This window comes from Hyla sarda, unplaced genomic scaffold (genome assembly GCF_029499605.1).
Source record: "Hyla sarda isolate aHylSar1 unplaced genomic scaffold, aHylSar1.hap1 scaffold_172, whole genome shotgun sequence".
In the NCBI taxonomy this organism is placed as follows: Eukaryota; Metazoa; Chordata; class Amphibia; order Anura; family Hylidae; genus Hyla; species Hyla sarda.
Window position 1 is genome coordinate 425,883 of NW_026608360.1, and position 57,949 is coordinate 483,831.

The 57,949-nt window shown below is 45.9% G+C and overlaps 23 non-coding genes across 23 annotated transcripts; all 23 read right to left on the reverse strand.

Annotated features, from left to right (window-relative positions):
• Positions 1-6,231: 6,231 nt before the first annotated feature.
• On the reverse strand, positions 6,232-6,422 carry LOC130312539 (U2 spliceosomal RNA). The gene has a single exon (XR_008860651.1). It is a non-coding gene; the product is annotated as a U2 spliceosomal RNA (small nuclear RNA).
• Positions 6,423-8,520: 2,098 nt separating this feature from the next.
• Positions 8,521-8,711, reverse strand: LOC130312540 (U2 spliceosomal RNA). The gene has a single exon (XR_008860652.1). It is a non-coding gene; the product is annotated as a U2 spliceosomal RNA (small nuclear RNA).
• Positions 8,712-10,795: 2,084 nt separating this feature from the next.
• Positions 10,796-10,986, reverse strand: LOC130312562 (U2 spliceosomal RNA). The gene has a single exon (XR_008860673.1). It is a non-coding gene; the product is annotated as a U2 spliceosomal RNA (small nuclear RNA).
• Positions 10,987-13,075: 2,089 nt separating this feature from the next.
• On the reverse strand, positions 13,076-13,266 carry LOC130312541 (U2 spliceosomal RNA). The gene has a single exon (XR_008860653.1). It is a non-coding gene; the product is annotated as a U2 spliceosomal RNA (small nuclear RNA).
• Positions 13,267-15,354: 2,088 nt separating this feature from the next.
• Positions 15,355-15,546, reverse strand: LOC130312574 (U2 spliceosomal RNA). Its single transcript, XR_008860685.1, has one exon. It is a non-coding gene; the product is annotated as a U2 spliceosomal RNA (small nuclear RNA).
• Positions 15,547-17,652: 2,106 nt separating this feature from the next.
• LOC130312575 (U2 spliceosomal RNA) lies at positions 17,653-17,843 on the reverse strand. The gene has a single exon (XR_008860686.1). It is a non-coding gene; the product is annotated as a U2 spliceosomal RNA (small nuclear RNA).
• Positions 17,844-19,932: 2,089 nt separating this feature from the next.
• LOC130312567 (U2 spliceosomal RNA) lies at positions 19,933-20,123 on the reverse strand. The gene has a single exon (XR_008860678.1). It is a non-coding gene; the product is annotated as a U2 spliceosomal RNA (small nuclear RNA).
• Positions 20,124-22,270: 2,147 nt separating this feature from the next.
• LOC130312577 (U2 spliceosomal RNA) lies at positions 22,271-22,466 on the reverse strand. The gene has a single exon (XR_008860688.1). It is a non-coding gene; the product is annotated as a U2 spliceosomal RNA (small nuclear RNA).
• A 2,127-nt stretch (positions 22,467-24,593) lies between these two features.
• LOC130312576 (U2 spliceosomal RNA) lies at positions 24,594-24,787 on the reverse strand. Its single transcript, XR_008860687.1, has one exon. It is a non-coding gene; the product is annotated as a U2 spliceosomal RNA (small nuclear RNA).
• A 2,005-nt stretch (positions 24,788-26,792) lies between these two features.
• Positions 26,793-26,983, reverse strand: LOC130312542 (U2 spliceosomal RNA). Its single transcript, XR_008860654.1, has one exon. It is a non-coding gene; the product is annotated as a U2 spliceosomal RNA (small nuclear RNA).
• A 2,097-nt stretch (positions 26,984-29,080) lies between these two features.
• On the reverse strand, positions 29,081-29,271 carry LOC130312543 (U2 spliceosomal RNA). The gene has a single exon (XR_008860655.1). It is a non-coding gene; the product is annotated as a U2 spliceosomal RNA (small nuclear RNA).
• Positions 29,272-31,370: 2,099 nt separating this feature from the next.
• On the reverse strand, positions 31,371-31,561 carry LOC130312544 (U2 spliceosomal RNA). Its single transcript, XR_008860656.1, has one exon. It is a non-coding gene; the product is annotated as a U2 spliceosomal RNA (small nuclear RNA).
• Positions 31,562-33,654: 2,093 nt separating this feature from the next.
• LOC130312558 (U2 spliceosomal RNA) lies at positions 33,655-33,845 on the reverse strand. Its single transcript, XR_008860669.1, has one exon. It is a non-coding gene; the product is annotated as a U2 spliceosomal RNA (small nuclear RNA).
• Positions 33,846-35,940: 2,095 nt separating this feature from the next.
• On the reverse strand, positions 35,941-36,131 carry LOC130312545 (U2 spliceosomal RNA). Its single transcript, XR_008860657.1, has one exon. It is a non-coding gene; the product is annotated as a U2 spliceosomal RNA (small nuclear RNA).
• A 2,565-nt stretch (positions 36,132-38,696) lies between these two features.
• Positions 38,697-38,887, reverse strand: LOC130312546 (U2 spliceosomal RNA). The gene has a single exon (XR_008860658.1). It is a non-coding gene; the product is annotated as a U2 spliceosomal RNA (small nuclear RNA).
• Positions 38,888-40,974: 2,087 nt separating this feature from the next.
• LOC130312548 (U2 spliceosomal RNA) lies at positions 40,975-41,165 on the reverse strand. Its single transcript, XR_008860660.1, has one exon. It is a non-coding gene; the product is annotated as a U2 spliceosomal RNA (small nuclear RNA).
• A 2,094-nt stretch (positions 41,166-43,259) lies between these two features.
• LOC130312549 (U2 spliceosomal RNA) lies at positions 43,260-43,450 on the reverse strand. Its single transcript, XR_008860661.1, has one exon. It is a non-coding gene; the product is annotated as a U2 spliceosomal RNA (small nuclear RNA).
• A 2,116-nt stretch (positions 43,451-45,566) lies between these two features.
• LOC130312550 (U2 spliceosomal RNA) lies at positions 45,567-45,757 on the reverse strand. Its single transcript, XR_008860662.1, has one exon. It is a non-coding gene; the product is annotated as a U2 spliceosomal RNA (small nuclear RNA).
• Positions 45,758-47,854: 2,097 nt separating this feature from the next.
• Positions 47,855-48,045, reverse strand: LOC130312551 (U2 spliceosomal RNA). Its single transcript, XR_008860663.1, has one exon. It is a non-coding gene; the product is annotated as a U2 spliceosomal RNA (small nuclear RNA).
• Positions 48,046-50,140: 2,095 nt separating this feature from the next.
• Positions 50,141-50,331, reverse strand: LOC130312553 (U2 spliceosomal RNA). The gene has a single exon (XR_008860664.1). It is a non-coding gene; the product is annotated as a U2 spliceosomal RNA (small nuclear RNA).
• Positions 50,332-52,418: 2,087 nt separating this feature from the next.
• LOC130312560 (U2 spliceosomal RNA) lies at positions 52,419-52,609 on the reverse strand. The gene has a single exon (XR_008860671.1). It is a non-coding gene; the product is annotated as a U2 spliceosomal RNA (small nuclear RNA).
• Positions 52,610-54,698: 2,089 nt separating this feature from the next.
• Positions 54,699-54,889, reverse strand: LOC130312554 (U2 spliceosomal RNA). Its single transcript, XR_008860665.1, has one exon. It is a non-coding gene; the product is annotated as a U2 spliceosomal RNA (small nuclear RNA).
• Positions 54,890-56,975: 2,086 nt separating this feature from the next.
• Positions 56,976-57,166, reverse strand: LOC130312555 (U2 spliceosomal RNA). The gene has a single exon (XR_008860666.1). It is a non-coding gene; the product is annotated as a U2 spliceosomal RNA (small nuclear RNA).
• Positions 57,167-57,949: the final 783 nt, after the last annotated feature.

Genomic DNA, 57,949 nt, shown 5'->3' on the forward strand with positions numbered 1-57,949 from the left:
TCATTAGCTTATATTTCAACAACACATTACCAGCCAAATACCTTACCATGCACCCAAACACACATTCCTTCTTACTTACAGCGAGACAAAAACTGACATACTTCACAGCCAGGAAAACTTCCACATTCATCATTCCTTTCCCACCATGCATTCTGCTTTTCACCACCTTCCCACGACTCAATTTCTCCATCCTTGAATTCCATAAGAAAACAAAGATCTGCCTGATAATTCTTGCCAGACACCTATCCGGTGGAGGAAACACATAATTAACATAAAGCAAAATAGGAATTATAACAGCTTTAATAACCAGAATCCTTCCCTCAATCGATAAAGTCCTTAAAGACCAGAAGTTTATTTTATTCCCCACCCTCCCCAAAACCCTCTCCCAACTTTCTTTCCCATACAAATCATTATCAAACACCACCCCAAGCACTTCCACACCCCCCTCTCTCACAGGCCACTCGCACAACCCACTCTCTCCCCACCCCTCAAAAAATTTACAACCACTCTTCCCAACATTAAGCTTAAACCCACTCATTAAACAGAAACACTCAATCAATAACTTAGCACGCCTTACCCCTGCCATTGACTTACATACAACAGTAACATCATCCATGTAACCAATCACTCGCATATCCTTCCCATGACTACCAGGTATTTCTATACCCCGCATCACCTTATCTCTCCTAATCATCCCCAACAAAGGCTCAATCATACAAATAAAAAGAATTGGCGACAGGGGACACCCCTGCCGCACTCCAGATTTTATACTCACCTCCCTACTCAGAAAACCATTGACCTGAATCTTACTATAAATGTCCCTATACAAACATTCAATCCACTTCACCATTCTGTCCGGCACATTCATCCTCCTCAAAACCCTAAACAATAAATCATGCACCACCCTATCATACGCTTTTTCAAAATCCACCGTAACAACAGCCACACCTTGCTTCCTAGTTTTACAGTCCCACAATACATCCCTCAGACCTAACAGACATTCAGAAATCCTACGATCAGGCACTGCACACATTTGCTCCTCACCTACCATACAATCAATCACATCCTTTAACCTATTCGCAATAACTTTAGCAATAATTTTGTAATCACAATTCAAGAGCGCTATAGGCCTCCAATTTTTAAGATCCCTCTTATCCCCTTTTTTAAACAATAACACAGTCACACTCTCACTCATACTTTTAGATAACTTCCCTCTCCTAAGTACTTCCTTACACACCTCCCATACATAATCCCCTAACATATCCCAAAACACAAGATAAAATTCCACAGGCAAACCATCACTCCCTGCCACCTTTCCTTTCTTCATCCCATTCACAGCATCCTCCACCTCACTCTTCCTCACATCCTCTTCCATAAAGAACCCATCAATTTCATCCAAACGCTTATCCACATATCCCAAACATTCCTCCTCTAGAGTCACGTCCCGCTCCTTCTCCGTGAATAAATCAGAATAAAACTTCCACACTTCCTCTAACACCTCATCCTTACCAAAGACCTCTACCCCATCATTCTTAAAAACACTCATCATCTCAGTTTTTTTACTGAATGCCTTTTTAAAGAAAAATTTGCTACATTTCTCATCCTTCTCTTTCACTTCAACCCTAGCCTGTGCAATAATCTTCCTTCCATTCCTCTCCAGACACTCATTCACACTTCCACGAGCTTCCTCAATCTCCTTCTCAACACTCATCCCCAAACGCCTCAATTCATACAAATACTCTAACCTTCTTTGCCATCTCTCATACTCTTCTCTATCTTTCCTCCCTTTCTCACACCCTTTTTTAATAAAAAACCTTTTAGTCTCTAACTTCACCCACTCCCACCACTCAACCACACTATAAAATGCATCCTTCCTCAACACCCATCCATCAAAACGCTCCCTATATTCTTGTAATACACATTCATTATCCAATAAAGACACATTCAACTTCCAAACACCCTTTCCATACTCACTTACACCACCACCTTTTACCACACACTCAATCCAGGCATGATCCGTGAACGGTAACCTCCTCCGTCTGAAATTAGAAACAGACATTAGTTTTGAGACAAAAATGAAATCAATACGCGAACTTGTATTGTTAGAAAAATATGTATAACCGATAGTACCATCATTATGGGCAACAAAGGAATCCTTTAACCCAAATAAATTTACAATCTCTTTAAGCTGCTTACTAGTACTGTCTAAACCAGACCCACCACCCACCGTAGTACTACTCCTATCCCCCTCTGTTATTATACAATTGAAATCCCCTATAAGGAACACATCATCCCTCCCACTCAAAAAGAAATATAATTTCTCAAACACCTCCCCTCTTTCCTTCCTCCCAGTTGGAGCATAAACATTAATTACTTTATATGTGAAACCCCTGAAAATAAAATGCACTAATAATACCCTACCCGGAACAATATGGACAACTTTTTTAACAACAAACTCATTACTTTTGAACAAAATCCCCACCCCCGAATTACGTTCCATTGAACCAGACCATACCGATTGCCCATAAGGCCAGGAGATATTTGGCTCCCCATCCAAGCAGCACTCCTGGAGACCTAAAACATCAAAAGAATATCCAGAAAGTAAATCAAAAATGGCGGATCTCCTTTCTAAAGATCTAATACTGCGGACATTTAGAGAACCAATTGTTAAACTCATTCAAACATTTGAAGGAAAAAAAGGAAATACAAAATCAAGCATTATCAAAAGGAGGCCTAGCCTTTCCCCGACCTCTACCCTTATTTTTTGCCTCCCCTTCCTTAAACTTAAGAGTCTTTGTCAATTTTTTGACTGAACATTCCTCCAAATAACCTGTGCCCAGGGAGGATAAAGAGGAGTCAGAATCAATCTGACATGACGACCCTCCACCTGCCTCCTCCCTTCCCGGGCTAGGAAAGTCCTCAATCCTTTGACTCTGAGGAGTCGGACAGTCATCCTCCGATTCTTCCACCGGCATCTTTCTCTTCAAGGATTCTTTGTCCACAGTCATCTCCTCTGGGGGATCAGAGGCCTCCGAAACAGATGCCCCCGAAACAGATTCCGCCTTCTCCCCCTCTGCCACCAAAGCATCCGGAACAGACCTAGAAATGGAAGGAAAAACAGGGGCAGACTCTGCTTCACTGGTCAGCACGCTAACCTCTGCATCGCCTGCCCTGGCAGCATTGGAGTCCTCAGGAACTGTCCCACCTCGAAGAGCCATTGCATATGATCGGGGTGCCCCGGACTGGTAAGTGGGGCAACTCCTAGCCAGGTGATCCGAAGAACCACAGAAATGACACTTGCGTTTCTCGGGACAGTCTGCAGTGCGGTGATCAGGCTTGTGGCAGTTCCTGCAAACTTGCCCGGTTGTACAGTTCTCTCTGGTATGACCAAAGCAAAAACAGTCCCGGCAAAAACTTGGCATCCCCGGGTAGTGCAGAAACCCCCTGTTGTTCCCTATCGCAAAGTTCTGCGGGGGGTGACAAAAACCTTCAGCACCACCCTCGGGGGCAGGCCTAAACTCCACCCAAAAACGTCTCATGCCTGTGAAAGTCCCCAGGATGTTATTTTTCCTCTCCGCACCAGAAACAGACACACAATACCTTCTTAGAAAGGTCTGGATCTCCTCATCCCGCACAAAAGGGTTGTACATATGCACTACCACTGGAACTTTCTTAGGCCGAGCCTCGCAGGAAATGAATCGGATCCCTTGTAGGTCAGGGTGAGAAGCATTCTCCTTACTCCGGTAGAGACAGGTACGGAGATCATCCAGGTTGTAGAAGGTCACGTCAAAGAATCCTTGGCTGGGAAAGACCTGGACACAGAAGATGGAAGCATGCGGCATCCTCAGCACTCCCTCCACGACCTTCTGCTGGACATGCAAAATCCCGTAGGCACTCCTCTTTTCCTCCTCGATAAACAGCCGTACTGTATTAGGAGCGTTCGGCGCATTAGCCATCCTCTCCGGCAGACCCGTCCTCCGATGATCACCTTCCCGTTATCCTGGGACTAAGCCCTCTCCCCAATAGCAGCAGGTGGGTGAAGCCCAGGCAATAAACCTGGGCGATCCCACAAGGCCGAGGAGAGGGGTACCCGAATACCTTAGGGCAAGACACTTGATCTTAGCCAAAAGGCCGAGAAGCGATAACCGTGAAAGGGGCGGGCCCAACAAGGTGCCCTTCATGGGCACTATCACTGCTTGCTGTCAGGGAGGCTGCCAGACAATTTTCCATGCACACTCTGGGCTGGGGGGCAGTCAACCACCAGTACACACAGCAGAACCTAAACCCATACCATTATTGCTAAGCAGCAAGACAGGGGCCCATTGCACTCCCACGGGGCCTTTTTAAATGCAATCCATAACCCGGATTTGCCAGGAACCCTTCTTACTCCTCCTACTTGCATGTGACACTGGGCTTAGGATCTGCATAGGAAACACACACACAAGCACACACCTACCTTTGTTGCCTGCAGATGCCTCCTTGGCTGTCCCCAAACGGTATCAAACCAACACCCACGGGAAGCTGTAAGCATAGAGGACATGCCTGCACCCCATTGGACTTACCTGTGTGGGTTAAACCCGGGTTATTTGACAACCTATGGCGGTGATGGTTCTGCTCAGGCAGAGCAGTGCTGATGCTCCTCATAAAGCTGTCGCTGCTGTGAAGGTTCTAGGTGACATCACAAATCCCTATGGTTACATACACAACAAAGCTGGGTTGTTGTTGTTTACACTCTGCAAGGCCTGTGGAAGTGAGTGACATCATAGCACTGTAGTTCTGAGGGTTCTAGATGGATGCAACAATCTCCTGTTGCTTCTATGAAGGCCATAATAGACGACATCACCAAACAGCTCCATAGTCACATACACAGCAAAGGAGAGATGTTGTTTACACCTAGTGATGTCAGTGGTATTGAGTGACATCACAGCACAGTGCTAAGGCTCCTGGGCCTGGACACAGCAGCGGCTGCAATATCTCAACGGAGAATACGTTTATATATATGTGTGTGTGTGCGCGTATATATATATATATATATATATATATATATATATATATATTTCTCCGCCGAAATCACTTTTAAACCCATTTCCACCTTTTTTTCCCTTCTCTTCCTCTTACTTTTTTTTCACGTTTTTTTACGTTTTTCTCCTTTTCGCCTCTTTTCTGGGCGTATTATTCTTCTTTTTCTTCTTTTTTTTCGTCTAATGCATACCCCATCAGTGCAGCAATGCTTATTCAATACCGCCAGCAGATGGAGACACTGGGGGATAATTTTCTAAGGATTTATACTGATTTTTCCTGTCTGAATTTGTCGCACAGAAAGTTGCAGGCCAAATATGTGTGACATTTCTGCGACTTTAGCTTCTAGAGCATTTTTACAACATTATACATAGGTGCTGAATACATAAAAAGCGACTGTTCAGCGACAGACAAGTCGCATCGGCTGAAAGTAGGCCAGAATGTCAGTCCATGTTGGAGCAGGTTTAGATACAGTCTAAAGTATAGATCTCAAAGTCTGTGCACAGAATTTAGCAAGGGCCTCGCACCTTCTGATGCATCAGGTAGGTGCACAATAGCATAGCCTAACCCTCTGTACTTTGGTCTATATTGATGCGGGACATAGACAGCCAGCTGATGACCAATCCATTAGTGCAATGGATGGCTGGAAGCATTTGTCTTTGCCTTTGCAATACCACAGAAGCAATGCATGGTCAATGTACAGCAATGACACACCTGTGTGAACAGCCAGGAGACCCCCCCCCCCCCATGTTATGTTACATAGTTACATAGTTAGTACGGTCGAAAAAAGACATATGTCCATCAAGTTCAACCAGGGAATTAAGGGGTAGGGGTGTGGCGCGATATTGGGGAAGGGATGAGATTTTATATTTCTTCATAAGCATTAATCTTATTTTGTCAATTAGGAACATTCAGCACCCACCCGCTATCAAGGCAGCTGTCTATCATGTCATGCCCTACCTGCACAGGTGTGCTGGCTACTCAAATGATCCAATTAAGGAGGCCATTTAGTCAGCAGCAGCAGAAGTCCTGTGCCTGGACGCTCCAACAGCGGCCAGACACAAGCAGAAGCAGCAGAAGCAGCAGCAGCACCACCTTTTGTTTTTTGGCTGCAGCAGCAGCAAGGCCCACAGGGCTGGCTAGCTGGCTAGCTGGCTAGCCAGCAAGCAGGTAGCAATGAAAGTAGGAATCTTTCTTTTTAACCCTGTAAGGGGGTGGTGCACTGTACCCGAAGATACTGCCATATCGGGTCAATGCATAGGGCGACGGAAGCAAGCTTCGAAATCGGCCCCCGTTCTCAAAAATCCATTTAATATATGGTCCCCAGATAGGGGACGTATCAGATATTAAACTGATAAGAACAGATACTACACTTGATCTTAGCCAAAAGGCCGAGAAGCGATAACCGTGAAAGGGGCGGGCCCAACAAGGTGCCCTTCATGGGCACTATCACTGCTTGCTGTCAGGGAGGCTGCCAGACAATTTTCCATGCACACTCTGGGCTGGGGGGCAGTCAACCACCAGTACACACAGCAGAACCTAAACCCATACCATTATTGCTAAGCAGCAAGACAGGGGCCCATTGCACTCCCACGGGGCCTTTTTAAATGCAATCCATAACCCGGATTTGCCAGGAACCCTTCTTACTCCTCCTACTTGCATGTGACACTGGGCTTAGGATCTGCATAGGAAACACACACACAAGCACACACCTACCTTTGTTGCCTGCAGATGCCTCCTTGGCTGTCCCCAAACGGTATCAAACCAACACCCACGGGAAGCTGTAAGCATAGAGGACATGCCTGCACCCCATTCGACTTACCTGTGTGGGTTAAACCCGGGTTATTTGACAACCTATGGCGGTGATGGTTCTGCTCAGGCAGAGCAGTGCTGATGCTCCTCATAAAGCTGTCGCTGCTGTGAAGGTTCTAGGTGACATCACAAATCCCTATGGTTACATACACAACAAAGCTGGGTTGTTGTTGTTTACACTCTGCAAGGCCTGTGGAAGTGAGTGACATCATAGCACTGTAGTTCTGAGGGTTCTAGATGGATGCAACAATCTCCTGTTGCTTCTATGAAGGCCATAATAGACGACATCACCAAACAGCTCCATAGTCACATACACAGCAAAGGAGAGATGTTGTTTACACCTAGTGATGTCAGTGGTATTGAGTGACATCACAGCACAGTGCTAAGGCTCCTGGGCCTGGACACAGCAGCGGCTGCAATATCTCAACGGAGAATACGTTTATATATATGTGTGTGTGTGCGCGTATGTATATATATATATATATATATATATATATATATATATATATATATATTTCTTCGCCGAAATCACTTTTAAACCCATTTCCACCTTTTTTTCCCTTCTCTTCCTCTTACTTTTTTTTCACGTTTTTTTACGTTTTTCTCCTTTTCGCCTCTTTTCTGGGCGTATTATTCTTCTTTTTCTTCTTTTTTTTCGTCTAATGCATACCCCATCAGTGCAGCAATGCTTATTCAATACCGCCAGCAGATGGAGACACTGGGGGATAATTTTCTAAGGATTTATACTGATTTTTCCTGTCTGAATTTGTCGCACAGAAAGTTGCAGGCCAAATATGTGTGACATTTCTGCGACTTTAGCTTCTAGAGCATTTTTACAACATTATACATAGGTGCTGAATACATAAAAAGCGACTGTTCAGCGACAGACAAGTCGCATCGGCTGAAAGTAGGCCAGAATGTCAGTCCATGTTGGAGCAGGTTTAGATACAGTCTAAAGTATAGATCTCAAAGTCTGTGCACAGAATTTAGCAAGGGCCTCGCACCTTCTGATGCATCAGGTAGGTGTACAATAGCATAGCCTAACCCTCTGTACTTTGGTCTATATTGATGCGGGACATAGACAGCCAGCTGATGACCAATCCATTAGTGCAATGGATGGCTGGAAGCATTTGTCTTTGCCTTTGCAATACCACAGAAGCAATGCATGGTCAATGTACAGCAATGACACACCTGTGTGAACAGCCAGGAGACCCCCCCCCCCCCCCATGTTATGTTACATAGTTACATAGTTAGTACGGTCGAAAAAAGACATATGTCCATCAAGTTCAACCAGGGAATTAAGGGGTAGGGGTGTGGCGCGATATTGGGGAAGGGATGAGATTTTATGTTTCTTCATAAGCATTAATCTTATTTTGTCAATTAGGAACATTCAGCACCCACCCGCTATCAAGGCAGCTGCCTATCATGTCATGCCCTACCTGCACAGGTGTGCTGGCTACTCAAATGATCCAATTAAGGAGGCCATTTAGTCAGCAGCAGCAGAAGTCCTGTGCCTGGACGCTCCAACAGCGGCCAGACACAAGCAGAAGCAGAAGCAGCAGAAGCAGCAGCAGCACCACCTTTTGTTTTTTGGCTGCAGCAGCAGCAAGGCCCACAGGGCTGGCTAGCTGGCTAGCCAGCAAGCAGGTAGCAATGAAAGTAGGAATCTTTCTTTTTAACCCTGTAAGGGGGTGGTGCACTGTACCCGAAGATACTGCCATATCGGGTCAATGCATAGGGCGACGGAAGCAAGCTTCGAAATCGGCCCCCGTTCTCAAAAATCCATTTAATATATGGTCCCCAGATAGGGGACGTATCAGATATTAAACTGATAAGAACAGATACTACACTTGATCTTAGCCAAAAGGCCGAGAAGCGATAACCGTGAAAGGGGCGGGCCCAACAAGGTGCCCTTCATGGGCACTATCACTGCTTGCTGTCAGGGAGGCTGCCAGACAATTTTCCATGCACACTCTGGGCTGGGGGGCAGTCAACCACCAGTACACACAGCAGAACCTAAACCCATACCATTATTGCTAAGCAGCAAGACAGGGGCCCATTGCACTCCCACGGGGCCTTTTTAAATGCAATCCATAACCCGGATTTGCCAGGAACCCTTCTTACTCCTCCTACTTGCATGTGACACTGGGCTTAGGATCTGCATAGGAAACACACACACAAGCACACACCTACCTTTGTTGCCTGCAGATGCCTCCTTGGCTGTCCCCAAACGGTATCAAACCAACACCCACGGGAAGCTGTAAGCATAGAGGACATGCCTGCACCCCATTGGACTTACCTGTGTGGGTTAAACCCGGGTTATTTGACAACCTATGGCGGTGATGGTTCTGCTCAGGCAGAGCAGTGCTGATGCTCCTCATAAAGCTGTCGCTGCTGTGAAGGTTCTAGGTGACATCACAAATCCCTATGGTTACATACACAACAAAGCTGGGTTGTTGTTGTTTACACTCTGCAAGGCCTGTGGAAGTGAGTGACATCATAGCACTGTAGTTCTGAGGGTTCTAGATGGATGCAACAATCTCCTGTTGCTTCTATGAAGGCCATAATAGACGACATCACCAAACAGCTCCATAGTCACATACACAGCAAAGGAGAGATGTTGTTTACACCTAGTGATGTCAGTGGTATTGAGTGACATCACAGCACAGTGCTAAGGCTCCTGGGCCTGGACACAGCAGCGGCTGCAATATCTCAACGGAGAATACGTTTATATATATGTGTGTGTGTGCGCGTATATATATATATATATATATATATATATATATATATATTTCTCCGCCGAAATCACTTTTAAACCCATTTCCACCTTTTTTCCCTTCTCTTCCTCTTACTTTTTTTTCACGTTTTTTTTACGTTTTTCTCCTTTTCGCCTCTTTTCTGGGCGTATTATTCTTCTTTTTCTTCTTTTTTTTCGTCTAATGCATACCCCATCAGTGCAGCAATGCTTATTCAATACCGCCAGCAGATGGAGACACTGGGGGATAATTTTCTAAGGATTTATACTGATTTTTCCTGTCTGAATTTGTCACACAGAAAGTTGCAGGCCAAATATGTGTGACATTTCTGCGACTTTAGCTTCTAGAGCATTTTTACAACATTATACATAGGTGCTGAATACATAAAAAGCGACTGTTCAGCGACAGACAAGTCGCATCGGCTGAAAGTAGGCCAGAATGTCAGTCCATGTTGGAGCAGGTTTAGATACAGTCTAAAGTATAGATCTCAAAGTCTGTGCACAGAATTTAGCAAGGGCCTCGCACCTTCTGATGCATCAGGTAGGTGCACAATAGCATAGCCTAACCCTCTGTACTTTGGTCTATATTGATGCGGGACATAGACAGCCAGCTGATGACCAATCCATTAGTGCAATGGATGGCTGGAAGCATTTGTCTTTGCCTTTGCAATACCACAGAAGCAATGCATGGTCAATGTACAGCAATGACACACCTGTGTGAACAGCCAGGAGACCCCCCCCCCCCCATGTTATGTTACATAGTTACATAGTTAGTACGGTCGAAAAAAGACATATGTCCATCAAGTTCAACCAGGGAATTAAGGGGTAGGGGTGTGGCGCGATATTGGGGAAGGGATGAGATTTTATATTTCTTCATAAGCATTAATCTTATTTTGTCAATTAGGAACATTCAGCACCCACCCGCTATCAAGGCAGCTGCCTATCATGTCATGCCCTACCTGCACAGGTGTGCTGGCTACTCAAATGATCCAATTAAGGAGGCCATTTAGTCAGCAGCAGCAGAAGTCCTGTGCCTGGACGCTCCAACAGCGGCCAGACACAAGCAGAAGCAGAAGCAGCAGAAGCAGCAGCAGCACCACCTTTTGTTTTTTGGCTGCAGCAGCAGCAAGGCCCACAGGGCTGGCTAGCTGGCTAGCCAGCAAGCAGGTAGCAATGAAAGTAGGAATCTTTCTTTTTAACCCTGTAAGGGGGTGGTGCACTGTACCCGAAGATACTGCCATATCGGGTCAATGCATAGGGTGACGGAAGCAAGCTTCAAAATCGGCCCCCGTTCTCAAAAATCCATTTAATATATGGTCCCCAGATAGGGGACGTATCAGATATTAAACTGATAAGAACAGATACTACACTTGATCTTAGCCAAAAGGCCGAGAAGCGATAACCGTGAAAGGGGCGGGCCCAACAAGGTGCCCTTCATGGGCACTATCACTGCTTGCTGTCAGGGAGGCTGCCAGACAATTTTCCATGCACACTCTGGGCTGGGGGGCAGTCAACCACCAGTACACACAGCAGAACCTAAACCCATACCATTATTGCTAAGCAGCAAGACAGGGGCCCATTGCACTCCCACGGGGCCTTTTTAAATGCAATCCATAACCCGGATTTGCCAGGAACCCTTCTTACTCCTCCTACTTGCATGTGACACTGGGCTTAGGATCTGCATAGGAAACACACACACAAGCACACACCTACCTTTGTTGCCTGCAGATGCCTCCTTGGCTGTCCCCAAACGGTATCAAACCAACACCCACGGGAAGCTGTAAGCATAGAGGACATGCCTGCACCCCATTGGACTTACCTGTGTGGGTTAAACCCGGGTTATTTGACAACCTATGGCGGTGATGGTTCTGCTCAGGCAGAGCAGTGCTGATGCTCCTCATAAAGCTGTCGCTGCTGTGAAGGTTCTAGGTGACATCACAAATCCCTATGGTTACATACACAACAAAGCTGGGTTGTTGTTGTTTACACTCTGCAAGGCCTGTGGAAGTGAGTGACATCATAGCACTGTAGTTCTGAGGGTTCTAGATGGATGCAACAATCTCCTGTTGCTTCTATGAAGGCCATAATAGACGACATCACCAAACAGCTCCATAGTCACATACACAGCAAAGGAGAGATGTTGTTTACACCTAGTGATGTCAGTGGTATTGAGTGACATCACAGCACAGTGCTAAGGCTCCTGGGCCTGGACACAGCAGCGGCTGCAATATCTCAACGGAGAATACGTTTATATATATGTGTGTGTGTGCGCGTATATATATATATATATATATATATATATATATATATATATATTTCTCCGCCGAAATCACTTTTAAACCCATTTCCACCTTTTTTTCCCTTCTCTTCCTCTTACTTTTTTTTCACGTTTTTTTACGTTTTTCTCCTTTTCGCCTCTTTTCTGGGCGTATTATTCTTCTTTTTCTTCTTTTTTTTCGTCTAATGCATACCCCATCAGTGCAGCAATGCTTATTCAATACCGCCAGCAGATGGAGACACTGGGGGATAATTTTCTAAGGATTTATACTGATTTTTCCTATCTGAATTTGTCGCACAGAAAGTTGCAGGCCAAATATGTGTGACATTTCTGCGACTTTAGCTTCTAGAGCATTTTTACAACATTATACATAGGTGCTGAATACATAAAAAGCGACTGTTCAGCGACAGACAAGTCGCATCGGCTGAAAGTAGGCCAGAATGTCAGTCCATGTTGGAGCAGGTTTAGATACAGTCTAAAGTATAGATCTCAAAGTCTGTGCACAGAATTTAGCAAGGGCCTCGCACCTTCTGATGCATCAGGTAGGTGCACAATAGCATAGCCTAACCCTCTGTACTTTGGTCTATATTGATGCGGGACATAGACAGCCAGCTGATGACCAATCCATTAGTGCAATGGATGGCTGGAAGCATTTGTCTTTGCCTTTGCAATACCACAGAAGCAATGCATGGTCAATGTACAGCAATGACACACCTGTGTGAACAGCCAGGAGACCCTCCCCCCCCCCATGTTATGTTACATAGTTACATAGTTAGTACGGTCGAAAAAAGACATATGTCCATCAAGTTCAACCAGGGAATTAAGGGGTAGGGGTGTGGCGCGATATTGGGGAAGGGATGAGATTTTATATTTCTTCATAAGCATTAATCTTATTTTGTCAATTAGGAACATTCAGCACCCACCCGCTATCAAGGCAGCTGCCTATCATGTCATGCCCTACCTGCACAGGTGTGCTGGCTACTCAAATGATCCAATTAAGGAGGCCATTTAGTCAGCAGCAGCAGAAGTCCTGTGCCTGGACGCTCCAACAGCGGCCAGACACAAGCAGAAGCAGAAGCAGCAGAAGCAGCAGCAGCACCACCTTTTGTTTTTTGGCTGCAGCAGCAGCAAGGCCCACAGGGCTGGCTAGCTGGCTAGCCAGCAAGCAGGTAGCAATGAAAGTAGGAATCTTTCTTTTTAACCCTGTAAGGGGGTGGTGCACTGTACCCGAAGATACTGCCATATCGGGTCAATGCATAGGGCGACGGAAGCAAGCTTCGAAATCGGCCCCCGTTCTCAAAAATCCATTTAATATATGGTCCCCAGATAGGGGACGTATCAGATATTAAACTGATAAGAACAGATACTACACTTGATCTTAGCCAAAAGGCCGAGAAGCGATAACCGTGAAAGGGGCGGGCCCAACAAGGTGCCCTTCATGGGCACTATCACTGCTTGCTGTCAGGGAGGCTGCCAGACAATTTTCCATGCACACTCTGGGCTGGGGGGCAGTCAACCACCAGTACACACAGCAGAACCTAAACCCATACCATTATTGCTAAGCAGCAAGACAGGGGCCCATTGCACTCCCACGGGGCCTTTTTAAATGCAATCCATAACCCGGATTTGCCAGGAACCCTTCTTACTCCTCCTACTTGCATGTGACACTGGGCTTAGGATCTGCATAGGAAACACACACACAAGCACACACCTACCTTTGTTGCCTGCAGATGCCTCCTTGGCTGTCCCCAAACGGTATCAAACCAACACCCACGGGAAGCTGTAAGCATAGAGGACATGCCTGCACCCCATTGGACTTACCTGTGTGGGTTAAACCCGGGTTATTTGACAACCTATGGCGGTGATGGTTCTGCTCAGGCAGAGCAGTGCTGATGCTCCTCATAAAGCTGTCGCTGCTGTGAAGGTTCTAGGTGACATCACAAATCCCTATGGTTACATACACAACAAAGCTGGGTTGTTGTTGTTTACACTCTGCAAGGCCTGTGGAAGTGAGTGACATCATAGCACTGTAGTTCTGAGGGTTCTAGATGGATGCAACAATCTCCTGTTGCTTCTATGAAGGCCATAATAGACGACATCACCAAACAGCTCCATAGTCACATACACAGCAAAGGAGAGATGTTGTTTACACCTAGTGATGTCAGTGGTATTGAGTGACATCACAGCACAGTGCTAAGGCTCCTGGGCCTGGACACAGCAGCGGCTGCAATATCTCAACGGAGAATACGTTTATATATATGTGTGTGTGTGCACGTATATATATATATATATATATATATATATATATATATATATATATATTTCTCCGCCGAAATCACTTTTAAACCCATTTCCACCTTTTTTTCCCTTCTCTTCCTCTTACTTTTTTTTCACGTTTTTTTACGTTTTTCTCCTTTTCGCCTCTTTTCTGGGCGTATTATTCTTCTTTTTCTTCTTTTTTTTCGTCTAATGCATACCCCATCAGTGCAGCAATGCTTATTCAATACCGCCAGCAGATGGAGACACTGGGGGATAATTTTCTAAGGATTTATACTGATTTTTCCTGTCTGAATTTGTCGCACAGAAAGTTGCAGGCCAAATATGTGTGACATTTCTGCGACTTTAGCTTCTAGAGCATTTTTACAACATTATACATAGGTGCTGAATACATAAAAAGCGACTGTTCAGCGACAGACAAGTCGCATCGGCTGAAAGTAGGCCAGAATGTCAGTCCATGTTGGAGCAGGTTTAGATACAGTCTAAAGTATAGATCTCAAAGTCTGTGCACAGAATTTAGCAAGGGCCTCGCACCTTCTGATGCATCAGGTAGGTGCACAATAGCATAGCCTAACCCTCTGTACTTTGGTCTATATTGATGCGGGACATAGACAGCCAGCTGATGACCAATCCATTAGTGCAATGGATGGCTGGAAGCATTTGTCTTTGCCTTTGCAATACCACAGAAGCAATGCATGGTCAATGTACAGCAATGACACACCTGTGTGAACAGCCAGGAGACCCCCCCCCCCCCCCATGTTATGTTACATAGTTACATAGTTAGTACGGTCGAAAAAAGACATATGTCCATCAAGTTCAACCAGGGAATTAAGGGGTAGGGGTGTGGCGCGATATTGGGGAAGGGATGAGATTTTATATTTCTTCATAAGCATTAATCTTATTTTGTCAATTAGGAACATTCAGCACCCACCCGCTATCAAGGCAGCTGTCTATCATGTCATGCCCTACCTGCACAGGTGTGCTGGCTACTCAAATGATCCAATTAAGGAGGCCATTTAGTCAGCAGCAGCAGAAGTCCTGTGCCTGGACGCTCCAACAGCGGCCAGACACAAGCAGAAGCAGCAGAAGCAGCAGCAGCACCACCTTTTGTTTTTTGGCTGCAGCAGCAGCAAGGCCCACAGGGCTGGCTAGCTGGCTAGCCAGCAAGCAGGTAGCAATGAAAGTAGGAATCTTTCTTTTTAACCCTGTAAGGGGGTGGTGCACTGTACCCGAAGATACTGCCATATCGGGTCAATGCATAGGGCGACGGAAGCAAGCTTCGAAATCGGCCCCCGTTCTCAAAAATCCATTTAATATATGGTCCCCAGATAGGGGGACGTATCAGATATTAAACTGATAAGAACAGATACTACACTTGATCTTAGCCAAAAGGCCGAGAAGCGATAACCGTGAAAGGGGCGGGCCCAACAAGGTGCCCTTCATGGGCACTATCATTCTGCTTGCTGTCAGGGAGGCTGCCAGACAATTTTCCATGCACACTCTGGGCTGGGGGGCAGTCAACCACCAGTACACACAGCAGAACCTAAACCCATACCATTATTGCTAAGCAGCAAGACAGGGGCCCATTGCACTCCCACGGGGCCTTTTTAAATGCAATCCATAACCCGGATTTGCCAGGAACCCTTCTTACTCCTCCTACTTGCATGTGACACTGGGCTTAGGATCTGCATAGGAAACACACACACAAGCACACACCTACCTTTGTTGCCTGCAGATGCCTCCTTGGCTGTCCCAAACGGTATCAACCAACACCCACGGGAAGCTGTAAGCATAGAGGACATGCCTGCACCCCATTCGACTTACCTGTGTGGGTTAAACCCGGGTTATTTGACAACCTATGGCGGTGATGGTTCTGCTCAGGCAGAGCAGTGCTGATGCTCCTCATAAAGCTGTCGCTGCTGTGAAGGTTCTAGGTGACATCACAAATCCCTATGGTTACATACACAACAAAGCTGGGTTGTTGTTGTTTACACTCTGCAAGGCCTGTGGAAGTGAGTGACATCATAGCACTGTAGTTCTGAGGGTTCTAGATGGATGCAACAATCTCCTGTTGCTTCTATGTCTCCTGTTGCTTCTATGAAGGCCATAATAGACGACATCACCAAACAGCTCCATAGTCACATACACAGCAAAGGAGAGATGTTGTTTACACCTAGTGATGTCAGTGGTATTGAGTGACATCACAGCACAGTGCTAAGGCTCCTGGGCCTGGACACAGCAGCGGCTGCAATATCTCAACGGAGAATACGTTTATATATATGTGTGTGTGGTGCGCGTATATATATATATATATATATATATATATATATATATATATATATATATTTCTTCGCCGAAATCACTTTTAAACCCATTTCCACCTTTTTTTCCCTTCTCTTCCTCTTACTTTTTTTTCACGTTTTTTTACGTTTTTCTCCTTTTCGCCTCTTTTCTGGGCGTATTATTCTTCTTTTTCTTCTTTTTTTTCGTCTAATGCATACCCCATCAGTGCAGCAATACCGCCAGCAGATGGAGACACTGGGGGATAATTTTCTAAGGATTTATACTGATTTTTCCTGTCTGAATTTGTCGCACAGAAAGTTGCAGGCCAAATATGTGTGACATTTCTGCGACTTTAGCTTCTAGAGCATTTTTACAACATTATACATAGGTGCTGAATACATAAAAAGCGACTGTTCAGCGACAGACAAGTCGCATCGGCTGAAAGTAGGCCAGAATGTCAGTCCATGTTGGAGCAGGTTTAGATACAGTCTAAAGTATAGATCTCAAAGTCTGTGCACAGAATTTAGCAAGGGCCTCGCACCTTCTGATGCATCAGGTAGGTGTACAATAGCATAGCCTAACCCTCTGTACTTTGGTCTATATTGATGCGGGACATAGACAGCCAGCTGATGACCAATCCATTAGTGCAATGGATGGCTGGAAGCATTTGTCTTTGCCTTTGCAATACCACAGAAGCAATGCATGGTCAATGTACAGCAATGACACACCTGTGTGAACAGCCAGGAGACCCCCCCCCCCCCCCCATGTTATGTTACATAGTTACATAGTTAGTACGGTCGAAAAAAGACATATGTCCATCAAGTTCAACCAGGGAATTAAGGGGTAGGGGTGTGGCGCGATATTGTGGAAGGGATGAGATTTTATATTTCTTCATAAGCATTAATCTTATTTTGTCAATTAGGAACATTCAGCACCCACCCGCTATCAAGGCAGCTGCCTATCATGTCATGCCCTACCTGCACAGGTGTGCTGGCTACTCAAATGATCCAATTAAGGAGGCCATTTAGTCAGCAGCAGCAGAAGTCCTGTGCCTGGACGCTCCAACAGCGGCCAGACACAAGCAGAAGCAGAAGCAGCAGAAGCAGCAGCAGCACCACCTTTTGTTTTTTGGCTGCAGCAGCAGCAAGGCCCACAGGGCTGGCTAGCTGGCTAGCCAGCAAGCAGGTAGCAATGAAAGTAGGAATCTTTCTTTTTAACCCTGTAAGGGGGTGGGTGCACTGTACCCGAAGATACTGCCATATCGGGTCAATGCATAGGGCGACGGAAGACAGCTTCGAAATCGGCCCCCGTTCTCAAAAATCCATTTAATATATGGTCCCCAGATAGGGGACGTATCAGATATTAAACTGATAAGAACAGATACTACACTTGATCTTAGCCAAAAGGCCGAGAAGCGATAACCGTGAAAGGGGCGGGCCCAACAAGGTGCCCTTCATGGGCACTATCACTGCTTGCTGTCAGGGAGGCTGCCAGACAATTTTCCATGCACACTCTGGGCTGGGGGGCAGTCAACCACCAGTACACACAGCAGAACCTAAACCCATACCATTATTGCTAAGCAGCAAGACAGGGGCCCATTGCACTCCCACGGGGCCTTTTTAAATGCAATCCATAACCCGGATTTGCCAGGAACCCTTCTTACTCCTCCTACTTGCATGTGACACTGGGCTTAGGATCTGCATAGGAAACACACACACAAGCACACACCTACCTTTGTTGCCGCTGCAGATGCCTCCTTGGCTGTCCCCAAACGGTATCAAACCAACACCCACGGGAAGCTGTAAGCATAGAGGACATGCCTGCACCCCATTGGACTTACCTGTGTGGGTTAAACCCGGGTTATTTGACAACCTATGGCGGTGATGGTTCTGCTCAGGCAGAGCAGTGCTGATGCTCCTCATAAAGCTGTCGCTGCTGTGAAGGTTCTAGGTGACATCACAAATCCCTATGGTTACATACACAACAAAGCTGGGTTGTTGTTGTTTACACTCTGCAAGGCCTGTGGAAGTGAGTGACATCATAGCACTGTAGTTCTGAGGGTTCTAGATGGATGCAACAATCTCCTGTTGCTTCTATGAAGGCCATAATAGACGACATCACCAAACAGCTCCATAGTCACATACACAGCAAAGGAGAGATGTTGTTTACACCTAGTGATGTCAGTGGTATTGAGTGACATCACAGCACAGTGCTAAGGCTCCTGGGCCTGGACACAGCAGCGGCTGCAATATCTCAACGGAGAATACGTTTATATATATGTGTGTGTGTGCGCGTATATATATATATATATATATATATATATATATATATATATTTCTCCGCCGAAATCACTTTTAAACCCATTTCCACCTTTTTTCCCTTCTCTTCCTCTTACTTTTTTTTCACGTTTTTTTTACGTTTTTCTCCTTTTCGCCTCTTTTCTGGGCGTATTATTCTTCTTTTTCTTCTTTTTTTTCGTCTAATGCATACCCCATCAGTGCAGCAATGCTTATTCAATACCCGCCAGCAGATGGAGACACTGGGGGATAATTTTCTAAGGATTTATACTGATTTTTCCTGTCTGAATTTGTCACACAGAAAGTTGCAGGCCAAATATGTGTGACATTTCTGCGACTTTAGCTTCTAGAGCATTTTTACAACATTATACATAGGTGCTGAATACATAAAAAGCGACTGTTCAGCGACAGACAAGTCGCATCGGCTGAAAGTAGGCCAGAATGTCAGTCCATGTTGGAGCAGGTTTAGATACAGTCTAAAGTATAGATCTCAAAGTCTGTGCACAGAATTTAGCAAGGGCCTCGCACCTTCTGATGCATCAGGTAGGTGCACAATAGCATAGCCTAACCCTCTGTACTTTGGTCTATATTGATGCGGGACATAGACAGCCAGCTGATGACCAATCCATTAGTGCAATGGATGGCTGGAAGCATTTGTCTTTGCCTTTGCAATACCACAGAAGCAATGCATGGTCAATGTACAGCAATGACACACCTGTGTGAACAGCCAGGAGACCCCCCCCCCCCCATGTTATGTTACATAGTTACATAGTTAGTACGGTCGAAAAAAGACATATGTCCATCAAGTTCAACCAGGGAATTAAGGGGTAGGGGTGTGGCGCGATATTGGGGAAGGGATGAGATTTTATATTTCTTCATAAGCATTAATCTTATTTTGTCAATTAGGAACATTCAGCACCCACCCGCTATCAAGGCAGCTGCCTATCATGTCATGCCCTACCTGCACAGGTGTGCTGGCTACTCAAATGATCCAATTAAGGAGGCCATTTAGTCAGCAGCAGCAGAAGTCCTGTGCCTGGACGCTCCAACAGCGGCCAGACACAAGCAGAAGCAGAAGCAGCAGAAGCAGCAGCAGCACCACCTTTTGTTTTTTGGCTGCAGCAGCAGCAAGGCCCACAGGGCTGGCTAGCTGGCTAGCCAGCAAGCAGGTAGCAATGAAAGTAGGAATCTTTCTTTTTAACCCTGTAAGGGGGTGGTGCACTGTACCCGAAGATACTGCCATATCGGGTCAATGCATAGGGCGACGGAAGCAAGCTTCGAAATCGGCCCCCGTTCTCAAAAATCCATTTAATATATGGTTCCCAGATAGGGGACGTATCAGATATTAAACTGATAAGAACAGATACTACACTTGATCTTAGCCAAAAGGCCGAGAAGCGATAACCGTGAAAGGGGCGGGCCCAACAAGGTGCCCTTCATGGGCACTATCACTGCTTGCTGTCAGGGAGGCTGCCAGACAATTTTCCATGCACACTCTGGGCTGGGGGGCAGTCAACCACCAGTACACACAGCAGAACCTAAACCCATACCATTATTGCTAAGCAGCAAGACAGGGGCCCATTGCACTCCCACGGGGGCCTTTTTAAATGCAATCCATAACCCGGATTTGCCAGGAACCCTTCTTACTCCTCCTACTTGCATGTGACACTGGGCTTAGGATCTGCATAGGAAACACACACACAAGCACACACCTACCTTTGTTGCCTGCAGATGCCTCCTTGGCTGTCCCCAAACGGTATCAAACCAACACCCACGGGAAGCTGTAAGCATAGAGGACATGCCTGCACCCCATTGGACTTACCTGTGTGGGTTAAACCCGGGTTATTTGACAACCTATGGCGGTGATGGTTCTGCCTCAGGCAGAGCAGTGCTGATGCTCCTCATAAAGCTGTCGCTGCTGTGAAGGTTCTAGGTGACATCACAAATCCCTATGGTTACATACACAACAAAGCTGGGTTGTTGTTGTTTACACTCTGCAAGGCCTGTGGAAGTGAGTGACATCATAGCACTGTAGTTCTGAGGGTTCTAGATGGATTCATAGCACTGTAGTTCTGAGGGTTCTAGATGGATGCAACAATCTCCTGTTGCTTCTATGAAGGCCATAATAGACGACATCACCAAAACAGCTCCATAGTCACATACACAGCAAAGGAGAGATGTTGTTTACACCTAGTGATGTCAGTGGTATTGAGTGGACATCACAGCACAGTGCTAAGGCTCCCTGGGCCTGGGACACAGCAGCGGCTGCAATATCTCAACGGAGAATACGTTTATATATATGTGTGTGTGTGCGCGTATATATATATATATATATATATATATATATATATATATATATTTCTCCGCCGAAATCACTTTTTAAACCCATTTCCACCTTTTTTTCCCTTCTCTTCCTCTTACTTTTTTTTTCACGTTTTTTTTACGTTTTTCTCCTTTTCGCCTCTTTTCTGGGCGTATTATTCTTCTTTTTCTTCTTTTTTTTTCGTCTAATGCATACCCCATCAGTGCAGCAATGCTTATTCAATACCGCCAGCAGATGGAGACACTGGGGGATAATTTTCTAAGGATTTATACTGATTTTTTCCTGTCTGAATTTGTCGCACAGAAAGTTTGCAGGCCAAATATGTGTGACATTTCTGCGACTTTAGCTTCTAGAGCATTTTTACAACATTATACATAGGTGCTGAATACATAAAAAGCGACTGTTCAGCGACAGACAAGTCGCATCGGCTGAAAGTAGGCCCAGAATGTCAGTCCATGTTGGAGCAGGTTTAGATACAGTCTAAAGTATAGATCTCAAAGTCCTGTGCACAGAATTTAGCAAGGGCCTCGCACCTTCTGATGCATCAGGTAGGTGCACAATAGCATAGCCTAACCCTCTGTACTTTGGTCTATATTGATGCGGGACATAGACAGCCAGCTGATGACCAATCCATTAGTGCAATGGATGGCTGGAAGCATTTGTCTTTTGCCTTTGCAATACCACAGAAGCAATGCATGGTCAATGTACAGCAATGACACACCTGTGTGAACAGCCAGGAGACCCCCCCCCCCCCCCCATGTTATGTTACATAGTTACATAGTTAGTACGGTCGAAAAAAGACATATGTCCATCAAGTTCAACCAGGGAATTAAGGGGTAGGGGTGTGGCGCGATATTGGGGAAGGGATGAGATTTTATATTTCTTCATAAGCATTAATCTTATTTTGTCAATTAGGAACATTCAGCACCCACCCGCTATCAAGGCAGCTGCCTATCATGTCATGCCCTACCTGCACAGGTGTGCTGGCTACTCAAAATGATCCAATTAAGGAGGCCATTTAGTCAGCAGCAGCAGAAGTCCTGTGCCTGGACGCTCCAACAGCGGCCAGACAACAAGCAGAAGCAGAAGCAGCAGAAGCAGCAGCAGCAGCACCACCTTTTGTTTTTTGGCTGCAGCAGCAGCAAGGCCCCACAGGGCTGGCTAGCTGGCTAGCCAGCAAGCAGGTAGCAATGAAAGTAGGAATCTTTCTTTTTAACCCTGTAAGGGGGTGGTGCACTGTACCCCGAAGATACTGCCATATCGGGTCAATGCATAGGGCGACGGAAGCAAGCTTCGAAAATCGGCCCCCGTTCTCAAAAATCCATTTAATATATGGTCCCCCAGATAGGGGGACGTATCAGATATTAAACTGATAAGAAACAGATACTACACTTGATCTTAGCCAAAAGGCCGAGAAGCGATAACCGTGAAAGGGGCGGGCCCAACAAGGTGCCCTTCATGGGCACTATCACTGCTTGCTGTCAGGGAGGCTGCCAGACAATTTTCCATGCACACTCTGGGCTGGGGGGCAGTCAACCACCAGTACACACAGCAGAAACCTAAAACCCATACCATTATTGCTAAGCAGCAAGACAGGGGCCCATTGCACTCCCCACGGGGCCCTTTTTAAAATGCAATCCATAACCCGGATTTGCCAGGAAACCCTTCTTACTCCTCCTACTTGCATGTGACACTGGGCTTAGGATCTGCATAGGAAACACACACACAAGCACACACCTACCTTTGTTGCCTGCAGATGCCTCCTTGGCTGTCCCCCAAACGGTATCAAAACCAACACCCACGGGAAGCTGTAAGCATAGAGGGACATGCCTGCACCCCATTGGACTTACCTGTGTGGGTTAAACCCGGGTTATTTGACAACCTATGGCGGTGATTGGTTCTGCTCAGGGCAGAGCAGTGCTGATGCTCCTCATAAAGCTGTCGCTGCTGTGAAGGTTCTAGGTGACATCACAAATCCCTATGGTTACATACACAACAAAGCTGGGTTGTTGTTGTTTACACTCTGCAAGGCCTGTGGAAGTGAGTGACATCATAGCACTGTAGTTCTGAGGGTTCTAGATGGATGCAACAATCTCCTGTTGCTTCTATGAAGGCCATAATAGACGGACATCACCAAACAGCTCCATAGTCACATACACAGCAAAGGAGAGATGTTGTTTACACCTAGTGATGTCAGTGGTATTGAGTGACATCAACAGCACAGTGCTAAGGCTCCTGGGCCTGGGACACAGCAGCGGCTGCAATATCTCAACGGAGAATACGTTTATATATATGTGTGTGTGTGCGCGTATATATATATATATATATATATATATATATATATATATATATATATTTCTCCGCCGAAATCACTTTTAAACCCATTTCCACCTTTTTTTTCCCTTCTCTTCCTCTTACTTTTTTTTCACGTTTTTTTTACGTTTTTCTCCTTTTTCGCCTCTTTTCTGGGCGTATTATTCTTCTTTTTTCTTCTTTTTTTTTCGTCTAATGCATACCCCATCAGTGCAGCAATGCTTATTCAATACCGCCAGCAGATGGAGACACTGGGGGATAATTTTCTAAGGATTTATACTGATTTTTTCCTGTCTGAATTTGTCGCACAGAAAGTTGCAGGCCAAATATGTGTGACATTTCTGCGACTTTAGCTTCTAGAGCATTTTTACAACATTATACATAGGTGCTGAATACATAAAAAAGCGACTGTTCAGCGACAGACAAGTCGCATCGGCTGAAAGTAGGCCCAGAATGTCAGTCCATGTTGGAGCAGGTTTAGATACAGTCTAAAGTATAGATCTCAAAGTCTGTGCACAGAAATTTAGCAAGGGCCTCGCACCTTCTGATGCATCAGGTAGGTGCACAATAGCATAGCCCTAACCCTCTGTACTTTGGTCTATATTGATGCGGGACATAGACAGCCCAGCTGATGACCAATCCATTAGTGCAATGGATGGCTGGAAGCATTTGTCTTTGCCTTTGCAATACCACAGAAGCAATGCATGGGTCAATGTACAGCAATGACACACCTGTGTGAACAGCCAGGAGACCCCCCCCCCCCCCATGTTATGTTTACATAGTTTACATAGTTAGTACGGTCGAAAAAAGACATATGTCCCATCAAGTTCAACCAGGGGAATTAAGGGGTAGGGGTGTGGCGCGATATTGGGGAAGGGATGAGATTTTATATTTCTTCATAAGCATTAATCTTATTTTTGTCAATTAGGAACATTCAGCACCCACCCGCTAATCAAGGCAGCTGCCTATCATGTCATGCCCTACCTGCACAGGTGTGCTGGCTACTCAAATGATCCAATTAAGGAGGCCATTTAGTCAGCAGCAGCAGAAGTCCTGTGCCTGGACGCTCCCAACAGCGGCCAGACACAAGCAGAAGCAGAAGCAGCAGAAGCAGCAGCAGCACCACCTTTTGTTTTTTGGCTGCAGCAGCAGCAAGGCCCACAGGGCTGGGCTAGCTGGCTAGCCAGCAAGCAGGTAGCAATGAAAGTAGGAATCTTTCTTTTTAACCCTGTAAGGGGGTGGTGCACTGTACCCGAAGATACTGCCATATCGGGGTCAATGCATAGGGCGACGGAAGCAAGCTTCGAAATCGGCCCCCCGTTCTCAAAAATCCATTTAATATATGGTCCCCAGATAGGGGGACGTATCAGATATTAAACTGATAAGAACAGATACTACACTTGATCTTAGCCAAAAGGCCGAGAAGCGATAACCGTGAAAGGGGCGGGCCCCAACAAGGTGCCCTTCATGGGCACTATCACTGCTTGCTGTCAGGGAGGCTGCCAGACAATTTTCCATGCACACTCTGGGCTGGGGGGGCAGTCAACCACCAGTACACACAGCAGAACCTAAACCCATACCATTATTGCTAAGCAGCAAGACAGGGGCCCATTGCACTCCCACGGGGCCTTTTTAAATGCAATCCATAACCCGGATTTGCCAGGAACCCTTCTTACTCCTCCTACTGCTGTCCCCAAACGGTATCAAACCAACACCCACGGGAAGCTGTAAGCATAGAGGACATGCCTGCACCCCATTGGACTTACCTGTGTGGGTTAAACCCGGGTTATTTGACAACCTATGGCGGTGATGGTTCTGCTCAGGCAGAGCAGTGCTGATGCTCCTCATAAAGCTGTCGCTGCTGTGAAGGTTCTAGGTGACATCACAAATCCCTATGGTTACATACACAACAAAGCTGGGTTGTTGTTGTTTACACTCTGCAAGGCCTGTGGAAGTGAGTGACATCATAGCACTGTAGTTCTGAGGGTTCTAGATGGATGCAACAATCTCCTGTTGCTTCTATGAAGGCCATAATAGACGACATCACCAAACAGCTCCATAGTCACATACACAGCAAAGGAGAGATGTTGTTTACACCTAGTGATGTCAGTGGTATTGAGTGACATCACAGCACAGTGCTAAGGCTCCTGGGCCTGGACACAGCAGCGGCTGCAATATCTCAACGGAGAATACGTTTATATATATGTGTGTGTGTGCGCGTATATATATATATATATATATATATATATATATATATATATATTTATCCGCCGAAATCACTTTTAAACCCATTTCCACCTTTTTTTCCCTTCTCTTCCTCTTACTTTTTTTTCACGTTTTTTTACGTTTTTCTCCTTTTCGCCTCTTTTCTGGGCGTATTATTCTTCTTTTTCTTCTTTTTTTTCGTCTAATGCATACCCCATCAGTGCAGCAATGCTTATTCAATACCGCCAGCAGATGGAGACACTGGGGGATAATTTTCTAAGGATTTATACTGATTTTTCCTGTCTGAATTTGTCGCACAGAAAGTTGCAGGCCAAATATGTGTGACATTTCTGCGACTTTAGCTTCTAGAGCATTTTTACAACATTATACATAGGTGCTGAATACATAAAAAGCGACTGTTCAGCGACAGACAAGTCGCATCGGCTGAAAGTAGGCCAGAATGTCAGTCCATGTTGGAGCAGGTTTAGATACAGTCTAAAGTATAGATCTCAAAGTCTGTGCACAGAATTTAGCAAGGGCCTCGCACCTTCTGATGCATCAGGTAGGTGCACAATAGCATAGCCTAACCCTCTGTACTTTGGTCTATATTGATGCGGGACATAGACAGCCAGCTGATGACCAATCCATTAGTGCAATGGATGGCTGGAAGCATTTGTCTTTGCCTTTGCAATACCACAGAAGCAATGCATGGTCAATGTACAGCAATGACACACCTGTGTGAACAGCCAGGAGACCCCCCCCCCCCCATGTTATGTTACATAGTTACATAGTTAGTACGGTCGAAAAAAGACATATGTCCATCAAGTTCAACCAGGGAATTAAGGGGTAGGGGTGTGGCGCGATATTGGGGAAGGGATGAGATTTTATATTTCTTCATAAGCATTAATCTTATTTTGTCAATTAGGAACATTCAGCACCCACCCGCTATCAAGGCAGCTGCCTATCATGTCATGCCCTACCTGCACAGGTGTGCTGGCTACTCAAATGATCCAATTAAGGAGGCCATTTAGTCAGCAGCAGCAGAAGTCCTGTGCCTGGACGCTCCAACAGCGGCCAGACACAAGCAGAAGCAGAAGCAGCAGAAGCAGCAGCAGCACCACCTTTTGTTTTTTGGCTGCAGCAGCAGCAAGGCCCACAGGGCTGGCTAGCTGGCTAGCCAGCAAGCAGGTAGCAATGAAAGTAGGAATCTTTCTTTTTAACCCTGTAAGGGGGTGGTGCACTGTACCCGAAGATACTGCCATATCGGGTCAATGCATAGGGCGACGGAAGCAAGCTTCGAAATCGGCCCCCGTTCTCAAAAATCCATTTAATATATGGTCCCCAGATAGGGGACGTATCAGATATTAAACTGATAAGAACAGATACTACACTTGATCTTAGCCAAAAGGCCGAGAAGCGATAACCGTGAAAGGGGCGGGCCCAACAAGGTGCCCTTCATGGGCACTATCACTGCTTGCTGTCAGGGAGGCTGCCAGACAATTTTCCATGCACACTCTGGGCTGGGGGGCAGTCAACCACCAGTACACACAGCAGAACCTAAACCCATACCATTATTGCTAAGCAGCAAGACAGGGGCCCATTGCACTCCCACGGGGCCTTTTTAAATGCAATCCATAACCCGGATTTGCCAGGAACCCTTCTTACTCCTCCTACTTGCATGTGACACTGGGCTTAGGATCTGCATAGGAAACACACACACAAGCACACACCTACCTTTGTTGCCTGCAGATGCCTCCTTGGCTGTCCCCAAACGGTATCAAACCAACACCCACGGGAAGCTGTAAGCATAGAGGACATGCCTGCACCCCATTGGACTTACCTGTGTGGGTTAAACCCGGGTTATTTGACAACCTATGGCGGTGATGGTTCTGCTCAGGCAGAGCAGTGCTGATGCTCCTCATAAAGCTGTCGCTGCTGTGAAGGTTCTAGGTGACATCACAAATCCCTATGGTTACATACACAACAAAGCTGGGTTGTTGTTGTTTACACTCTGCAAGGCCTGTGGAAGTGAGTGACATCATAGCACTGTAGTTCTGAGGGTTCTAGATGGATGCAACAATCTCCTGTTGCTTCTATGAAGGCCATAATAGACGACATCACCAAACAGCTCCATAGTCACATACACAGCAAAGGAGAGATGTTGTTTACACCTAGTGATGTCAGTGGTATTGAGTGACATCACAGCACAGTGCTAAGGCTCCTGGGCCTGGACACAGCAGCGGCTGCAATATCTCAACGGAGAATACGTTTATATATATGTGTGTGTGTGCGCGTATATATATATATATATATATATATATATATATATATATATATATATTTCTCCGCCGAAATCACTTTTAAACCCATTTCCACCTTTTTTTCCCTTCTCTTCCTCTTACTTTTTTTTCACGTTTTTTTACGTTTTTCTCCTTTTCGCCTCTTTTCTGGGCGTATTATTCTTCTTTTTCTTCTTTTTTTTCGTCTAATGCATACCCCATCAGTGCAGCAATGCTTATTCAATACCGCCAGCAGATGGAGACACTGGGGGATAATTTTCTAAGGATTTATACTGATTTTTCCTGTCTGAATTTGTCGCACAGAAAGTTGCAGGCCAAATATGTGTGACATTTCTGCGACTTTAGCTTCTAGAGCATTTTTACAACATTATACATAGGTGCTGAATACATAAAAAGCGACTGTTCAGCGACAGACAAGTCGCATCGGCTGAAAGTAGGCCAGAATGTCAGTCCATGTTGGAGCAGGTTTAGATACAGTCTAAAGTATAGATCTCAAAGTCTGTGCACAGAATTTAGCAAGGGCCTCGCACCTTCTGATGCATCAGGTAGGTGCACAATAGCATAGCCTAACCCTCTGTACTTTGGTCTATATTGATGCGGGACATAGACAGCCAGCTGATGACCAATCCATTAGTGCAATGGATGGCTGGAAGCATTTGTCTTTGCCTTTGCAATACCACAGAAGCAATGCATGGTCAATGTACAGCAATGACACACCTGTGTGAACAGCCAGGAGACCCCCCCCCCCCATGTTATGTTACATAGTTACATAGTTAGTACGGTCGAAAAAAGACATATGTCCATCAAGTTCAACCAGGGAATTAAGGGGTAGGGGTGTGGCGCGATATTGGGGAAGGGATGAGATTTTATATTTCTTCATAAGCATTAATCTTATTTTGTCAATTAGGAACATTCAGCACCCACCCGCTATCAAGGCAGCTGCCTATCATGTCATGCCCTACCTGCACAGGTGTGCTGGCTACTCAAATGATCCAATTAAGGAGGCCATTTAGTCAGCAGCAGCAGAAGTCCTGTGCCTGGACGCTCCAACAGCGGCCAGACACAAGCAGAAGCAGAAGCAGCAGAAGCAGAAGCAGCAGCAGCACCACCTTTTGTTTTTTGGCTGCAGCAGCAGCAAGGCCCACAGGGCTGGCTAGCTGGCTAGCCAGCAAGCAGGTAGCAATGAAAGTAGGAATCTTTCTTTTTAACCCTGTAAGGGGGTGGTGCACTGTACCCGAAGATACTGCCATATCGGGTCAATGCATAGGGCGACGGAAGCAAGCTTCGAAATCGGCCCCCGTTCTCAAAAATCCATTTAATATATGGTCCCCAGATAGGGGACGTATCAGATATTAAACTGATAAGAACAGATACTACACTTGATCTTAGCCAAAAGGCCGAGAAGCGATAACCGTGAAAGGGGCGGGCCCAACAAGGTGCCCTTCATGGGCACTATCACTGCTTGCTGTCAGGGAGGCTGCCAGACAATTTTCCATGCACACTCTGGGCTGGGGGGCAGTCAACCACCAGTACACACAGCAGAACCTAAACCCATACCATTATTGCTAAGCAGCAAGACAGGGGCCCATTGCACTCCCACGGGGCCTTTTTAAATGCAATCCATAACCCGGATTTGCCAGGAACCCTTCTTACTCCTCCTACTTGCATGTGACACTGGGCTTAGGATCTGCATAGGAAACACACACACAAGCACACACCTACCTTTGTTGCCTGCAGATGCCTCCTTGGCTGTCCCCAAACGGTATCAAACCAACACCCACGGGAAGCTGTAAGCATAGAGGACATGCCTGCACCCCATTGGACTTACCTGTGTGGGTTAAACCCGGGTTATTTGACAACCTATGGCGGTGATGGTTCTGCTCAGGCAGAGCAGTGCTGATGCTCCTCATAAAGCTGTCGCTGCTGTGAAGGTTCTAGGTGACATCACAAATCCCTATGGTTACATACACAACAAAGCTGGGTTGTTGTTGTTTACACTCTGCAAGGCCTGTGGAAGTGAGTGACATCATAGCACTGTAGTTCTGAGGGTTCTAGATGGATGCAACAATCTCCTGTTGCTTCTATGAAGGCCATAATAGACGACATCACCAAACAGCTCCATAGTCACATACACAGCAAAGGAGAGATGTTGTTTACACCTAGTGATGTCAGTGGTATTGAGTGACATCACAGCACAGTGCTAAGGCTCCTGGGCCTGGACACAGCAGCGGCTGCAATATCTCAACGGAGAATACGTTTATATATATGTGTGTGTGTGCGCGTATATATATATATATATATATATATATATATATATATATATATATATATATATTTCTCCGCCGAAATCACTTTTAAACCCATTTCCACCTTTTCTTCCCTTCTCTTCCTCTTACTTTTTTTTCACGTTTTTTTACGTTTTTCTCCTTTTCGCCTCTTTTCTGGGCGTATTATTCTTCTTTTTCTTCTTTTTTTTCGTCTAATGCATACCCCATCAGTGCAGCAATGCTTATTCAATACCGCCAGCAGATGGAGACACTGGGGGATAATTTTCTAAGGATTTATACTGATTTTTCCTGTCTGAATTTGTCGCACAGAAAGTTGCAGGCCAAATATGTGTGACATTTCTGCGACTTTAGCTTCTAGAGCATTTTTACAACATTATACATAGGTGCTGAATACATAAAAAGCGACTGTTCAGCGACAGACAAGTCGCATCGGCTGAAAGTAGGCCAGAATGTCAGTCCATGTTGGAGCAGGTTTAGATACAGTCTAAAGTATAGATCTCAAAGTCTGTGCACAGAATTTAGCAAGGGCCTCGCACCTTCTGATGCATCAGGTAGGTGCACAATAGCATAGCCTAACCCTCTGTACTTTGGTCTATATTGATGCGGGACATAGACAGCCAGCTGATGACCAATCCATTAGTGCAATGGATGGCTGGAAGCATTTGTCTTTGCCTTTGCAATACCACAGAAGCAATGCATGGTCAATGTACAGCAATGACACACCTGTGTGAACAGCCAGGAAACCCCCCCCCCCCCATGTTATGTTACATAGTTACATAGTTAGTACGGTCGAAAAAAGACATATGTCCATCAAGTTCAACCAGGGAATTAAGGGGTAGGGGTGTGGCGCGATATTGGGGAAGGGATGAGATTTTATATTTCTTCATAAGCATTAATCTTATTTTGTCAATTAGGAACATTCAGCACCCACCCGCTATCAAGGCAGCTGCCTATCATGTCATTCCCTACCTGCACAGGTGTGCTGGCTACTCAAATGATCCAATTAAGGAGGCCATTTAGTCAGCAGCAGCAGAAGTCCTGTGCCTGGACGCTCCAACAGCGGCCAGACACAAGCAGAAGCAGAAGCAGCAGAAGCAGCAGCAGCACCACCTTTTGTTTTTTTGGCTGCAGCAGCAGCAAGGCCCACAGGGCTGGCTAGCTGGCTAGCCAGCAAGCAGGTAGCAATGAAAGTAGGAATCTTTCTTTTTAACCCTGTAAGGGGGTGGTGCACTGTACCCGAAGATACTGCCATATCGGGTCAATGCATAGGGCGACGGAAGCAAGCTTCGAAATCGGCCCCCGTTCTCAAAAATCCATTTAATATATGGTCCCCAGATAGGGGACGTATCAGATATTAAACTGATAAGAACAGATACTACACTTGATCTTAGCCAAAAGGCCGAGAAGCGATAACCGTGAAAGGGGCGGGCCCAACAAGGTGCCCTTCATGGGCACTATCACTGCTTGCTGTCAGGGAGGCTGCCAGACAATTTTCCATGCACACTCTGGGCTGGGGGGCAGTCAACCACCAGTACACACAGCAGAACCTAAACCCATACCATTATTGCTAAGCAGCAAGACAGGGGCCCATTGCACTCCCACGGGGCCTTTTTAAATGCAATCCATAACCCGGATTTGCCAGGAACCCTTCTTACTCCTCCTACTTGCATGTGACACTGGGCTTAGGATCTGCATAGGAAACACACACACAAGCACACACCTACCTTTGTTGCCTGCAGATGCCTCCTTGGCTGTCCCCAAACGGTATCAAACCAACACCCACGGGAAGCTGTAAGCATAGAGGACATGCCTGCACCCCATTGGACTTACCTGTGTGGGTTAAACCCGGGTTATTTGACAACCTATGGCGGTGATGGTTCTGCTCAGGCAGAGCAGTGCTGATGCTCCTCATAAAGCTGTCGCTGCTGTGAAGGTTCTAGGTGACATCACAAATCCCTATGGTTACATACACAACAAAGCTGGGTTGTTGTTGTTTACACTCTGCAAGGCCTGTGGAAGTGAGTGACATCATAGCACTGTAGTTCTGAGGGTTCTAGATGGATGCAACAATCTCCTGTTGCTTCTATGAAGGCCATAATAGACGACATCACCAAACAGCTCCATAGTCACATACACAGCAAAGGAGAGATGTTGTTTACACCTAGTGATGTCAGTGGTATTGAGTGACATCACAGCACAGTGCTAAGGCTCCTGGGCCTGGACACAGCAGCGGCTGCAATATCTCAACGGAGAATACGTTTATATATATGTTTGTGTGTGCGCGTATATATATATATATATATATATATATATATATATATATATATATTTCTCCGCCGAAATCACTTTTAAACCCATTTCCACCTTTTTTTTCCCTTCTCTTCCTCTTACTTTTTTTTCACGTTTTTTTACGTTTTTCTCCTTTTTGCCTCTTTTCTGGGCGTATTATTCTTCTTTTTCTTCTTTTTTTTCGTCTAATGCATACCCCATCAGTGCAGCAATGCTTATTCAATACCGCCAGCAGATGGAGACACTGGGGGATAATTTTCTAAGGATTTATACTGATTTTTCCTGTCTGAATTTGTCGCACAGAAAGTTGCAGGCCAAATATGTGTGACATTTCTGCGACTTTAGCTTCTAGAGCATTTTTACAACATTATACATAGGTGCTGAATACATAAAAAGCGACTGTTCAGCGACAGACAAGTCGCATCGGCTGAAAGTAGGCCAGAATGTCAGTCCATGTTGGAGCAGGTTTAGATACAGTCTAAAGTATAGATCTCAAAGTCTGTGCACAGAATTTAGCAAGGGCCTCGCACCTTCTGATGCATCAGGTAGGTGCACAATAGCATAGCCTAACCCTCTGTACTTTGGTCTATATTGATGCGGGACATAGACAGCCAGCTGATGACCAATCCATTAGTGCAATGGATGGCTGGAAGCATTTGTCTTTGCCTTTGCAATACCACAGAAGCAATGCATGGTCAATGTACAGCAATGACACACCTGTGTGAACAGCCAGGAGACCCCCCCCCCCCACCATGTTATGTTACATAGTTACATAGTTAGTACGGTCGAAAAAAGACATATGTCCATCAAGTTCAACCAGGGAATTAAGGGGTAGGGGTGTGGCGCGATATTGGGGAAGGGATGAGATTTTATATTTCTTCATAAGCATTAATCTTATTTTGTCAATTAGGAACATTCAGCACCCACCCGCTATCAAGGCAGCTGCCTATCATGTCATGCCCTACCTGCACAGGTGTGCTGGCTACTCAAATGATCCAATTAAGGAGGCCATTTAGTCAGCAGCAGCAGAAGTCCTGTGCCTGGACGCTCCAACAGCGGCCAGACACAAGCAGAAGCAGAAGCAGCAGAAGCAGCAGCAGCACCACCTTTTGTTTTTTGGCTGCAGCAGCAGCAAGGCCCACAGGGCTGGCTAGCTGGCTAGCCAGCAAGCAGGTAGCAATGAAAGTAGGAATCTTTCTTTTTAACCCTGTAAGGGGGTGGTGCACTGTACCCGAAGATACTGCCATATCGGGTCAATGCATAGGGCGACGGAAGCAAGCTTCGAAATCGGCCCCCGTTCTCAAAAATCCATTTAATATATGGTCCCCAGATAGGGGACCTATCAGATATTAAACTGATAAGAACAGATACTACACTTGATCTTAGCCAAAAGGCCGAGAAGCGATAACCGTGAAAGGGGCGGGCCCAACAAGGTGCCCTTCATGGGCACTATCACTGCTTGCTCTCAGGGAGGCTGCCAGACAATTTTCCATGCACACTCTGGGCTGGGGGGCAGTCAACCACCAGTACACACAGCAGAACCTAAACCCATACCATTATTGCTAAGCAGCAAGACAGGGGCCCATTGCACTCCCACGGGGCCTTTTTAAATGCAATCCATAACCCGGATTTGCCAGGAACCCTTCTTACTCCTCCTACTTGCATGTGACACTGGGCTTAGGATCTGCATAGGAAACACACACACAAGCACACACCTACCTTTGTTGCCTGCAGATGCCTCCTTGGCTGTCCCCAAACGGTATCAAACCAACACCCACGGGAAGCTGTAAGCATAGAGGACATGCCTGCACCCCATTGGACTTACCTGTGTGGGTTAAACCCGGGTTATTTGACAACCTATGGCGGTGATGGTTCTGCTCAGGCAGAGCAGTGCTGATGCTCCTCATAAAGCTGTCGCTGCTGTGAAGGTTCTAGGTGACATCACAAATCCCTATGGTTACATACACAACAAAGCTGGGTTGTTGTTGTTTACACTCTGCAAGGCCTGTGGAAGTGAGTGACATCATAGCACTGTAGTTCTGAGGGTTCTAGATGGATGCAACAATCTCCTGTTGCTTCTATGAAGGCCATAATAGACGACATCACCAAACAGCTCCATAGTCACATACACAGCAAAGGAGAGATGTTGTTTACACCTAGTGATGTCAGTGGTATTGAGTGACATCACAGCACAGTGCTAAGGCTCCTGGGCCTGGACACAGCAGCGGCTGCAATATCTCAACGGAGAATACGTTTATATATATGTGTGTGTGTGCGCGTATATATATATATATATATATATATATATATATATATATATATATATATTTCTCCGCCGAAATCACTTTTAAACCCATTTCCACCTTTTCTTCCCTTCTCTTCCTCTTACTTTTTTTTCACGTTTTTTTACGTTTTTCTCCTTTTCGCCTCTTTTCTGGGCGTATTATTCTTCTTTTTCTTCTTTTTTTTCGTCTAATGCATACCCCATCAGTGCAGCAATGCTTATTCAATACCGCCAGCAGATGGAGACACTGGGGGATAATTTTCTAAGGATTTATACTGATTTTTCCTGTCTGAATTTGTCGCACAGAAAGTTGCAGGCCAAATATGTGTGACATTTCTGCGACTTTAGCTTCTAGAGCATTTTTACAACATTATACATAGGTGCTGAATACATAAAAAGCGACTGTTCAGCGACAGACAAGTCGCATCGGCTGAAAGTAGGCCAGAATGTCAGTCCATGTTGGAGCAGGTTTAGATACAGTCTAAAGTATAGATCTCAAAGTCTGTGCACAGAATTTAGCAAGGGCCTCGCACCTTCTGATGCATCAGGTAGGTGCACAATAGCATAGCCTAACCCTCTGTACTTTGGTCTATATTGATGCGGGACATAGACAGCCAGCTGATGACCAATCCATTAGTGCAATGGATGGCTGGAAGCATTTGTCTTTGCCTTTGCAATACCACAGAAGCAATGCATGGTCAATGTACAGCAATGACACACCTGTGTGAACAGCCAGGAGACCCCCCCCCCCCCCATGTTATGTTACATAGTTACATAGTTAGTACGGTCGAAAAAAGACATATGTCCATCAAGTTCAACCAGGGAATTAAGGGGTAGGGGTGTGGCGCGATATTGGGGAAGGGATGAGATTTTATATTTCTTCATAAGCATTAATCTTATTTTGTCAATTAGGAACATTCAGCACCCACCCGCTATCAAGGCAGCTGCCTATCATGTCATGCCCTACCTGCACAGGTGTGCTGGCTACTCAAATGATCCAATTAAGGAGGCCATTTAGTCAGCAGCAGCAGAAGTCCTGTGCCTGGACGCTCCAACAGCGGCCAGACACAAGCAGAAGCAGAAGCAGCAGAAGCAGCAGCAGCACCACCTTTTGTTTTTTGGCTGCAGCAGCAGCAAGGCCCACAGGGCTGGCTAGCTGGCTAGCCAGCAAGCAGGTAGCAATGAAAGTAGGAATCTTTCTTTTTAACCCTGTAAGGGGGTGGTGCACTGTACCCGAAGATACTGCCATATCGGGTCAATGCATAGGGCGACGGAAGCAAGCTTCGAAATCGGCCCCCGTTCTCAAAAATCCATTTAATATATGGTCCCCAGATAGGGGACGTATCAGATATTAAACTGATAAGAACAGATACTACACTTGATCTTAGCCAAAAGGCCGAGAAGCGATAACCGTGAAAGGGGCGGGCCCAACAAGGTGCCCTTCATGGGCACTATCACTGCTTGCTGTCAGGGAGGCTGCCAGACAATTTTCCATGCACACTCTGGGCTGGGGGGCAGTCAACCACCAGTACACACAGCAGAACCTAAACCCATACCATTATTGCTAAGCAGCAAGACAGGGGCCCATTGCACTCCCACGGGGCCTTTTTAAATGCAATCCATAACCCGGATTTGCCAGGAACCCTTCTTACTCCTCCTACTTGCATGTGACACTGGGCTTAGGATTAGTGTTGAGCGGCATAGGCCATATTCGATTTCGTGAATATTCGCGAATATATGGACGAATATTCGTCATATTCGCGAATATTCGCATATTCGTAATGTTCTCGTTTTATTTTCGCATATGCGTATATTCGTATGTGCGAAAATCAACATATGCGAAAATTTGCATATACAAAAATCAACATAAGCGAAAATTCGCATATGCGAAAATTAGCATATGCAAATTTTCACATATGCGAAAATTCGCACGCCAGTCTCACACAGTAGTATTAGAGCCTTCTTACACCACACAAGCTGGAAGCAGAGAGGGATGATCACTGTGATGTGTACTGTGAAAAAAAAAAAAAAAAAAAAAAAAAAAGAATATTCGTAATTACGAATATATAGCGCTATATTCGCGAATATTCGCGAATTCGCGAATATGCGATATTCGCGAATAAAATTCGAATTGCGAATATTCGAGAGCAACACTACTTAGGATCTGCATAGGAAACACACACACAAGCACACACCTACCTTTGTTGCCTGCAGATGCCTCCTTGGCTGTCCCCAAACGGTATCAAACCAACACCCACGGGAAGCTGTAAGCATAGAGGACATGCCTGCACCCCATTGGACTTACCTGTGTGGGTTAAACCCGGGTTATTTGACAACCTATGGCGGTGATGGTTCTGCTCAGGCAGAGCAGTGCTGATGCTCCTCATAAAGCTGTCGCTGCTGTGAAGGTTCTAGGTGACATCACAAATCCCTATGGTTACATACACAACAAAGCTGGGTTGTTGTTGTTTACACTCTGCAAGGCCTGTGGAAGTGAGTGACATCATAGCACTGTAGTTCTGAGGGTTCTAGATGGATGCAACAATCTCCTGTTGCTTCTATGAAGGCCATAATAGACGACATCACCAAACAGCTCCATAGTCACATACACAGCAAAGGAGAGATGTTGTTTACACCTAGTGATGTCAGTGGTATTGAGTGACATCACAGCACAGTGCTAAGGCTCCTGGGCCTGGACACAGCAGCGGCTGCAATATCTCAACGGAGAATACGTTTATATATATGTGTGTGTGTGCGCGTATATATATATATATATATATATATATATATATATATATATTTCTCCGCCGAAATCACTTTTAAACCCATTTCCACCTTTTTTTCCCTTCTCTTCCTCTTACTTTTTTTTCACGTTTTTTTACGTTTTTCTCCTTTTCGCCTCTTTTCTGGGCGTATTATTCTTCTTTTTCTTCTTTTTTTTCGTCTAATGCATACCCCATCAGTGCAGCAATGCTTATTCAATACCGCCAGCAGATGGAGACACTGGGGGATAATTTTCTAAGGATTTATACTGATTTTTCCTGTCTGAATTTGTCGCACAGAAAGTTGCAGGCCAAATATGTGTGACATTTCTGCGACTTTAGCTTCTAGAGCATTTTTACAACATTATACATAGGTGCTGAATACATAAAAAGCGACTGTTCAGCGACAGACAAGTCGCATCGGCTGAAAGTAGGCCAGAATGTCAGTCCATGTTGGAGCAGGTTTAGATACAGTCTAAAGTATAGATCTCAAAGTCTGTGCACAGAATTTAGCAAGGGCCTCGCACCTTCTGATGCATCAGGTAGGTGCACAATAGCATAGCCTAACCCTCTGTACTTTGGTCTATATTGATGCGGGACATAGACAGCCAGCTGATGACCAATCCATTAGTGCAATGGATGGCTGGAAGCATTTGTCTTTGCCTTTGCAATACCACAGAAGCAATGCATGGTCAATGTACAGCAATGACACACCTGTGTGAACAGCCAGGAGACCCCCCCCCCCCCCATGTTATGTTACATAGTTACATAGTTAGTACGGTCGAAAAAAGACATATGTCCATCAAGTTCAACCAGGGAATTAAGGGGTAGGGGTGTGGCGCGATATTGGGGAAGGGATGAGATTTTATATTTCTTCATAAGCATTAATCTTATTTTGTCAATTAGGAACATTCAGCACCCACCCGCTATCAAGGCAGCTGCCTATCATGTCATGCCCTACCTGCACAGGTGTGCTGGCTACTCAAATGATCCAATTAAGGAGGCCATTTAGTCAGCAGCAGCAGAAGTCCTGTGCCTGGACGCTCCAACAGCGGCCAGACACAAGCAGAAGCAGAAGCAGCAGAAGCAGCAGCAGCACCACCTTTTGTTTTTTGGCTGCAGCAGCAGCAAGGCCCACAGGGCTGGCTAGCTGGCTAGCCAGCAAGCAGGTAGCAATGAAAGTAGGAATCTTTCTTTTTAACCCTGTAAGGGGGTGGTGCACTGTACCCGAAGATACTGCCATATCGGGTCAATGCATAGGGCGACGGAAGCAAGCTTCGAAATCGGCCCCCGTTCTCAAAAATCCATTTAATATATGGTCCCCAGATAGGGGACGTATCAGATATTAAACTGATAAGAACAGATACTACACTTGATCTTAGCCAAAAGGCCGAGAAGCGATAACCGTGAAAGGGGCGGGCCCAACAAGGTGCCCTTCATGGGCACTATCACTGCTTGCTGTCAGGGAGGCTGCCAGACAATTTTCCATGCACACTCTGGGCTGGGGGGCAGTCAACCACCAGTACACACAGCAGAACCTAAACCCATACCATTATTGCTAAGCAGCAAGACAGGGGCCCATTGCACTCCCACGGGGCCTTTTTAAATGCAATCCATAACCCGGATTTGCCAGGAACCCTTCTTACTCCTCCTACTTGCATGTGACACTGGGCTTAGGATCTGCATAGGAAACACACACACAAGCACACACCTACCTTTGTTGCCTGCAGATGCCTCCTTGGCTGTCCCCAAACGGTATCAAACCAACACCCACGGGAAGCTGTAAGCATAGAGGACATGCCTGCACCCCATTGGACTTACCTGTGTGGGTTAAACCCGGGTTATTTGACAACCTATGGCGGTGATGGTTCTGCTCAGGCAGAGCAGTGCTGATGCTCCTCATAAAGCTGTCGCTGCTGTGAAGGTTCTAGGTGACATCACAAATCCCTATGGTTACATACACAACAAAGCTGGGTTGTTGTTGTTTACACTCTGCAAGGCCTGTGGAAGTGAGTGACATCATAGCACTGTAGTTCTGAGGGTTCTAGATGGATGCAACAATCTCCTGTTGCTTCTATGAAGGCCATAATAGACGACATCACCAAACAGCTCCATAGTCACATACACAGCAAAGGAGAGATGTTGTTTACACCTAGTGATGTCAGTGGTATTGAGTGACATCACAGCACAGTGCTAAGGCTCCTGGGCCTGGACACAGCAGCGGCTGCAATATCTCAACGGAGAATACGTTTATATATATGTGTGTGTGTGCGCGTATATATATATATATATATATATATATATATATATATATATATTTATCCGCCGAAATCACTTTTAAACCCATTTCCACCTTTTTTTCCCTTCTCTTCCTCTTACTTTTTTTTCACGTTTTTTTACGTTTTTCTCCTTTTCGCCTCTTTTCTGGGCGTATTATTCTTCTTTTTCTTCTTTTTTTTCGTCTAATGCATACCCCATCAGTGCAGCAATGCTTATTCAATACCGCCAGCAGATGGAGACACTGGGGGATAATTTTCTAAGGATTTATACTGATTTTTCCTGTCTGAATTTGTCGCACAGAAAGTTGCAGGCCAAATATGTGTGACATTTCTGCGACTTTAGCTTCTAGAGCATTTTTACAACATTATACATAGGTGCTGAATACATAAAAAGCGACTGTTCAGCGACAGACAAGTCGCATCGGCTGAAAGTAGGCCAGAATGTCAGTCCATGTTGGAGCAGGTTTAGATACAGTCTAAAGTATAGATCTCAAAGTCTGTGCACAGAATTTAGCAAGGGCCTCGCACCTTCTGATGCATCAGGTAGGTGCACAATAGCATAGCCTAACCCTCTGTACTTTGGTCTATATTGATGCGGGACATAGACAGCCAGCTGATGACCAATCCATTAGTGCAATGGATGGCTGGAAGCATTTGTCTTTGCCTTTGCAATACCACAGAAGCAATGCATGGTCAATGTACAGCAATGACACACCTGTGTGAACAGCCAGGAGACCCCCCCCCCCCATGTTATGTTACATAGTTACATAGTTAGTACGGTCGAAAAAAGACATATGTCCATCAAGTTCAACCAGGGAATTAAGGGGTAGGGGTGTGGCGCGATATTGGGGAAGGGATGAGATTTTATATTTCTTCATAAGCATTAATCTTATTTTGTCAATTAGGAACATTCAGCACCCACCCGCTATCAAGGCAGCTGCCTATCATGTCATGCCCTACCTGCACAGGTGTGCTGGCTACTCAAATGATCCAATTAAGGAGGCCATTTAGTCAGCAGCAGCAGAAGTCCTGTGCCTGGACGCTCCAACAGCGGCCAGACACAAGCAGAAGCAGAAGCAGCAGAAGCAGCAGCAGCACCACCTTTTGTTTTTTGGCTGCAGCAGCAGCAAGGCCCACAGGGCTGGCTAGCTGGCTAGCCAGCAAGCAGGTAGCAATGAAAGTAGGAATCTTTCTTTTTAACCCTGTAAGGGGGTGGTGCACTGTACCCGAAGATACTGCCATATCGGGTCAATGCATAGGGCGACGGAAGCAAGCTTCGAAATCGGCCCCCGTTCTCAAAAATCCATTTAATATATGGTCCCCAGATAGGGGACGTATCAGATATTAAACTGATAAGAACAGATACTACACTTGATCTTAGCCAAAAGGCCGAGAAGCGATAACCGTGAAAGGGGCGGGCCCAACAAGGTGCCCTTCATGGGCACTATCACTGCTTGCTGTCAGGGAGGCTGCCAGACAATTTTCCATGCACACTCTGGGCTGGGGGGCAGTCAACCACCAGTACACACAGCAGAACCTAAACCCATACCATTATTGCTAAGCAGCAAGACAGGGGCCCATTGCACTCCCACGGGGCCTTTTTAAATGCAATCCATAACCCGGATTTGCCAGGAACCCTTCTTACTCCTCCTACTTGCATGTGACACTGGGCTTAGGATCTGCATAGGAAACACACACACAAGCACACACCTACCTTTGTTGCCTGCAGATGCCTCCTTGGCTGTCCCCAAACGGTATCAAACCAACACCCACGGGAAGCTGTAAGCATAGAGGACATGCCTGCACCCCATTGGACTTACCTGTGTGGGTTAAACCCGGGTTATTTGACAACCTATGGCGGTGATGGTTCTGCTCAGGCAGAGCAGTGCTGATGCTCCTCATAAAGCTGTCGCTGCTGTGAAGGTTCTAGGTGACATCACAAATCCCTATGGTTACATACACAACAAAGCTGGGTTGTTGTTGTTTACACTCTGCAAGGCCTGTGGAAGTGAGTGACATCATAGCACTGTAGTTCTGAGGGTTCTAGATGGATGCAACAATCTCCTGTTGCTTCTATGAAGGCCATAATAGACGACATCACCAAACAGCTCCATAGTCACATACACAGCAAAGGAGAGATGTTGTTTACACCTAGTGATGTCAGTGGTATTGAGTGACATCACAGCACAGTGCTAAGGCTCCTGGGCCTGGACACAGCAGCGGCTGCAATATCTCAACGGAGAATACGTTTATATATATGTGTGTGTGTGCGCGTATATATATATATATATATATATATATATATATATATATATATATATATTCTCCGCCGAAATCACTTTTAAACCCATTTCCACCTTTTTTTCCCTTCTCTTCCTCTTACTTTTTTTTCACGTTTTTTTACGTTTTTCTCCTTTTCGCCTCTTTTCTGGGCGTATTATTCTTCTTTTTCTTCTTTTTTTTCGTCTAATGCATACCCCATCAGTGCAGCAATGCTTATTCAATACCGCCAGCAGATGGAGACACTGGGGGATAATTTTCTAAGGATTTATACTGATTTTTCCTGTCTGAATTTGTCGCACAGAAAGTTGCAGGCCAAATATGTGTGACATTTCTGCGACTTTAGCTTCTAGAGCATTTTTACAACATTATACATAGGTGCTGAATACATAAAAAGCGACTGTTCAGCGACAGACAAGTCGCATCGGCTGAAAGTAGGCCAGAATGTCAGTCCATGTTGGAGCAGGTTTAGATACAGTCTAAAGTATAGATCTCAAAGTCTGTGCACAGAATTTAGCAAGGGCCTCGCACCTTCTGATGCATCAGGTAGGTGCACAATAGCATAGCCTAACCCTCTGTACTTTGGTCTATATTGATGCGGGACATAGACAGCCAGCTGATGACCAATCCATTAGTGCAATGGATGGCTGGAAGCATTTGTCTTTGCCTTTGCAATACCACAGAAGCAATGCATGGTCAATGTACAGCAATGACACACCTGTGTGAACAGCCAGGAGACCCCCCCCCCCCCCATGTTATGTTACATAGTTACATAGTTAGTACGGTCGAAAAAAGACATATGTCCATCAAGTTCAACCAGGGAATTAAGGGGTAGGGGTGTGGCGCGATATTGGGGAAGGGATGAGATTTTATATTTCTTCATAAGCATTAATCTTATTTTGTCAATTAGGAACATTCAGCACCCACCCGCTATCAAGGCAGCTGCCTATCATGTCATGCCCTACCTGCACAGGTGTGCTGGCTACTCAAATGATCCAATTAAGGAGGCCATTTAGTCAGCAGCAGCAGAAGTCCTGTGCCTGGACGCTCCAACAGCGGCCAGACACAAGCAGAAGCAGAAGCAGCAGAAGCAGCAGCAGCACCACCTTTTGTTTTTTGGCTGCAGCAGCAGCAAGGCCCACAGGGCTGGCTAGCTGGCTAGCCAGCAAGCAGGTAGCAATGAAAGTAGGAATCTTTCTTTTTAACCCTGTAAGGGGGTGGTGCACTGTACCCGAAGATACTGCCATATCGGGTCAATGCATAGGGCGACGGAAGCAAGCTTCGAAATCGGCCCCCGTTCTCAAAAATCCATTTAATATATGGTCCCCAGATAGGGGACGTATCAGATATTAAACTGATAAGAACAGATACTACACTTGATCTTAGCCAAAAGGCCGAGAAGCGATAACCGTGAAAGGGGCGGGCCCAACAAGGTGCCCTTCATGGGCACTATCACTGCTTGCTGTCAGGGAGGCTGCCAGACAATTTTCCATGCACACTCTGGGCTGGGGGGCAGTCAACCACCAGTACACACAGCAGAACCTAAACCCATACCATTATTGCTAAGCAGCAAGACAGGGGCCCATTGCACTCCCACGGGGCCTTTTTAAATGCAATCCATAACCCGGATTTGCCAGGAACCCTTCTTACTCCTCCTACTTGCATGTGACACTGGGCTTAGGATCTGCATAGGAAACACACACACAAGCACACACCTACCTTTGTTGCCTGCAGATGCCTCCTTGGCTGTCCCCAAACGGTATCAAACCAACACCCACGGGAAGCTGTAAGCATAGAGGACATGCCTGCACCCCATTGGACTTACCTGTGTGGGTTAAACCCGGGTTATTTGACAACCTATGGCGGTGATGGTTCTGCTCAGGCAGAGCAGTGCTGATGCTCCTCATAAAGCTGTCGCTGCTGTGAAGGTTCTAGGTGACATCACAAATCCCTATGGTTACATACACAACAAAGCTGGGTTGTTGTTGTTTACACTCTGCAAGGCCTGTGGAAGTGAGTGACATCATAGCACTGTAGTTCTGAGGGTTCTAGATGGATGCAACAATCTCCTGTTGCTTCTATGAAGGCCATAATAGACGACATCACCAAACAGCTCCATAGTCACATACACAGCAAAGGAGAGATGTTGTTTACACCTAGTGATGTCAGTGGTATTGAGTGACATCACAGCACAGTGCTAAGGCTCCTGGGCCTGGACACAGCAGCGGCTGCAATATCTCAACGGAGAATACGTTTATATATATGTGTGTGTGTGCGCGTATATATATATATATATATATATATATATATATATATATATATATATATTTCTCCGCCGAAATCACTTTTAAACCCATTTCCACCTTTTTTTCCCTTCTCTTCCTCTTACTTTTTTTTCACGTTTTTTTACGTTTTTCTCCTTTTCGCCTCTTTTCTGGGCGTATTATTCTTCTTTTTCTTCTTTTTTTTCGTCTAATGCATACCCCATCAGTGCAGCAATGCTTATTCAATACCGCCAGCAGATGGAGACACTGGGGGATAATTTTCTAAGGATTTATACTGATTTTTCCTGTCTGAATTTGTCGCACAGAAAGTTGCAGGCCAAATATGTGTGACATTTCTGCGACTTTAGCTTCTAGAGCATTTTTACAACATTATACATAGGTGCTGAATACATAAAAAGCGACTGTTCAGCGACAGACAAGTCGCATCGGCTGAAAGTAGGCCAGAATGTCAGTCCATGTTGGAGCAGGTTTAGATACAGTCTAAAGTATAGATCTCAAAGTCTGTGCACAGAATTTAGCAAGGGCCTCGCACCTTCTGATTTCTGATGCATCAGGTAGGTGCACAATAGCATAGCCTAACCCTCTGTACTTTGGTCTATATTGATGCGGGACATAGACAGCCAGCTGATGACCAATCCATTAGTGCAATGGATGGCTGGAAGCATTTGTCTTTGCCTTTGCAATACCACAGAAGCAATGCATGGTCAATGTACAGCAATGACACACCTGTGTGAACAGCCAGGAGACCCCCCCCCCCCCCCCCCCCCATGTTATGTTACATAGTTACATAGTTAGTACGGTCGAAAAAAGACATATGTCCATCAAGTTCAACCAGGGAATTAAGGGGTAGGGGTGTGGCGCGATATTGGGGAAGGGATGAGATTTTATATTTCTTCATAAGCATTAATCTTATTTTGTCAATTAGGAACATTCAGCACCCACCCGCTATCAAGGCAGCTGCCTATCATGTCATGCCCTACCTGCACAGGTGTGCTGGCTACTCAAATGATCCAATTAAGGAGGCCATTTAGTCAGCAGCAGCAGAAGTCCTGTGCCTGGACGCTCCAACAGCGGCCAGACACAAGCAGAAGCAGAAGCAGCAGAAGCAGAAGCAGCAGCAGCACCACCTTTTTGTTTTTTGGCTGCAGCAGCAGCAAGGCCCACAGGGCTGGCTAGCTGGCTAGCCAGCAAGCAGGTAGCAATGAAAGTAGGAATCTTTCTTTTTAACCCTGTAAGGGGGTGGTGCACTGTACCCGAAGATACTGCCATATCGGGTCAATGCATAGGGCGACGGAAGCAAGCTTCGAAATCGGCCCCCGTTCTCAAAAATCCATTTAATATATGGTCCCCAGATAGGGGACGTATCAGATATTAAACTGATAAGAACAGATACTACACTTGATCTTAGCCAAAAGGCCGAGAAGCGATAACCGTGAAAGGGGCGGGCCCAACAAGGTGCCCTTCATGGGCACTATCACTGCTTGCTGTCAGGGAGGCTGCCAGACAATTTTCCATGCACACTCTGGGCTGGGGGGCAGTCAACCACCAGTACACACAGCAGAACCTAAACCCATACCATTATTGCTAAGCAGCAAGACAGGGGCCCATTGCACTCCCACGGGGCCTTTTTAAATGCAATCCATAACCCGGATTTGCCAGGAACCCTTCTTACTCCTCCTACTTGCATGTGACACTGGGCTTAGGATCTGCATAGGAAACACACACACAAGCACACACCTACCTTTGTTGCCTGCAGATGCCTCCTTGGCTGTCCCCAAACGGTATCAAACCAACACCCACGGGAAGCTGTAAGCATAGAGGACATGCCTGCACCCCATTGGACTTACCTGTGTGGGTTAAACCCGGGTTATTTGACAACCTATGGCGGTGATGGTTCTGCTCAGGCAGAGCAGTGCTGATGCTCCTCATAAAGCTGTCGCTGCTGTGAAGGTTCTAGGTGACATCACAAATCCCTATGGTTACATACACAACAAAGCTGGGTTGTTGTTGTTTACACTCTGCAAGGCCTGTGGAAGTGAGTGACATCATAGCACTGTAGTTCTGAGGGTTCTAGATGGATGCAACAATCTCCTGTTGCTTCTATGAAGGCCATAATAGACGACATCACCAAACAGCTCCATAGTCACATACACAGCAAAGGAGAGATGTTGTTTACACCTAGTGATGTCAGTGGTATTGAGTGACATCACAGCACAGTGCTAAGGCTCCTGGGCCTGGACACAGCAGCGGCTGCAATATCTCAACGGAGAATACGTTTATATATATGTGTGTGTGTGCGCGTATATATATATATATATATATATATATATATATATATATATATATATATTTCTCTGCCGAAATCACTTTTAAACCCATTTCCACCTTTTTTTCCCTTCTCTTCCTCTTACTTTTTTTTTCACGTTTTTTTACGTTTTTCTCCTTTTCGCCTCTTTTCTGGGCGTATTATTCTTCTTTTTCTTCTTTTTTTTCGTCTAATGCATACCCCATCAGTGCAGCAATGCTTATTCAATACCGCCAGCAGATGGAGACACTGGGGGATAATTTTCTAAGGATTTATACTGATTTTTCCTGTCTGAATTTGTCGCACAGAAAGTTGCAGGCCAAATATGTGTGACATTTCTGCGACTTTAGCTTCTAGAGCATTTTTACAACATTATACATAGGTGCTGAATACATAAAAAGCGACTGTTCAGCGACAGACAAGTCGCATCGGCTGAAAGTAGGCCAGAATGTCAGTCCATGTTGGAGCAGGTTTAGATACAGTCTAAAGTATAGATCTCAAAGTCTGTGCACAGAATTTAGCAAGGGCCTCGCACCTTCTGATGCATCAGGTAGGTGCACAATAGCATAGCCTAACCCTCTGTACTTTGGTCTATATTGATGCGGGACATAGACAGCCAGCTGATGACCAATCCATTAGTGCAATGGATGGCTGGAAGCATTTGTCTTTGCCTTTGCAATACCACAGAAGCAATGCATGGTCAATGTACAGCAATGACACACCTGTGTGAACAGCCAGGAGACCCCCCCCCCCCCCCATGTTATGTTACATAGTTACATAGTTAGTACGGTCGAAAAAAGACATATGTCCATCAAGTTCAACCAGGGAATTAAGGGGTAGGGGTGTGGCGCGATATTGGGGAAGGGATGAGATTTTATATTTCTTCATAAGCATTAATCTTATTTTGTCAATTAGGAACATTCAGCACCCACCCGCTATCAAGGCAGCTGCCTATCATGTCATGCCCTACCTGCACAGGTGTGCTGGCTACTCAAATGATCCAATTAAGGAGGCCATTTAGTCAGCAGCAGCAGAAGTCCTGTGCCTGGACGCTCCAACAGCGGCCAGATACAAGCAGAAGCAGAAGCAGCAGAAGCAGCAGCAGCACCACCTTTTGTTTTTTGGCTGCAGCAGCAGCAAGGCCCACAGGGCTGGCTAGCTGGCTAGCCAGCAAGCAGGTAGCAATGAAAGTAGGAATCTTTCTTTTTAACCCTGTAAGGGGGTGGTGCACTGTACCCGAAGATACTGCCATATCGGGTCAATGCATAGGGCGACGGAAGCAAGCTTCGAAATCGGCCCCCGTTCTCAAAAATCCATTTAATATATGGTCCCCAGATAGGGGACGTATCAGATATTAAACTGATAAGAACAGATACTACACTTGATCTTAGCCAAAAGGCCGAGAAGCGATAACCGTGAAAGGGGCGGGCCCAACAAGGTGCCCTTCATGGGCACTATCACTGCTTGCTGTCAGGGAGGCTGCCAGACAATTTTCCATGCACACTCTGGGCTGGGGGGCAGTCAACCACCAGTACACACAGCAGAACCTAAACCCATACCATTATTGCTAAGCAGCAAGACAGGGGCCCATTGCACTCCCACGGGGCCTTTTTAAATGCAATCCATAACTCGGATTTGCCAGGAACCCTTCTTACTCCTCCTACTTGCATGTGACACTGGGCTTAGGATCTGCATAGGAAACACACACACAAGCACACACCTACCTTTGTTGCCTGCAGATGCCTCCTTGGCTGTCCCCAAACGGTATCAAACCAACACCCACGGGAAGCTGTAAGCATAGAGGACATGCCTGCACCCCATTGGACTTACCTGTGTGGGTTAAACCCGGGTTATTTGACAACCTATGGCGGTGATGGTTCTGCTCAGGCAGAGCAGTGCTGATGCTCCTCATAAAGCTGTCGCTGCTGTGAAGGTTCTAGGTGACATCACAAATCCCTATGGTTACATACACAACAAAGCTGGGTTGTTGTTGTTTACACTCTGCAAGGCCTGTGGAAGTGAGTGACATCATAGCACTGTAGTTCTGAGGGTTCTAGATGGATGCAACAATCTCCTGTTGCTTCTATGAAGGCCATAATAGACGACATCACCAAACAGCTCCATAGTCACATACACAGCAAAGGAGAGATGTTGTTTACACCTAGTGATGTCAGTGGTATTGAGTGACATCACAGCACAGTGCTAAGGCTCCTGGGCCTGGACACAGCAGCGGCTGCAATATCTCAACGGAGAATACGTTTATATATATGTGTGTGTGTGCGCGTATATATATATATATATATATATATATATATATATATATATATATATATTTCTCCGCCGAAATCACTTTTAAACCCATTTCCACCTTTTCTTCCCTTCTCTTCCTCTTACTTTTTTTTCACGTTTTTTTACGTTTTTCTCCTTTTCGCCTCTTTTCTGGGCGTATTATTCTTCTTTTTCTTCTTTTTTTTCGTCTAATGCATACCCCATCAGTGCAGCAATGCTTATTCAATACCGCCAGCAGATGGAGACACTGGGGGATAATTTTCTAAGGATTTATACTGATTTTTCCTGTCTGAATTTGTCGCACAGAAAGTTGCAGGCCAAATATGTGTGACATTTCTGCGACTTTAGCTTCTAGAGCATTTTTACAACATTATACATAGGTGCTGAATACATAAAAAGCGACTGTTCAGCGACAGACAAGTCGCATCGGCTGAAAGTAGGCCAGAATGTCAGTCCATGTTGGAGCAGGTTTAGATACAGTCTAAAGTATAGATCTCAAAGTCTGTGCACAGAATTTAGCAAGGGCCTCGCACCTTCTGATGCATCAGGTAGGTGCACAATAGCAAAGCCTAACCCTCTGTACTTTGGTCTATATTGATGCGGGACATAGACAGCCAGCTGATGACCAATCCATTAGTGCAATGGATGGCTGGAAGCATTTGTCTTTGCCTTTGCAATACCACAGAAGCAATGCATGGTCAATGTACAGCAATGACACACCTGTGTGAACAGCCAGGAAACCCCCCCCCCCCCATGTTATGTTACATAGTTACATAGTTAGTACGGTCGAAAAAAGACATATGTCCATCAAGTTCAACCAGGGAATTAAGGGGTAGGGGTGTGGCGCGATATTGGGGAAGGGATGAGATTTTATATTTCTTCATAAGCATTAATCTTATTTTGTCAATTAGGAACATTCAGCACCCACCCGCTATCAAGGCAGCTGCCTATCATGTCATGCCCTACCTGCACAGGTGTGCTGGCTACTCAAATGATCCAATTAAGGAGGCCATTTAGTCAGCAGCAGCAGAAGTCCTGTGCCTGGACGCTCCAACAGCGGCCAGACACAAGCAGAAGCAGAAGCAGCAGAAGCAGCAGCAGCACCACCTTTTGTTTTTTTGGCTGCAGCAGCAGCAAGGCCCACAGGGCTGGCTAGCTGGCTAGCCAGCAAGCAGGTAGCAATGAAAGTAGGAATCTTTCTTTTTAACCCTGTAAGGGGGTGGTGCACTGTACCCGAAGATACTGCCATATCGGGTCAATGCATAGGGCGACGGAAGCAAGCTTCGAAATCGGCCCCCGTTCTCAAAAATCCATTTAATATATGGTCCCCAGATAGGGGACGTATCAGATATTAAACTGATAAGAACAGATACTACACTTGATCTTAGCCAAAAGGCCGAGAAGCGATAACCGTGAAAGGGGCGGGCCCAACAAGGTGCCCTTCATGGGCACTATCACTGCTTGCTGTCAGGGAGGCTGCCAGACAATTTTCCATGCACACTCTGGGCTGGGGGGCAGTCAACCACCAGTACACACAGCAGAACCTAAACCCATACCATTATTGCTAAGCAGCAAGACAGGGGCCCATTGCACTCCCACGGGGCCTTTTTAAATGCAATCCATAACCCGGATTTGCCAGGAACCCTTCTTACTCCTCCTACTTGCATGTGACACTGGGCTTAGGATCTGCATAGGAAACACACACACAAGCACACACCTACCTTTGTTGCCTGCAGATGCCTCCTTGGCTGTCCCCAAACGGTATCAAACCAACACCCACGGGAAGCTGTAAGCATAGAGGACATGCCTGCACCCCATTGGACTTACCTGTGTGGGTTAAACCCGGGTTATTTGACAACCTATGGCGGTGATGGTTCTGCTCAGGCAGAGCAGTGCTGATGCTCCTCATAAAGCTGTCGCTGCTGTGAAGGTTCTAGGTGACATCACAAATCCCTATGGTTACATACACAACAAAGCTGGGTTGTTGTTGTTTACACTCTGCAAGGCCTGTGGAAGTGAGTGACATCATAGCACTGTAGTTCTGAGGGTTCTAGATGGATGCAACAATCTCCTGTTGCTTCTATGAAGGCCATAATAGACGACATCACCAAACAGCTCCATAGTCACATACACAGCAAAGGAGAGATGTTGTTTACACCTAGTGATGTCAGTGGTATTGAGTGACATCACAGCACAGTGCTAAGGCTCCTGGGCCTGGACACAGCAGCGGCTGCAATATCTCAACGGAGAATACGTTTATATATATGTTTGTGTGTGCGCGTATATATATATATATATATATATATATATATATATATATTTCTCCGCCGAAATCACTTTTAAACCCATTTCCACCTTTTTTTTCCCTTCTCTTCCTCTTACTTTTTTTTCACGTTTTTTTACGTTTTTCTCCTTTTTGCCTCTTTTCTGGGCGTATTATTCTTCTTTTTCTTCTTTTTTTTCGTCTAATGCATACCCCATCAGTGCAGCAATGCTTATTCAATACCGCCAGCAGATGGAGACACTGGGGGATAATTTTCTAAGGATTTATACTGATTTTTCCTGTCTGAATTTGTCGCACAGAAAGTTGCAGGCCAAATATGTGTGACATTTCTGCGACTTTAGCTTCTAGAGCATTTTTACAACATTATACATAGGTGCTGAATACATAAAAAGCGACTGTTCAGCGACAGACAAGTCGCATCGGCTGAAAGTAGGCCAGAATGTCAGTCCATGTTGGAGCAGGTTTAGATACAGTCTAAAGTATAGATCTCAAAGTCTGTGCACAGAATTTAGCAAGGGCCTCGCACCTTCTGATGCATCAGGTAGGTGCACAATAGCATAGCCTAACCCTCTGTACTTTGGTCTATATTGATGCGGGACATAGACAGCCAGCTGATGACCAATCCATTAGTGCAATGGATGGCTGGAAGCATTTGTCTTTGCCTTTGCAATACCACAGAAGCAATGCATGGTCAATGTACAGCAATGACACACCTGTGTGAACAGCCAGGAGACCCCCCCCCCCCACCATGTTATGTTACATAGTTACATAGTTAGTACGGTCGAAAAAAGACATATGTCCATCAAGTTCAACCAGGGAATTAAGGGGTAGGGGTGTGGCGCGATATTGGGGAAGGGATGAGATTTTATATTTCTTCATAAGCATTAATCTTATTTTGTCAATTAGGAACATTCAGCACCCACCCGCTATCAAGGCAGCTGCCTATCATGTCATGCCCTACCTGCACAGGTGTGCTGGCTACTCAAATGATCCAATTAAGGAGGCCATTTAGTCAGCAGCAGCAGAAGTCCTGTGCCTGGACGCTCCAACAGCGGCCAGACACAAGCAGAAGCAGAAGCAGCAGAAGCAGCAGCAGCACCACCTTTTGTTTTTTGGCTGCAGCAGCAGCAAGGCCCACAGGGCTGGCTAGCTGGCTAGCCAGCAAGCAGGTAGCAATGAAAGTAGGAATCTTTCTTTTTAACCCTGTAAGGGGGTGGTGCACTGTACCCGAAGATACTGCCATATCGGGTCAATGCATAGGGCGACGGAAGCAAGCTTCGAAATCGGCCCCCGTTCTCAAAAATCCATTTAATATATGGTCCCCAGATAGGGGACCTATCAGATATTAAACTGATAAGAACAGATACTACACTTGATCTTAGCCAAAAGGCCGAGAAGCGATAACCGTGAAAGGGGCGGGCCCAACAAGGTGCCCTTCATGGGCACTATCACTGCTTGCTCTCAGGGAGGCTGCCAGACAATTTTCCATGCACACTCTGGGCTGGGGGGCAGTCAACCACCAGTACACACAGCAGAACCTAAACCCATACCATTATTGCTAAGCAGCAAGACAGGGGCCCATTGCACTCCCACGGGGCCTTTTTAAATGCAATCCATAACCCGGATTTGCCAGGAACCCTTCTTACTCCTCCTACTTGCATGTGACACTGGGCTTAGGATCTGCATAGGAAACACACACACAAGCACACACCTACCTTTGTTGCCTGCAGATGCCTCCTTGGCTGTCCCCAAACGGTATCAAACCAACACCCACGGGAAGCTGTAAGCATAGAGGACATGCCTGCACCCCATTGGACTTACCTGTGTGGGTTAAACCCGGGTTATTTGACAACCTATGGCGGTGATGGTTCTGCTCAGGCAGAGCAGTGCTGATGCTCCTCATAAAGCTGTCGCTGCTGTGAAGGTTCTAGGTGACATCACAAATCCCTATGGTTACATACACAACAAAGCTGGGTTGTTGTTGTTTACACTCTGCAAGGCCTGTGGAAGTGAGTGACATCATAGCACTGTAGTTCTGAGGGTTCTAGATGGATGCAACAATCTCCTGTTGCTTCTATGAAGGCCATAATAGACGACATCACCAAACAGCTCCATAGTCACATACACAGCAAAGGAGAGATGTTGTTTACACCTAGTGATGTCAGTGGTATTGAGTGACATCACAGCACAGTGCTAAGGCTCCTGGGCCTGGACACAGCAGCGGCTGCAATATCTCAACGGAGAATACGTTTATATATATGTTTGTGTGTGCGCGTATATATATATATATATATATATATATATATATATATATATTTCTCCGCCGAAATCACTTTTAAACCCATTTCCACCTTTTTTTTCCCTTCTCTTCCTCTTACTTTTTTTTCACGTTTTTTTACGTTTTTCTCCTTTTTGCCTCTTTTCTGGGCGTATTATTCTTCTTTTTCTTCTTTTTTTTCGTCTAATGCATACCCCATCAGTGCAGCAATGCTTATTCAATACCGCCAGCAGATGGAGACACTGGGGGATAATTTTCTAAGGATTTATACTGATTTTTCCTGTCTGAATTTGTCGCACAGAAAGTTGCAGGCCAAATATGTGTGACATTTCTGCGACTTTAGCTTCTAGAGCATTTTTACAACATTATACATAGGTGCTGAATACATAAAAAGCGACTGTTCAGCGACAGACAAGTCGCATCGGCTGAAAGTAGGCCAGAATGTCAGTCCATGTTGGAGCAGGTTTAGATACAGTCTAAAGTATAGATCTCAAAGTCTGTGCACAGAATTTAGCAAGGGCCTCGCACCTTCTGATGCATCAGGTAGGTGCACAATAGCATAGCCTAACCCTCTGTACTTTGGTCTATATTGATGCGGGACATAGACAGCCAGCTGATGACCAATCCATTAGTGCAATGGATGGCTGGAAGCATTTGTCTTTGCCTTTGCAATACCACAGAAGCAATGCATGGTCAATGTACAGCAATGACACACCTGTGTGAACAGCCAGGAGACCCCCCCCCCCCACCATGTTATGTTACATAGTTACATAGTTAGTACGGTCGAAAAAAGACATATGTCCATCAAGTTCAACCAGGGAATTAAGGGGTAGGGGTGTGGCGCGATATTGGGGAAGGGATGAGATTTTATATTTCTTCATAAGCATTAATCTTATTTTGTCAATTAGGAACATTCAGCACCCACCCGCTATCAAGGCAGCTGCCTATCATGTCATGCCCTACCTGCACAGGTGTGCTGGCTACTCAAATGATCCAATTAAGGAGGCCATTTAGTCAGCAGCAGCAGAAGTCCTGTGCCTGGACGCTCCAACAGCGGCCAGACACAAGCAGAAGCAGAAGCAGCAGAAGCAGCAGCAGCACCACCTTTTGTTTTTTGGCTGCAGCAGCAGCAAGGCCCACAGGGCTGGCTAGCTGGCTAGCCAGCAAGCAGGTAGCAATGAAAGTAGGAATCTTTCTTTTTAACCCTGTAAGGGGGTGGTGCACTGTACCCGAAGATACTGCCATATCGGGTCAATGCATAGGGCGACGGAAGCAAGCTTCGAAATCGGCCCCCGTTCTCAAAAATCCATTTAATATATGGTCCCCAGATAGGGGACGTATCAGATATTAAACTGATAAGAACAGATACTACACTTGATCTTAGCCAAAAGGCCGAGAAGCGATAACCGTGAAAGGGGCGGGCCCAACAAGGTGCCCTTCATGGGCACTATCACTGCTTGCTGTCAGGGAGGCTGCCAGACAATTTTCCATGCACACTCTGGGCTGGGGGGCAGTCAACCACCAGTACACACAGCAGAACCTAAACCCATACCATTATTGCTAAGCAGCAAGACAGGGGCCCATTGCACTCCCACGGGGCCTTTTTAAATGCAATCCATAACCCGGATTTGCCAGGAACCCTTCTTACTCCTCCTACTTGCATGTGACACTGGGCTTAGGATCTGCATAGGAAACACACACACAAGCACACACCTACCTTTGTTGCCTGCAGATGCCTCCTTGGCTGTCCCCAAACGGTATCAAACCAACACCCACGGGAAGCTGTAAGCATAGAGGACATGCCTGCACCCCATTGGACTTACCTGTGTGGGTTAAACCCGGGTTATTTGACAACCTATGGCGGTGATGGTTCTGCTCAGGCAGAGCAGTGCTGATGCTCCTCATAAAGCTGTCGCTGCTGTGAAGGTTCTAGGTGACATCACAAATCCCTATGGTTACATACACAACAAAGCTGGGTTGTTGTTGTTTACACTCTGCAAGGCCTGTGGAAGTGAGTGACATCATAGCACTGTAGTTCTGAGGGTTCTAGATGGATGCAACAATCTCCTGTTGCTTCTATGAAGGCCATAATAGACGACATCACCAAACAGCTCCATAGTCACATACACAGCAAAGGAGAGATGTTGTTTACACCTAGTGATGTCAGTGGTATTGAGTGACATCACAGCACAGTGCTAAGGCTCCTGGGCCTGGACACAGCAGCGGCTGCAATATCTCAACGGAGAATACGTTTATATATATGTGTGTGTGTGCGCGTATATATATATATATATATATATATATATATATATATATATATATATTTCTCCGCCGAAATCACTTTTAAACCCATTTCCACCTTTTCTTCCCTTCTCTTCCTCTTACTTTTTTTTCACGTTTTTTTACGTTTTTCTCCTTTTCGCCTCTTTTCTGGGCGTATTATTCTTCTTTTTCTTCTTTTTTTTCGTCTAATGCATACCCCATCAGTGCAGCAATGCTTATTCAATACCGCCAGCAGATGGAGACACTGGGGGATAATTTTCTAAGGATTTATACTGATTTTTCCTGTCTGAATTTGTCGCACAGAAAGTTGCAGGCCAAATATGTGTGACATTTCTGCGACTTTAGCTTCTAGAGCATTTTTACAACATTATACATAGGTGCTGAATACATAAAAAGCGACTGTTCAGCGACAGACAAGTCGCATCGGCTGAAAGTAGGCCAGAATGTCAGTCCATGTTGGAGCAGGTTTAGATACAGTCTAAAGTATAGATCTCAAAGTCTGTGCACAGAATTTAGCAAGGGCCTCGCACCTTCTGATGCATCAGGTAGGTGCACAATAGCATAGCCTAACCCTCTGTACTTTGGTCTATATTGATGCGGGACATAGACAGCCAGCTGATGACCAATCCATTAGTGCAATGGATGGCTGGAAGCATTTGTCTTTGCCTTTGCAATACCACAGAAGCAATGCATGGTCAATGTACAGCAATGACACACCTGTGTGAACAGCCAGGAGACCCCCCCCCCCCATGTTTATGTTACATAGTTACATAGTTAGTACGGTCGAAAAAAGACATATGTCCATCAAGTTCAACCAGGGAATTAAGGGGTAGGGGTGTGGCGCGATATTGGGGAAGGGATGAGATTTTATATTTCTTCATAAGCATTAATCTTATTTTGTCAATTAGGAACATTCAGCACCCACCCGCTATCAAGGCAGCTGCCTATCATGTCATGCCCTACCTGCACAGGTGTGCTGGCTACTCAAATGATCCAATTAAGGAGGCCATTTAGTCAGCAGCAGCAGAAGTCCTGTGCCTGGACGCTCCAACAGCGGCCAGACACAAGCAGAAGCAGCAGAAGCAGCAGCAGCACCACCTTTTGTTTTTTGGCTGCAGCAGCAGCAAGGCCCACAGGGCTGGCTAGCTGGCTAGCCAGCAAGCAGGTAGCAATGAAAGTAGGAATCTTTCTTTTTAACCCTGTAAGGGGGTGGTGCACTGTACCCGAAGATACTGCCATATCGGGTCAATGCATAGGGCGACGGAAGCAAGCTTCGAAATCGGCCCCCGTTCTCAAAAATCCATTTAATATATGGTCCCCAGATAGGGGACGTATCAGATATTAAACTGATAAGAACAGATACTACACTTGATCTTAGCCAAAAGGCCGAGAAGCGATAACCGTGAAAGGGGCGGGGCCCAACAAGGTGCCCTTCATGGGCACTATCACTGCTTGCTGTCAGGGAGGCTGCCAGACAATTTTCCATGCACACTCTGGGCTGGGGGGCAGTCAACCACCAGTACACACAGCAGAACCTAAACCATACCATTATTGCTAAGCAGCAAGACAGGGGACCCATTGCACTCCCACGGGGCCCTTTTTAAATGCAATCCATAACCCGGATTTGCCAGGAACCCTTCTTACTCCTCCTACTTGCATGTGACACTGGGCTTAGGATCTGCATAGGAAACACACACACAAGCACACACCTACCTTTGTTGCCTGCAGATGCCTCCTTGGCTGTCCCCCAAACGGTATCAAACCAACACCCACGGGAAGCTGTAAGCATAGAGGACATGCCTGCACCCCATTGGACTTACCTGTGTGGGTTAAACCCGGGTTATTTGACAACCTATGGCGGTGATGGTTCTGCTCAGGCAGAGCAGTGCTGATGCTCCTCATAAAGCTGTCGCTGCTGTGAAGGTTCTAGGTGACATCACAAATCCCTATGGTTACATACACAACAAAGCTGGGTTGTTGTTGTTTACACTCTGCAAGGCCTGTGGCAAGTGAGTGACATTCATAGCACTGTAGTTCTGAGGGTTCAAGATGGATGCAACAATCTCCTGTTGCTTCTATGAAGGCCGTTAATAGACGACATCACCAAACAGCTCCATAGTCACATACACAGCAAAGGAGAGATGTTGTTTACACCTAGTGATGTCAGTGGTATTGAGTGAC